At 32.4% G+C, this 69,190-nt stretch overlaps 8 protein-coding genes across 11 annotated transcripts; 4 read left to right on the top strand and 4 right to left on the bottom strand.

Annotated features, from left to right (window-relative positions):
- Positions 1–8,962: 8,962 nt before the first annotated feature.
- LOC111888826 (uncharacterized protein At2g33490) lies at positions 8,963–13,345 on the top strand. The gene is made up of 10 exons (XM_023884949.3): positions 8,963–9,459; positions 9,839–9,911; positions 10,039–10,113; positions 10,203–10,264; positions 10,349–10,446; positions 10,509–10,716; positions 10,802–11,035; positions 11,219–11,272; positions 11,355–12,155; positions 13,143–13,345. The coding sequence occupies exons 1-9, from the start codon at positions 9,343–9,345 to the stop codon at positions 12,144–12,146; spliced, it is 1,713 nt and encodes a 570-aa protein (XP_023740717.1). The 5' UTR covers positions 8,963–9,342; the 3' UTR covers positions 12,147–12,155; positions 13,143–13,345.
- A 2,824-nt stretch (positions 13,346–16,169) lies between these two features.
- Positions 16,170–17,276, bottom strand: LOC111889587 (uncharacterized). The gene is made up of 3 exons (XM_023885733.3): positions 16,765–17,276; positions 16,596–16,663; positions 16,170–16,507 (listed from the first exon to the last, which is right to left on the bottom strand). The coding sequence occupies exons 1-3, from the start codon at positions 17,015–17,017 to the stop codon at positions 16,346–16,348; spliced, it is 483 nt and encodes a 160-aa protein (XP_023741501.1). The 5' UTR covers positions 17,018–17,276; the 3' UTR covers positions 16,170–16,345.
- Positions 17,277–26,297: 9,021 nt separating this feature from the next.
- Positions 26,298–29,191, bottom strand: LOC111888849 (glycerophosphodiester phosphodiesterase GDPD1, chloroplastic). Its single transcript, XM_023884974.3, has 7 exons — positions 28,867–29,191; positions 28,592–28,773; positions 27,649–27,708; positions 27,263–27,541; positions 27,094–27,189; positions 26,786–26,982; positions 26,298–26,690 (listed from the first exon to the last, which is right to left on the bottom strand). The coding sequence occupies exons 1-7, from the start codon at positions 28,964–28,966 to the stop codon at positions 26,489–26,491; spliced, it is 1,116 nt and encodes a 371-aa protein (XP_023740742.1). The 5' UTR covers positions 28,967–29,191; the 3' UTR covers positions 26,298–26,488.
- A 1,610-nt stretch (positions 29,192–30,801) lies between these two features.
- LOC111888834 (probable serine/threonine-protein kinase PBL7) lies at positions 30,802–34,497 on the bottom strand. 2 transcript variants are annotated; one of them, XM_023884959.3, is made up of 6 exons: positions 34,102–34,497; positions 32,992–33,229; positions 32,370–32,581; positions 32,110–32,299; positions 31,533–31,921; positions 30,802–31,456 (listed from the first exon to the last, which is right to left on the bottom strand). In XM_023884959.3, the coding sequence occupies exons 2-6, from the start codon at positions 33,179–33,181 to the stop codon at positions 31,067–31,069; spliced, it is 1,371 nt and encodes a 456-aa protein (XP_023740727.1). In that variant the 5' UTR covers positions 33,182–33,229; positions 34,102–34,497; the 3' UTR covers positions 30,802–31,066. The 2 variants fall into 2 exon arrangements, with proteins under 2 accessions (XP_023740727.1, XP_023740732.1); XM_023884964.3 differs by having other exon boundaries at positions 32,370–32,542.
- Positions 34,498–42,182: 7,685 nt separating this feature from the next.
- LOC111888856 (uncharacterized) lies at positions 42,183–44,185 on the top strand. Of its 2 annotated transcripts, none has more exons than XM_023884986.3 (4): positions 42,183–42,392; positions 43,009–43,316; positions 43,413–43,556; positions 43,650–44,185. In XM_023884986.3, the coding sequence occupies exons 2-4, from the start codon at positions 43,075–43,077 to the stop codon at positions 44,011–44,013; spliced, it is 750 nt and encodes a 249-aa protein (XP_023740754.1). In that variant the 5' UTR covers positions 42,183–42,392; positions 43,009–43,074; the 3' UTR covers positions 44,014–44,185. The 2 variants fall into 2 exon arrangements, with proteins under 2 accessions (XP_023740754.1, XP_023740761.1); XM_023884993.3 differs by lacking the exon at positions 42,183–42,392 and adding an exon at positions 42,428–42,604.
- An 8,662-nt stretch (positions 44,186–52,847) lies between these two features.
- LOC111888871 (vacuolar protein-sorting protein bro1) lies at positions 52,848–56,126 on the top strand. 2 transcript variants are annotated; one of them, XM_023885012.3, is made up of 8 exons: positions 52,848–53,131; positions 53,955–54,083; positions 54,165–54,412; positions 54,492–54,611; positions 54,701–54,851; positions 54,936–55,069; positions 55,155–55,190; positions 55,302–56,126. In XM_023885012.3, the coding sequence occupies exons 2-8, from the start codon at positions 54,008–54,010 to the stop codon at positions 55,932–55,934; spliced, it is 1,398 nt and encodes a 465-aa protein (XP_023740780.1). In that variant the 5' UTR covers positions 52,848–53,131; positions 53,955–54,007; the 3' UTR covers positions 55,935–56,126. The 2 variants fall into 2 exon arrangements, with proteins under 2 accessions (XP_023740780.1, XP_023740773.1); XM_023885005.3 differs by having other exon boundaries at positions 52,849–53,131; positions 54,695–54,851.
- Positions 56,127–58,209: 2,083 nt separating this feature from the next.
- Positions 58,210–59,944, top strand: LOC111888894 (membrane-anchored ubiquitin-fold protein 4). The gene is made up of 4 exons (XM_023885030.3): positions 58,210–58,409; positions 58,508–58,722; positions 59,322–59,492; positions 59,577–59,944. Exons 2-4 carry the CDS (start codon positions 58,593–58,595, stop codon positions 59,630–59,632), a joined length of 357 nt encoding a protein of 118 aa, XP_023740798.1. The 5' UTR covers positions 58,210–58,409; positions 58,508–58,592; the 3' UTR covers positions 59,633–59,944.
- Positions 59,945–60,025: 81 nt separating this feature from the next.
- On the bottom strand, positions 60,026–63,293 carry LOC111888887 (actin-related protein 2). Its single transcript, XM_023885018.3, has 15 exons — positions 63,005–63,293; positions 62,580–62,690; positions 62,257–62,391; positions 62,083–62,154; positions 61,924–62,002; positions 61,659–61,708; positions 61,473–61,576; positions 61,306–61,374; positions 61,159–61,222; positions 61,014–61,082; positions 60,848–60,931; positions 60,699–60,757; positions 60,515–60,581; positions 60,336–60,419; positions 60,026–60,238 (listed from the first exon to the last, which is right to left on the bottom strand). Exons 1-15 carry the CDS (start codon positions 63,044–63,046, stop codon positions 60,164–60,166), a joined length of 1,164 nt encoding a protein of 387 aa, XP_023740786.1. The 5' UTR covers positions 63,047–63,293; the 3' UTR covers positions 60,026–60,163.
- Positions 63,294–69,190: the final 5,897 nt, after the last annotated feature.

Below are 69,190 nucleotides of genomic sequence, written 5' to 3'. Positions count from 1 at the left end.
GTTTAAGGACTAAAATAGAATTTCTTGTATACAAAGGGTCAAAAGTGTAAATTTATCCAAAAGAAAGGGGCTGCAAAAAATGTAAAATTCTAATGTTTAAACAATAAATCCGACATGATGAAATACTAGTACCTCGACTATCGGCGAAATATAATACACCTTCAACACCAAAAATCGTTATCAAACGAATTGATTCGGTCTCGAATCAATAATGAATCCGAAATTACTAACACGACGATACTTCAATACACACGCGGAAATCTCGGGAATTCAATACACATGCAGAAATTTCGGGAAGTCAATACACGCGTGTGAATACACCAGACGTCGATACACCGTCTTTGGGCCCGAAAGTTTCAAATCGTGTTTGTTGGGCCTAGCTAGCCCAATGACATGATCTTTAGGCCCGAAGGAAACTCGCTTACATGTAGTTGGGTCTTCTATGACCTAATTCCGTGTAAAAGGACTTTTACAGGTTTTGTGCTGTTGGACCCCAGGGGCCCTCTGGTGCTGCTAGTAAAGTCGAGAATTCACCAAATGCGAGTCGGGCTAAGGGCCCTTCGCATTCACGATAGCCTTGAACGACTTATGGAAAATATCGGGGGCTTCGCACCCTCTTTTCCTCCTCGGTTGTGGGGCTATGAGAAGTCCGGGTGATTGGATTAAGTGAATAGTGCGAGCGACGCCTAAGGGATCATTTGTATAGTTGTAAACTAGTCATTTTCATTAATGTGCGTTTATAACAATTCACAATCCACAATTAATCCAACGTCACCGGGATTCAACGAATACACCCGTCGCAACGAAATAACAAAATATAAATCATTTGATGCAAAGTATTAGGAAAACATCGGGTTTTCCTAGGGTTTTCAACTAATACACCTACGAGTTACAAATCGAGTTTTACAAATTGTACTTTTACATTTATAGAAACAAACAAGCATACTTACGGATCTTCACACTTTTTATACTATGCTCTTTTAAGAAAATATCGGATTTTCTGGTGATTTTCAAAACAATACAAACCACTATATTTCAAACATTACTTATGAACTCACCAACATTTCATATGTTGACGTTTTTCAAAATACTTGTATTCTCATGTAACAGATAAATCGAAAAGGAAAAATGTACTCAGTAACATCTTGTTGTTGTTTTAATTAGTATCGAACAATTTACTTTTGGGCATGTAATATTATTGACCATTGTACTGAATGAAAACGCTACCAGTTGTAACATTTCAATGCTTGGTAATGTATGATGTTATGTTTCATGTATATTCATTGTGATGGTATTCAATTGAGTCACAATAGCCCTCGGACGTTTCCGCCGTCTGGTTCGGGGGTGTGACAACACTTTTGTCAACTTGGGTATTAGAGCTTGTTAATACCTAAATTACCAACCTAGATTGAACATGAATCACCGTCATATTACATCCTACAACATAATGCATGTATAGGAATCCGAATCGGAAATGTATTTCTTTTATTGATTTTTAGTATTAATCTTATTTACTTATGAAGTTTAATTCTAGTTCAAACATAACCCATCCCCACTTTAATATTATTTCTATGATGTGTGAGAATATGGCTAAATAAGAAGTCCCGTATCCCTGTGGATCGACCCTGCTTATTCTATACTATCTTTAGTGTAAGAAGTAGCAGTGATTTGAGTTTTATTGTTATTATTTTATTCCATTATTTGTTGGTTTGACAGCCAAACAACTGTGAATCAACAAACCCTACTTTTTAGGGTTTAACCCTATATAATCCCTATTATGAGTCTGGAGGCTACCCCTTCATTAACCTCTTTCCCTCGTCATCCCTCCTACGAAACCCTAGCTTCCATTCGAGTGTTTTGAGCTTATAAGTAACCTTTGTTAGTGTTTTTGGTGATCTTGAAGAAGGGAAAATCTATTGGAAGTTGCTCTTGTTGTGCTAAAGCTTGTGGATCTAGAACTTAGCCACCTTGGTCATTCTTCAGAATGTATAAAGTTCGTACATTGATGATTCATCTCTTAGTTCTAGTTAGTTAGGGTTTTTAGTTCATTTTGGTCCCTTAAGGTGGTTCTTTAGAATATAAGCTACTCCAGAAGGTTATGATGATAGATCTTAGTGTTTCTAATGTCCCTTGTACATAAAAATGGTGTCTTGATGGTTTAAGCTCAGCCATGCAAGGGTTGAAGGTTGTTTCATGAAGTTAATATGTTAAAATCCAATATTTGACCTTCTTAAGCCATGTAAAAGCTTAAAGTCTTCACCTTTATGGTTTAAGACATTGTTCTGATGTTAACTTGAAGTATGGACATGGTAAGCTTAATGGATTAAGTCATCTGGAGAGGGTTTGGATGTCTGACCAATATGTGGAGCGTACCCCTAAGTATGCTGCGCGTACTGGTCCAATACCCCAATTCTGGATCAATCGTATACGTCGGGCGTACGTGCTAGGTACGCCGTGCATATGACTATCTGTGGGCTTTTGGAGTTTTTGGGCTCGGGTTTAATTAGGCTTTTTCTTTGTTAGTTTGGGCCTTAGAACTTTTTATAGTATTGGATCATTTGTAGGCCTTAGTCCATCTTCGAGTTATTCGGCCTATGTTGGACCTTAAGGTTCTTTAGTTTGGGCTTGGACCATTATTAGGCCTTATGATTATGAGCTTAACCTTAGATAGTAACTAAGGTTGGTATTGATTATGTCTAGCGTAAGGAATCGTTGGGCATTGGACTCGGGTGTGGGATTTGCTATCTTTCGATCGAGGTGGGTTTCCTCCACTGTTATCGTGGGTCGAAGACACCAATACCGGCCCACTGGTTTATGTTTGTAGAATGATAGTTGTCTTCGTGACAATTCCATGCTATGCCTGTTTATGCATGTTGACTTCGTGACTTTAGTGATATGATTGTATGCTTAGCTGTAGAGGTGAAATACACAAAATACTGGTTGAAAGATACCGAATGGGGGTGAAATAGACCTAGTTCCGGTTGAAAGATACCGAATGGGATGAAATAGACCCAATATCCGGTTGAAATATACCGAAGGGGGGGGGGGGTGAAATTGACTCAGTACCGGTTGAAAGATACTAAAGGGGGTGAAATAAACCCAATTATGTTTTGACTGATATGCATATACGGTATGTAGAATTTTAGGGGAGCTCACTAAGCTTTGTTCTTATGGTTTTCAGTTTGTGTTTCAGGTACTTCCAACTCGAAAGGGAAGGACCCGACTTGATCGCACCGTATCCACCCGTGTTTTCCCATATTATGTGATTTTGGGATTTATACTATGATATTATTTTTTATTATGATACACTTTTGTTTGTTTTGTCATGACTATTGAATGTTTGAAATGAAAATTTTTATCTGGAAATTTTTGCGACATTACAAAATCCTTCCACATAAATCATCAAAACCATGAAGAACAAGCATTAAAACCTAGATCTAGAAGGAAGGGACCAAAAAATGGAAACTTTAGGACTTACAAAGAGTAAGAAAGATGCACAAAGAATGGATATGAGTTTCTTGTTGGATTCTTGCACTCGGAACTCCTTTTTCTTCATCAAAGATCACAAAGACACCAAAGATGAGCTCAAAAGCTTGCAATGAGGCTAGGGTTTGATCAATAGTACTTTGGAGGTGATATAGGCTAAGGGTGGAGGAAACCTTAGCCATTAATTCCTTTAAATAGGGTGCAAGTCTCAAAAATCAAGGATTTTGCATTCTACCGTCACCACATCGTGACCATTACATGTCCACACCGTGATGACTTAAATGATGTGTGATCACGAAAATGGCTGTCACGCCATGGTAATCATCATCACTACGTCGTTGCCACCCAAAATTCATAAAATTAGGGTATAAAATTAATATCTGAGAAACCGATTGTTACAAGCTTTAAGCTTCATAAACCGATTTTTAAAGGCACGAGTCGGCCTCTTACGTTGTATTTCATACACACACATTATAAATAGCCTAGTAGGGGCGATTTAAGAGCCAAACACTTAGGAAGGAAGCTAGATTCAAGGAAACTTCAAAGGAATCAAGAATTAAACTTCATCGCTTTGATTAAAGATAAACTTCATCTTCTTATCAAGTTTAACAGGTGTCTTTGTGGCTGAATTGAAAGAGTGATGAAACTTTGTTCTTATATGCCGTCATGAAAAATAAAGATTAATAATATTTTTGTAGTGAGCTTAGTAATCTTGTTGTAAAGTGTTACATGTTGAAATCATGGCTAGTTACTTGAAAATTAAGAAGACGGTCATAACCCTGGTTTGAGTGAATTGTGATATAGTTGAAACGAAACCTATGTCTTCATGAATTAAGGCATGTATATAAGTTATGTATGAATATAATTAGTTTTAACTATTAGATTTAACCCCTTATCAACTTGGTGGAAGTATTGGATTAAGTGTATGTAAAATTGGTTGTACATTAGGCTATGATACTCAAGTTAGTGTGTTATTACGATATCTACTAAAACAAGAATGAAAAAAAACTTCCAAAGTTAGTAATATATACACATAAAACAACACAATGTGAGTAACTCTACCATAACCCTTATCATGTGGTAGTTAGTTATCATGTTATTGATGAATTATATGAAAACTACTATATCTTATAAATATTGAATTGAGTATGAAGCACTTAAGAGGTAATAACCATAAGTATGGAAAATTCTAGTGACAGTATCCATTGAGTAAGTAAACTCGTGCGACAACATCCATCACATGGTTAACATTTAAGAAATATGATACATGTATCTATGTCTTGTATGAAATGCAATATGAGATGTAATTTTTGTTGTTTTTAGTTTATTCCAGATTATTGATTTTATGGCTATTATATGTATTAATGCTAAAGTTAATCACTAAACTTTAGTAGCTTACCTAGTGGTTTGTTGATGTGCCTTTCAAGACATAGCAACCCTAATGAGGATAAAGTTGTAGCATAAAGATAAGACTTGGAGAGGTTTTTATAGTTTTGTATTTTGCTATAAAAATATTGTAATACATGACTCGATCTTTGGGTAATATGTATTGTAGTTGATGTTTTGATACCTACTTGTATTTGCAGCTTAATATAAATATAAACATACTTCATATGTGTGATTTTAAAAAAAATATTGGGTGTAATTTATGTTAAATTGTTGAGGCGTTACATGCACTTTCATAACTTCAAATAAAAGGAAATTCTAATTTCAATATAATAAAGTAGGTTACAACCAGTGGAAACCACGGGTAAAAAGTTTAAAAACAAATTTAAATTATTTATAAGAGTTAAGTTTGTTTAGCATTATTTGTATTGATTATTTAAAATTAATATTAATATAAATTTGTAAAAAAGTATATAAATCATACATACTTATAAAGCTAACATTTTTTCTTGAATCTCATGCATTTGAAACCCCCTTTTTTAACTTTCTCAAACCACATTCATTTGAAACCCCTTTTTTAACTAATGCAACTCAAAACTTTTCTTAATTATGATTTAACACTCAAAATTTTTATAACTTATATTGTGTTTAATTAGCATTTAGTGAAAAATTTACTATAAAAGGCCAATCTTTTGTGTCTTTTGTGTTATATAAAATCTTACATGTAAGAAGGATTTGAAGATATTGTGATTCAAAAGTTTTCATATAGTTGAAGCATTCACGATCCAAATATGATGATTTGAAGAAATGGGTTATGTTGCATCGATGGTAATTGTAATATGATTTTTTCTTTCAACCAAAACAAATGAAACTTTTCTATTCTTTGTTTATATTCAGTTTCTCATTTAATCTTTATATGTGATTTTTGTGTATTACTCAATCTTGAATGTGACTCTCCAAACATCAATGTTTTGCTTGGAATATCTTTCTAATTCTTCTTTTTCAAGAAAAATATTTTGATTGCAGGTTAGTGAAAAATTATCATCAAATTTTTGTGGTTGAATGGTGTTAGATGAAGAAAGAAGATTCATAAAATGGATATCGGTTTTTTTGTTTGAGCAAAGTTGACGAATGTTAGTTTTTTCTTTTGATTTAAATGTATGTTTATGTAGCATCTTTATTTATATATTCAACCACCCAATGCTCTTATTTATTTGATTATAGTTTTTCTATTTTGATTATGTTTATTTCCTATTATTTTTTTTTGTTCGGTTATCCTACACAACATATTTAAAAGATAACATAATTTTGAACATTTGATATGTAATTATGATAGACTTATCATGATATGTTCTTCATATGAAAATAATTTATCCATATTACTACGACAAGAATTACATATGACATTTACAAAAATATATATATTATATATGATTTGTTTAACATGTATATGCACCTATGTATGTTATAAATTTATAATTAAATATCTTTATGTTTAATAATTGAAGAGATTAAAATGATACATCAAAACCAATTATTTAGACGAATATAATAATAATAATAATAATAATAATAATAATACATTTCCAAGTACCGCATTCATTTGAAATTCACACTACAACTCAAGAGTTTTCTAATTTATGTATATTTATTAGTTACAGCTCAAGAGTTTTTAACTTATGATTATTAATTAGTAATCACTAATAACTTTTTATTTTCCTTTCTTTTATAAGGTTGTAAAGTTTTGCTCATTAAAAACATTAATGTATTTGAAGAGATTTGTGATTTAACTATGAAGATTTAAGATAAATGTTATAATAGATGTTTTAGTGTTTTTATGTTATTAAAAGTTATAGTGTTTATTTTTCATATTTTTTATTATTCGTTGTATATATATCTTTTTTAATACAAATACTATAATAGATGTTTATCTATTTTTATGTTACTAAAAGTTGCAGTTCATATTTTTGTTCATACGTTTTGTTACCCGTTATATTATCATTCATTAGATATATAATTTACACAATTTTAAACGGTTTATAAAATTATCAAATAATTGTATATATCACAATGACTTAAAAATTAAATTATAATGTTTAATATAACTAATATGTTAACTATATGTTTGCTTTACTACTAACATTTTGTTTCAAAGTAGAAATATTAAATAATAATTTGGTAAAAGTTATTATTAACTATATAATTCTATTCTCGCGCAACGCGCGGGGATTCGCCTAGTTTGAATATATGTTAAAGAGAAACGCAATCAATCCATCGAAAGGTAAATATGAAGATAACTAAAATGCATCTTTCAATATGTGAATCCTTTATGAAGTGTGAGGACAAATCATTATTTTTTGATTTGAGGGAGCAATCAAGAAACACCATGTGACATCTATTAAAGTCTGAAAATCAAATATTGCAACAAATTCAATATTATGGATTACAATGCTACATAAACAATAAAATATTAAAAAAATGTAATAAAAAAAAAGAAAAAAACACAATTGTTTGAAGTTAATGGGTACGAAGCATTTATAAATTCCTAAAAACTTTCTTATACACAACATTTGAAGTTTTATTTGTAAGTCTACTATCCTTATCTAAAATTAACAATTTCAATCATTCTCTACTTTGAACTCTAGATAAGACAACATACAACTGTCCATGTGAAAAAACAGGATCCTTGAGATACAGACCAACCTTTGATAACGAGTGCCCCTGACTTTTATTAATTGTCATTGCAAAACATACAACCAACGAAAATTGTCTTCTTTGAAATTTGAATGGATTTTTTTCCAGATAGACTTAAAGACATCCTTGGAATAAATGTTTGCTTTCTAATATTAGTTCCAGATATGATAATTGCCTCAATAATATGTTTGCCCAGAGATTTCACTTGTAGTCTAGTGCAGTTATATAATCTATTTTTTTTATCAATGTTTTTTAGTAACATAACTGAAACACAAACTTTTAGACACATTACAATTTTCACTTTCTATCTGGAAAGAATCGTCAAAATATTGACAATTAAAAACACGTAGACACATTATATAACTAAAATGCTAGATGTAAAAAAAATATAAATTATTAACCCCAATATAAAATTATTAACATCTAGATTTAAAACAAACTAAAATGTTGATATAGAAAAAATCACATATTCCTTATTCAATTCTTGATCTTCGTGTTAACGTTGAAATTCTTCGAAGCGACAAAATTAATATCATATAATACAATATCTCTGATGCTCTGGGGCCATCGAAACTATTTTCTTAAACGACAAACATTACCTAGATACACATATATTACCGGTATATAATGTAAACTAAATTTTTTGGGTCCTAATGAGGGATGAGCTCTGAGCATGCACCTATTGTCTCATGTTGCCTACCGTGTGTATCAAGCCTAAACAATTATAGTAAAGAAAGTATAATCTTATCTTATTAGAACATCTTCCAATCCAAATTGAAATTTGTTTTGATCTTTGATTTAACCGTAATCGTCTTTTTTATATTTGTAGATATTTAATGTTGCTCAATTTGATCAAGATTTTTAAGGTTTTATGCCAAAGATTTTTGGCCATATCAAGCAAATGTTGCATGTCGTGATTAATATTGTCATGGCATACCCTAAATCGTCAAGTCTTAAACAACAAAATATAAAGTTTCACAATAAATTTCATATTTTGTTCCATATACAACTTCAATTCAAATACGTATTTGAATTTATTGATAATAAAAATCAGAAACGAGTACCCACATATATATATATATATATATATATATATATATATATATATATATATATATATATATATATATATATATATATATATATATATATATATATATATATATATATATATATATATATATATATATATCTTAAAATATTTTATTATTTTATATTAGATAGTTTTATTAATTTAAATAATCTATATAAAGAAAAGTGTTGCTATACGTACCCTAAGTCATATAAATCTTCAAATCATTTGGTACACAAACAGTATTAGATGTGGTATTACATTCACATGGGTACATTAAGCACTGGGGTTTGGGGGTAAGTATATAAATTTCCGTGTAAAGAAAGCATTGTATAGTTTATGAAACCTACAAAATGGTCAAGGTTCAACGCCGGAAGTACCGAGTCCAGTGCACCTTTCATTTTAGTTGAATTTGCGGAAGTTTCAATCACCTTCCCTGATTCGTAACGTCAGAATTTATAGACTGCGACAGCGATTAGGATCGATTTTTCTACCATTTCTCCTTCCTTTCGATGGTTTTTCTGTTTTTACACTTTTACCAAGCAAACGCGCACGCAGACTTGCCGATCAATTTGCCAGAATCAATTATAAATACCATCTCACATAAATGATAAATCTCAACTTTTTTTAACATTTTCCTGCACCTTGGTCGCTGTGTGTATAGAATAATCACCAGTGTTTTTGAGTCTGCAAGTGTTTATAAAATGAAGTCGTCACTGGAGAAGTTTGGGCGCAAATTAACGATGCACAAGAACGATGGGAAGGAGAAGAAGGATCATCAGCCTTCCGCCCATTTGGATGAGCTTGTTCAGGTTTCCAAGGTAGGGATTTTGTTTTTGTTTTTGTTTCCTTTTGCGTGCTGCCTCTGATATCGAATTTCCTGTGCAAATCAATTGAGGATCGATTAGGGTTTCTCATACTTCTCTTCATGGTTGTGGACTGTAGTTGCACACTTGCAATGCACTAGATTATAAATTAATCTCTCTTTTCACGACTAAAATACTCTTTGCAGAAAGATGTAAGATTAAGAAGAATCTTATATATAATAATGACACAAGGCGATCAAATTCACAGCCCATGATAGCATGTTTCTTCCATCCACGCCATTTATGGGTGGTGGAGTCTGATTGTGGGTAGTGTAAGGTGTCAATGTTGCTGAAAATGTAAGGTCGATTGCTTGACCGGTATATTCTTTTGCAGGATATGCAAGACATTAGAAACTCCTATGATGGCTTAATGTCAGCTGCTGCTGCAATGACAAATAGTATATTTGGTAGGTGTTTTCTTTTTGTATCCAAATGCCATGTTTTGTTGCATCTAAGTTATACAACTACAGGCAGCTAGCTGTTTTTATTTTTATGCATATAAAGTAACCTCATATATATGTCACTGGATGTCAGAATTTTCAGAATCTCTACATGAAATGGGGACCTGTTTGCTGGAGAAAAGTGCAAGTGATGTTGATGGTGAAAGTGGTAATTCAAATTGTTTCCTTGTTTGTTACTACTACATTTCCGCATCTGTTTTGATATTCAATACCTAATTATAAACTTTCTGTTTGCAGGAAGAGTGTTATCAACTTTAGGAAATATACAATCAGAACTCCAAAAAATCGCGGATAGTTATGTAAGTGTTGTCAATATTGCGGGTATTCCACTTTCACATGGTAATAATTAATATCAGTGACTCATTCCTCTTCATATATATCAGCGTTCTTACGTGGTTGTGACAATTACAAATCCATCAGAGTCTCTTCTATCTGAGCTACAAAAAGTAGAGGAGATGAAGCTTCAATGTGATGAGAAAAGGTAGATATTTATATATGTTGCCATTGATATGAAAGTTTGTTAATTATCGAGTCTGCATACAGAGGTGTGTACGAATACATGATGTCACAACACAAAGAAAAGGGAAAGTTGAGAAGTGGAAAGGCTGAAAGTTCAGTTGCACAAAAATTACAAGAAGCACAAGATGAATATAACGAAGTGGCTAGACTATGTGCCTTTCGGGTAAAATCACTCAAGGAGGGACAATGCCGTAGTATTTTGACACAGGCTACTCGCCATCATGCTGCACAGGTGTCATTTCTGTTAATACATCACGTGTCACTAACTTTGAATATTGTTTAGTAGTGAAAATGTTTTTTTTTTTTTTTTGGAGCAGTTGAGTTTTTTTCGTAAGGGAGTGAAGGCTCTTGAAGCAGTTGACCCGTTGATAAGAATTGTTGCAGAGAAGCATCGAATCGATTGCCAACTCACTGAATTTGATGATGTGAATGGTGGGGAAGATGGAGGTATGAACAGCTTTGAGAGGATTGATGATGGGGAATTGAGTTTTGACTATGGGCAAAAGAAGCAAGGACTTGATAATTTTGGCACATCATCGAACCCAATGGAGGTAATCAATCTGCTTTTGGTTATAACTCTAAAAACTGTTGTTATGGAAAGGTAAAATAATGAAGTAAAATTGTTGTATTGTTGGAGGTTTTAGTGATTCTATTATTAATTAATTAGTTTCCTTTTGTAGATTAGTTTCCATGTGTTGTAAGTATGATATAATATATTGATTTGCATTTTGCAGGTAGAGCAGCCTGACATACCACATCTTCAAGTTCCAACTTCAGAAGATCGACATGTATGCATGCAACAGCTAGCCAACATTCCTTTTCAGTGTAATTCCATTTAACATTAAATTAGTTTTTATTATTTTGCCACAGATGAATCATTATAAACAACAGCAAGGGGCACGAGCGAGCAGTTATTCTGCTCCATTGTTCCCGGATTCATCTGAGAAGCCTAAGGAAACACTTACACAACCCCGGCAGAATTTTCACTCTTACGTGCTACCTCCTCCAAAAACACCTCCTGCATCATCTGTCCCCCACACCAATAATCCATTCAGCAAGTTGCAACCAACAGATGAGAAACACGAAAGGGATTCTAATGATTCGAAACCCACGATAAAAGATTCCAGCATCCAGTTACCTGCTCCTCCTCCTCCTTCATGGAGTGGGTTTGATAGTAAAGCAGGGAAAAGACAGGCCTACTCTGGTCCATTGCTGCCAACGAAGGGGGGTTTTTCCGGAAAGATAAATAGCAGTGAAGCTCATGTTTCTCGTAGTGTTTCACCTCCGCCTCCGGGTCTATCATTATCTTCTTCCCCTAGAATAAGTGAGCTTCATGAGCTTCCTAGGCCTCCTCCTTCTTCTTCTTCTTCTTCAAAACATGGTATGATGGGATATTCGGGCCCGTTGTTTTTAAAAAATCAAGACAGATCTCATTCTCCTCCCAAAATGAGTAAAACCTCGATTGCAATTGCGTCTCCCCTTCCACCTCCTCCGCTAGTTGTTCCTAGAAGTTTTTCGGTTCACTCTAGCAACCCGAGTGCTATGGAGTCCCCACAGCCACAAAGAACAGGAGGCAGGAGTAGGCATGAACAACAACAAGTCTTCTCTCCCCCACTCACACCCATTTTGCTTTCAAATCTCAAGTCTAGAGGCCACACCTAAAAGCCTAAGGTAATAACCTATTTTACTATTCCATACTTGCTAAACACTCTTTTTGTGAATGGGAAATATACTATTCTCATTGTCTTCGAGTCACCAATATGTATATGCCATTTATTAGATCAAGAGCTAACCAGATATGAATTGGTCCCCTATGCCAGATACAACAGGTTGCCAACTTTCATTTTTACAATGGTGGCCCTATTTTTAAATTTTGTTATTTGTGTTTAGCGTATTTATTTAGGTAAATTACTTTTGGATTGAAATAGAAAATTATTAATATAAAAGTTACTAATTTCATCTTTTTATAAAACAAAGTTTTATCTTTTCACAATTGATGACAAACATCCATTCCTAATGGTGTTTAATTTTGAAAAAACCATAAGTAGAAATGCCAAATTATAGTATTTGTAAATTTACCTAAATAAGTACATTAAACGCGAAAAATCGTGAGTAGAATATTATGTAGAAACGTAACAAAAGTTGTAAAAAAAGTGAAATTGTAAAAGAAAAAACAAACTAGTCTTGGGACAAATTTGTTAAAAAATTTGAACTAAGTTGGTAACAAAATTTAAAACGTGGGCCAAAATTGTAAAACTGAAAGTCGGTAACTTGTGCTGTTGTACATGGTATATTAGGTCATGGGGACTATCTGATAGTTGATTACCTCTTTGATGAAATAAATAAACGACTTAAGAGTTAAGAGTCAAGATGTATGCATGTTTGTCACTTCACTTGAGTTGAAGACAATCAAGGATTCAGGATAGTACCTTTCCTAAAAATAGTGTTAGCCCTGTCCTGTATTAAAAGATGGTTGAAGACTTGAAGTTAAACAATAGTTATTTATGGTGGAATCCCATTCTTCCTGCAGCGAGCGACCCTTTATATGTTTTTATTATAATTCTCGTCTTCAAAACAATACCCCTCTGATAATTGCTTTCACAAGATAATTAATTTTGTTTCAGTTTCGTATCAATTAAATGGTTTGGTTTGTTGCAGGTGGAAGCTGATTCGTGTTGCGCTTGAACATAAGTATGTTTTTTTTTTTTTAGTTGAATGGCGATTTTATAGAGTTTCTTCGTTTATCTTGGTTTTTTGGGGGGACAGGGACAGGTGTGTAAATATATGTGGCATTTCTTGTGTTTTTAACATCATCATAGACGTTTCTGGATTTCATTCCTAAATCAAATTTAGTTTTTGCATGTCTACTTTCTAATAATGATTAAATTTTATACCTTATGAGCGTGCTTATTAAACGTAATATTTTCTGTGGGTGGCTAATGTTAAGAAACCTCCTACTTATCCTACAGATACGAGAGTTAGGGTTTATAAACTTACATTAATCATTAAAACCCTCAAATCTTCTCAATATGATGCGTTCCTTTATGGGGGGTGTGTTGGTATTCCCTCTGTGACATTGCTCACAAGCTCAGGAGGAGATGCTGAGTTCATATACAGTTAGGGCCCAAAACAGATGATATCACAATCACTCTATTAAGGGGGTTTTCTAGCATGCTGAACAATTTGAAAATTATATAACAAAATTTTATTTTATTTTTATTTCAGATATTATGTAGATTGTTATGCATAATTGTTTTTTTGACGTGGCATGGGTTGTTTTCCCGTTCACTTGTAGCAAAAAAATGAAGTTCAATTGTCTATTGCATAAAAAAAATTAGGGAACAAATGAGTAAAGTGACAACATGTTGCTAGTAAGCGAGACGAACACCTAAAGCAGGTAAGGAAAAACTTATAATAGCAACTAACTAAAGTAATACTAATTACAGAGTCAAATTGCATAAAAAGCTTTGGTTAAAAAGACATCATATTTGGCTAATTAGACATTCTAATCATTACTTTTTATCTGAAAACATATTAATAATTATATGATGATTTCTAATTACTTTTAAATAAGACTAGTCGGTATGGGCAACGGCCACCGACGTTTTAAGAAGAAAACGGGCGTTATAGGATGTTGTGGCGGTAACGGGAAGCAACGTGCAGATTTATAACAAAAAAAGGGGAAGGGACAGTGTTTGTGCCGTTGAAATGTTCAAAAACGCTTTCATGGGCGTTGCCCACACCTCAACCTAATGATTCTATAATATATTACTTTTGATTTTTAAATGATTATATCTTTACATTTAATTTATAAATGTTAAGTAATACATGTTTTTTTTTCTATAAGTAATTACTTTTAATTTATAAATATTAAGTAATACATATATTATTTTTATATTATATAATAATCAAATATAAATATAAATAAAAATATAAACACAAAAACATGACACATTTCTATATAAAAAACTGATTGTAAAAAATAAATTCATCGATGTGGTCTCGGCATCGACCTCGGCTAGCTCGGCGAACACCAGACCGAGCCCTCGGCTAGCTCGGCATCAACCTCGGCTAGAGCTTACCGAGTAGAGAGAATGTATGGGTTTAAAAAACTAGCCGTTACCCCTCTTTACTTTACCGTTTTTTTTCCTCCAAATAACCCTCATTTTTACCCTATATAAACACAACTATTTCACCTATTTTAAACATCTTCATCATCTTTATTTTCTCACTCAAATACATCATATTTTGTCAAAAAAATGGCTTTCGCTTTCAAACCAAAACCTCAAAAAAAACACCCAAAACTCAAACATCTCACATTCTTCTTCAAATTTTGTTCAAAATCAACGTGATCGGCCTATTTATTCTCCACCAAATTTACACATTGATGGAGTTTACTACCAATTTCAAAGTCAAGCACTATACCAAAACCAAACGAGCTATCTGTACACAAACGAGAAATAACGATAAAAACCAAAAAGGAGCTTGCAAAAAAATATAACATCTAGCTTTCACTTTTTTAATTTTCATTTTTTCGTTTTTTTTTTACATTCTAGGTTTGTAATTTGAATTTCTAAACTTTTTTAGTGTGTTGCATTTTTATTTTATGTATGAAATTTAAGTTTTTAAAAAAATAATATGTTTGAAATATTTATTTGCTATATTAATTAAAAAAAAGTAGCATGATAAATGTAACAACCCGCGCCATATAAATAACAAGTTTTAGCTAAAGTGTAGCAAATATGACGTTATGCCTACGTGGACTGTAACAAGTATGACACCATACTCACTAATCTCATGAAATGTTTTTTAATAGAACCCATTACACTATCCTATTGATGATCTTTTGAGGTTGGCTCACCAAAAAAATTTAAAATAAAAAAGAAAAAGAAAAATGAAAGATATTTGGTAATCTAGATTGAACGATCCACTCATCAAAAAGCTCATGTCTTTTTATTTATTTATGTTGACAAGTGTCCCTTTTAGATATATAGATTTAAATTAATTTTTATATTTAAATCTAATTTAGTTAATAATTATATTTTATGTTTGGTAAAACATTAAATAAAATATATTGAAATATGTAATTTATTTTTCTCTACAAAAAAAGACCAATATTAATATGATTATATATATATATATATATATATATATATATAATATAATATAAAATTGGATTAGATTGTATTGGTAATGAGTGTGAATAATTGGATCGAGTTGAATTGTATAGGTGGAAGAAAGATAAATTATTTTTTATAAAAAAAATTAGGTTGAATTGGATTGTTAATAAAGATAGCTTTATAAATTTAACTTTTTTAAAAACAATAACCTACTTTCGATTTCTTCAAGGCAGCTAATTGTCAAAAATGACAATTTATTTTGGATTTTTCAAAAAAATAAATAAGTGTCTATTTCTATGGATTGCATAAAATTGGAGAAATTAGAAGTAAATAGTATTTTATAGTAAAAAGACAACAATGCAAATTATATATAAATTCTTTTCACCTCGGTCTTTGAAAATTGTCTTTCTTTAATTCTTTTGTTTTTATAACTGAATAGTATTTTCTATATAAATGAACTATTTTTATTTTAATTAATTATGCTCTGTATGTTACTTTTCTAAGATAATGATAGTGACTTTATATGGTTTTTGGTGCGTGAATCAAAGTCAGAGACTGCATAATAGGCTTTGAATTGGTCGAGATTGAACCCACTTCAATTCTTATTCGATATAACCTTTTTTTAAGGCTAAGTAATTATAATAATGATAAATAATAAAATAATGAATTACAAAAAAAAGAATGAAGGAATTTAGTCAAAGACAGAATGCATCACGAATCACCATGGATGGATGATGGATGTTAAGATGAGGCTCCGGCCGCCTTTCTGGTTGCTTTTGGATGACCGGGATGCCACGCGCGGCCGTGCCAGAAAGTGACTCTGTGCACCTGAAACACCTTTCTATATCTTCCTCCTCTTGTATCTGCTTCTTCCTTCCCTGCTAAATCCCCCCGTACACAAACCTATATATCCCATTGATTTCAATTCAAATCAGTTGATCTAATTAAATTAACCTAACAATTGCTTGCCTTCGTATGTTGACAATCATACCTCGCCATTGCATATCAACTTTTCACCTCCTCGGGTACCAATTACGATCTCCTTTCCTCTTACATCACCTACATCCATGATTAATTTGGTAATAATTACATAAATGTTGCATGATAACCATGTGCAATTATTATACTATACATATGCATATGCATATGTGCGTTAACACCTGAAGTAGCAACGTCGTCATCCTCGGGGAAGGATTGAACGTACTCCCTAAAGCTAGGAGATCCGACCCACAATGGATCGTCATTGCCGTTGCCATCGTGATATGCGATGTTGATTTTTTGCAATTCCGGTGGTTGGTGGAGGTTTGACGGTTCCTCGATTAGCAATTTGGGAGGATGAGTTTGGGGTTTACTATGATGGGGGATGCGAAAAACGACCAGACCCTCGTTGGATCTGGACACCCCGCAACCCATTGGTATGGAGGAGGATTCTGTTGATGAAGGAACAAAGTTCACATGGATCGACAGAAATTGGGAAGTGGGGAATCGGAGTGAGGGATTGGGACGACGACATTATGTGATTGTGATTGTGATTGTATGGCAGGGCAGGAAGGAACGAGGGATGTTACGGGTATTACGGACATCCTTATTTTAACACCGTCATCCACTATCCTTTATATATTCCAACAAATATCAGAATCTGTAGTAATAAGGTTATCTAATAATAGTTCAACTTTGGTTAAAGGATGACTAATCCTGAATTCGCTCAAAAGTTACAACTCTTTTGTGTTAGATCTCAAAATTAAGCTCAAACATATCGGTGTTGTTGGTACATTTTAGTTTTAAAAAAAAGAGTATACACATATCCTAATTATTCTATGGTGGTGCCAATAAAAAGTTTTAAAAAACATGAAAGAACAAGTTAACTCTCAATAAAAAGTAGTCAAATTTTAGCTGGAGGTGTATCTTGAAAATAGACTAAGATATAAACAAAAATACCGGGTATCAAATTGTGTTGTGGATTTTTCATATAACATGGTAAATTGGTAATGACTATTGACATTCAATAACTTGGGGTCTTGCATATCCAAACTGGATCTGTGATTTACTCGCTCAGACCTACTACAATGGTCATTTAACAAACACCATTTTAGTGTTTTTCTTTCATTTTAACTAGCTATTAAAAACACCATTTTAATGTAGGAGAATTGAAATATCTTAACATTTCAAATATGGAGGCAAAATACACGACCATTAAAAAATATTATTTTAATGATCAGTTGGAAAGCAATCATCATTTTATTACTAAATGGCCATTAATTTAGGTGGTGTTTGTTTTTTTCAAAAACCTCTTCTTGACCTCTTATATCTGTGCCGTGCAGACAACGCGCAGACGTATGCTCTTGCAGACCGTTTGTTTTTTAGAAGACCATAGACCTAAAAACATTTGTGCGCCCTCTTCGTGGTGCATACATGGTCATGTGTCTTCTAACATCTTCTCACTCACTTAAAGAAAAATACATTATCCAACCCACAATTTCCTTTGTCCGTTCCTTAATAAATAAAACAATAGATTGGAGGGCTTAGGCTGGAGGGAGTGGTGCCACCGAAACCGCACTCCCTCCCTCGCCACGTAAGCGCCACGTCGGATTTTACCACTTAAGTGTGGTTTCTTGCCACACCAAGGGTGTGGTGCCACAGTTTTAGTTTTATTTATTTATTTTTTTTTTGTTAACTATTTTAATTTAATAAAACTTATTTTTTAATAAAAAAACATAATTTTAAAAACATAATAGTTCATTAATTAAAAATACAAACACCATACATTACTTAATTTAAAAAAAAAAACCTAAAAATATAGAAAAACAAAGTAGAAACAAAAAACCAACAACTTTAAAAAAAAAAAAAAAAAAAAAAAAAAAAAAAAAAAAAAAAAAACACTAGAAACCTTGAAAAAAAAACTAGAAATTAGCCACGATTCATGTAACGGTTTTTCACTTCCTCCTTCATCGCCAAAACCACTTCAAGCTCGGCCCCGGTCATATTCGACGTGTCCATTGCTAGTATTCGCATGTCGCTCTCCCTTTGTATCCGAAACTCTCTTTCAGAAGCAATTTTCAAAATCTTGTCCATTCTCTCTTTTATATCCTTCATGTCGGTTCCCATTTCTTTCAAATCATCTGAATCCGACGCTTTGCCTTTGCTTTTTGATTTGTCTCTTCCTAATGGTCGGGAAGGTGGTGAAACTGGAACATGTTCATCTTCCTTCAGATCAAACTGAACACGAGCATCTGATGTAGTGTGGTCGGACTCAGATGTTCTGCTGCGTTTTGACCAACTGTCGATATGTTGGTCAGATGTTTTGCTACTCAACCATTTCCTGTTATCTTTCAAAAAATTCCAAACTTCAAGAAACTTGAAAGCCTTCAGATTTTCTTTTTGATACACTTTCAAGGCTTTCTTCAAAATGACTTCATCACTTTCTCCACTTTTCCATTGACGTTTCATGTTGTTCCACAAGTCATTAAACAACATGACTTCCTTGTTCATCTTCCCCCATTTGGAGTACACTTGATGTTTTGAATGGTATTCTCCACGGTTCATTCCTTTATGGAACCTGTGTAAAACGCGAATCCAAAAGCGGTCATGCTTTTGGTCTTTTCCAACTGTCGCGTCTTCTGAAATATCGATCAAAGATTGTGCCAACACCAACGCTTCCAAAGGTTCCCAACATCTAGCCTCCGCCTTCTCTTTTCTTTTATTCGTTGCTCGAGTGGGTTGAGTTTCTGTAACGAATTCCGGTTCAGAATCAGAAACGACCGTTTCTGGTTGTGTTTGTGTTTGTTGCACAAACTCGGGTTGGGACAAAAAATCAAATGGATTAAAATCCGGGTCAGGTTGTGGAAAAGAAGGTGGTGTTTGTGGATGTGGTTGCCCTGGTCGTTGTGGAAAAGAAGGAAACATACCGCCATAGTGGTAACATGGAGATGAGAAAATCGGTTGATCAAATGAAGGTATTGGGGGGTTGGTGTTTCTGACTGGTGTTTTTTCTTTGCTAGGTCTTTTGGAAGAAGACATTTTTTCAAAAAAAATTAGATAAAATGATTGTATTGATATGTGTTTAAAGGTTGTGTAAATGTAAAAATGATAAGATATGTATATATAGATGGAGTAAAAGGTTAAAAAAAAAAAAAAAGGAACGAATCTTTGAACGGTCAAGAAAGAAAGAAACAGCCAAGGCAATCACAAAGCGCGGTCTTCAAAGGCCGCAGTGCGGTCTCCACCGCCCCAGACCGCACCCTGGGGGCGGTGTTTCTGTCCCACGTGGCAGCCAACCGCGGTCTCCTACTGCACCACACCGAGAAGTCTTATATTAGACGGGGACATTTTTTTTTGTGATGGAGCCATTTTTTTTCCTTTATGTCGCTACTTTTCAAGATTCACTTTTTATTTTATTTTATTATTTTTTCTTTGTCATGCATTATCAACATTTCTAAGTTTCCATACCTAATATTTTAATTATCATTTATTTCTCTATTATAAAGAATAATCAAGCTCTAATATATTATATGGTGGTCCATATGATCATGTATTCAAGTTAACTTTTAACCATTGTTATAAAAAAGTCATTTATTTATCTTTAAACATTAAGATAAAATAGTTATTTTATCGTTTAAAAAAATATAACTCCATTCATTTTATTATAAGACAAGAATTATTGTGTTGTATGAATTTTATTTTAGTATTGTAAGATTAGAATTTTTTAAATTTTGGTGTTGAGAAATTATTTTAAGGTTGTAAAATCAAATTATTTTAACAAACTGCAGATGTTAAAAAACAAATAGTCTTTCTTGCAGACTGCAGACGTTTTGGCTTCGAAAAAACAAACAACACCTTAGTGTTTTATGGTCAGAGTTAACGTGAATAATGCAATCGAAAGTTATTTAAAAAGTTTAGTGATACATGCAAAATGAATGGTGATTGGGTTGTTATTTTTTTTCTTATGAATTGTTAGAAAATGTATCATCGGTTCCTTTGGATTGAAGACAATGACGAATCTAGGATTCAAATTCACATGTGTCCAATTTATATAAGATAACAAAATAAAAAGATCTAAATTTTTTTTGTTATAGGATCAGGTTGAACATCCAAGTCAAATATATTATTAATTTTAATACTAAAAATTAAACGCGACTCAAAAAATATTTACTAGTATCTTACAATTAATATATTATATTAATTCATAACACAGTTATAAACAGTGTAGTTTCTGTTTTCAAGATATTGTGTAACGTCCCAAAATTCAAGACTAAAAATTTATTTTAATAAAACATTACTTTAAGCAAAGTCACCTCCAAAACATAATCAGAGTATTAATTCCCAAAACACATGTTCGTTATTAGAGTAAACATTCCCAGGCTGTCTAATCTATGGTGTGTGCCATGCGATCACCCCGAGCTCTTCCATCCGTTACCGGAAGTACCTGTAACCAAAACTGAAAATCGTAAGCACGAAGCTTAGTGAGTTCCCCACCCTACCACATACCATGCATAACCACATACTGCACATATTGGACCACGCCCGCTATCCTGGGCCTCGCTCGCTACAACGGCCCCGCCGTTCCAGGTCTCACCTGGCTTCGAGCCTTGCTCGGATACAGATCTGTTTCACTTAGGCCTCGCCTGCCACAGGGCCTCGCCCGCTAACATATAATAGCACATAAACATATCACATCACATAAGCTAAACACATACTAACGGATCTTGTCCTAAGGCCTCGCCTGTCTTTGGGCCTCGCCCTTGTCCTACGACTGATGAGTCATGGAACCCCGTCCATACTCCTGCTGATAGTGAGGTAAGGGCCCAGCCCACCCTCACTCCTTCCTTAACTTGGGCCTCGCCCCTGATCTGCTGCTAATGAGATGTGGAACACCATCCACACTCTGCAATTGGTGAGTTACGGGACCTCGCCCACACTCACCTCCCTACCAGGCACATATAAGTATCACACGGACAACAAGTATAAACTATCACATAAACCATTCCTTGGGCACCCGCCCGCTATCATTGGACCTCATCCTGAATATCATACTAGCATACTGTGCCTAGGGCAAACCCCCGGGTCTTCTACTCGTAACTACATGGGTCGGCATTGTGGCCGTAGACCCATTCACACAAAAGGGAAACTCACCTGCACTTACTGAACTTGTTGATAGCCCCTCAAACTGTTTCCCGACAACTTCCTGAACTCCTGCTCCACTAGCTCCCCGAGCTACCAATATCAATGCAACACTTAGACCAACTGACCCCCAAAAGTCAACTAAGTCAAATCTGGTCAACGTCAAAGTCCTGGTCAAGGTCAACCTTCCAGTTCAACCCTACTCGCTGAGTCAACCTATTGACTCGCTGAGTTCATATGCTCAGAGTCCTTCCATTCGTGACTCGACTCGCCGAGTCAGACCATGACTCGCCGAGTCTACCGATTTCCGAGTCCTGACCTGTCCGAATCACCGAGTCTCCACTCGACTCACTGGTTCGAGCCTCAACTCGAGGGGTTTGGGGTTTCGCGACCTGACTCGCCGAGTCCAAGAGAATCTTCAACCTACTCGACGAGTTGTTCATCCCACTCGTCGAGTTCCTCCTAATCTTCATGCTACTCGCCAAGTCCACTCAAAGGACTCGCCGAGTCCATTCATATCTTCATACATGCAGAGGACTTTTGAGTCATGCATGGACTCCAAAATGTAGATCTACCCTTCCCAAGCCTATTCCTCACGTAAAGTTGCAAACTTTACGTGTAGAGAAGGAGATCTAGGCTAAATACACCATAAACTAGGGTTTGAGGCAAGGAGGCTCCATAATCAACTCAAGGGCAGTTACTTTATGCTTCACAAGGCCAACATGTGCTTAGATCCAAAGTAGCAACTTCAGATCTGGCTTCTAACTCAAATGGATAACTAATCATGGCTAAAAAGCCCCAAAACTCACAACTAGAATAGATCTAAATGAAGGAAACGACTTAGTACCTTCAATAACTCAGAAAGGTTCCACAAACTCCAGATCTCAGGCCAATCCTTGAAGCTTCAATGATTCCCCTCTTTTTTCTTCTTTCAATTCACCCAAAAATGGATTGGAAGCTTGAATGAGCAACAATGGAGACTTAGGGTTCGTATTCTGTATAAGGGAGGCTCTAAGGAACCCTAATGGAGAGAATAAGGAGTTTAAATAGTGCCCAAAGTCCCGGATATAGGGTTTCTCTCATCAGACCGGACTCGCCGAGTCCATACTTCGACTCGTCGAGTCGGCCACTTATTCCTCGACCCGGATCCCGCTCAGACTCGCCGAGTTCCTCCTTGGACTCGACGAGTCGAGCCCCTTGACTTAGGGTTTCCTTTCCTTTCTCGACCTTCCTGACTTTGGGTGTTAAATATTGGCCATAATATTTCTGAAACTCCCATGTTCACCACCATGTTTGTTTATAGGAGTTGGCTAAATGGACACCCCATTTTACCATTTAGACAACCTATAAACACATAAAAAACCTACTATTGGTGCTAAGCCCTTTCTCATTAAGTGCTTAATACTCCACTTCAGAAGCTACAATTACAGATCTTGGTCCTTTTCCATGTCTTAATCCATAAAGTCACTGACTTTGTGACTTAACTTGGCCCACTCAAGCCTAAACCCCCAAAATGACATTCTTCTTCTATAAAGAGGGCTAGATCTCATGCATGAACCCATTAAGATGTTTAAGATGGAGACTTTACTGCTTATGGGACCCTTTTAGCTCTGAGGGTGGCAACCTTAAGTTCACAAACGAGATTTCATCATAAAGGTCCATCCTTTAGACTAAAAGAGTCCATAAACTCACCCTAAATAGATCTAAAAGATTAATCATCAAGCTCATGACTTTATACCTTAAAAGGGTCTAAAGTGAAGTAACAATCCCAGATCTGAACCTTCTCCCTTGCACCAACACCTTTCCTTGACCTTTGCTTCTTTGAAGAGTGGACCCTAAACACCAAAATGCTCTCACAAAGCCTTCCAAGCTCCAAGAGGATTAGGGTTTTCGTGGGGACTGTATGAACATGATAGGGAGGCTGATAACCAGGGTGTTATGTTCTTTATATAGTGGCTCAACCCTAAAAGTTAGGGTTTTGAGACTCTGAGTGTACATTGGGCGTACGCCCCTCTGCACCCGCGATCACTTTGCTCTATTATGTTGGGCGTACCCCAGCCTTACGTTGGGCGTACTCTTGCGCTGGCCACCTTGCATGCATGGTCCTTTCTTGCCATCTTTCTCCATTAAGGGACCATTAATGTCAATAACTTCAAAATGCTATAACTCCTTCGTTCTAAGTTCGTTTTCGACGAGCTTAATATCCATGAAAAGGTGGCGAGAAGCCCTACGCTTCTAGCGACATGCCCCGGCCCAAAATCTCTCGAATAAAAACTCAGAACCCATAAAAAACCAAAACGCCCCTAGCCTTGGCCTTTAAAATCCATAAATGAATACTTTCAGAACAGGGTGTTACAGTTGAGGTGACACAATCTCATATGTTTTCTTTGTTTTCGCGTTTTCACAAATTCTTTGTATTTTTGCATATATATATATATATATATATATATATATATATATATATATATATATATATATATATATATATATATATATATATATATATATATATATATATATATATATATATATATATATATATGCGAAAATACAAATAATTTGTGAAAACGCGAAAACAAGGAAAACATATGAGATTGTGTCACCTCAACTTTATATTTTGGACAAAAATATATTCAAACTTTGATGATAATCAATGATACATAATAAATTGTTTCATATTAGCAAAACTTGTTTGTTAACATTTTTATTATGAAAACTTCAATTTAAAAGTGGTTAAGAAGGTGAAAAAAAAGAGATAAACTGTTGCTATAACCAACTTTAAGTCTATATTACCATAACACCCTCCAATATAAACTTATTATCTTTAATGTATTGCTAATAAATTTAATTTTTAAAGTACATGTGTTTGGTTTTTATAAGACAAAATATGTTTTTGCATTTTTTCAAAATATTTATGTTTTTGCATGAATCTACTTGTGTGTGTGTGTGTGTGTGTATATATATATATATATATATATATATATATATATATATACACACACACATACACACCTATTTGTATGCATATAAATACATAAATATATATAAAATATATACAAATACGTTTACTATGAAATAGTTCTTTGTAACTTTGTATATATTTTTTGGGATATTTACTAAAGTCTCAATTTTTCAACAATTTGACAAGAATGTCATAAACTTTTTTTTGACAATAAAATCTTAACTACCGACAGTTTTTGACAGGCTTACCATTTTTTGCCGGTTAGCTAGTAATTAAGATTTTACTGTCAATAAAATAATGTTTCGGACTTTCTTGTCAAATCATTGAAAATATTGAGACTTTAGTGTATAGTCGTGGTTTACCTAGAAACAAATAATTTTTTCAGTCTCGTGATACCCAATCTGTTGCCTAAGAGCTTTTAATTATGATTTTCGTTGCAGCACCGCTATTTTTGTTACCATCATCATCTTTACTCTACTATAATCACGATTAGGGGAAACATAAGCAAAAGAGAGAGCGAGAGTGGATGAGAAGACTTGTAAAGTTTTCTTCTTGGTTCATCCCTAAATTTTGAACTGAAAAGTGGGGACATGTTGTACTAACACAAACAACACACACCCAGTTTTTTAGTTCAATCATTTTTAAGATTGCAAAAAGCCAACACAATGTTGGTTCTTTATTTCTTTATTGATTATCTCCATTTTTTTTCAATGTTGGGTTGTTGAGATTAAAAAAAAAATATTATTTAAGAAGAAGCAAACATTAAGGACTTCAACATAATCTAGCTGACTAAAGAATAGCATGTTCCAATAACTCTTATGCTTAAAGACTATCATATCATTTAATTTCTAACAAAAAAAGGAATATATACACTAAAGTTTCAATATTCTCAACGATTTGACAAAAATGTCATAAACTTTATTTTTTGACAGTAAAATCTTAATTCACGATTTGACAAGAAAGTTATAAACGTTATTTTTTTACAGTAAAATTTTAATTACCGGCTAACCGGCAAAAAATGGTAAGTGTGTCGCTGGTAGTTAGGACTTTACTGTAAAAAAAATAAAGTATAATTTTTTTGTCAAATCGTTGAAAATATTTAGACTTTAAAAAATAATATAATATATATATATATATATATATATATATATATATATATATATATATATATATATATATATATATATATATATATACACACACACACGTATAATAATGTTTCTAGAAAAAAGTTAAATAAAAAGGGTTTTATGTGAAAATAGTTTTTTTGTATAAATATGATTTTATAATGCAAAATTTTGATAAAAAAAGATATAAAAATCTAAAAATTTAACAAAAGTTTGAAATATGGGTCAAAAATATAAATTTTGGACTATTATTGTAACTAAAAAAAGATGCAAAATTTCTGTCTAATTAAGAACTTTATTTTATATTTTGGTCATAATAACTATTTTATTTTATATTTTGGCTACAATAGTTTTCTATATTGGAAGATTTTGATCCTTTTGGTTCCAAACTTTAACCATAAACTTTTGTATTGGTTTGGTCTAGTTCTATATGACATTCACTTTATATTCTTCCACAAAAAATCGAAATGTCCTTTCAACCAAATAATTAAAAGAAGAATCTTTTCGATTCATATATTAGTGAAAACCATGTTTCTGACAATGAACGATGACCCCCAATTCATGACCTCCATTCTCAACCCTATGTACACGATAACCAGACTATATTTTTTTTATAGGGAGGAGGGGTCTATATATATTAAATCGTCCAAAACATTAGAAACTATTTCCAATTCCATCTTAATGTTGTATCACCTTTGAAATCAAGTTTAACAGAAACGACAACTCGATTAAACCCTTCTCTGTTTCTTCACTTTTAACTCCACCATGTCCATTTCTTGTCTTCGTTTCCTCAACTGCCCTCGCTATTTCTTCAACCAGATCCACAATCACTCCATCCACGCCCATTAGCTGTTGAACGTGTACTGTTTCTTGGATATTACTGTTTTGCCCATACAAAAAATACACACCATTAGTTTGATTATCCTCTTCTAAAATTATTATTATTCTAAAATACGGAACTTAAGTCACACTTACTTCAATTTGCCATATGTGAGAAGGCCGAGATTTGACTCTTTGATCTCTCGTGCTGCCGACGGATTTCCGAAAATACCCTTAACTTCTGAAACTATTCCATCCAATCCACCCCCAACTGCCAACTTCCTTGCTTCTTCTAATGAATTCCTTCGCACATCATCATAAACCTCGGTTCCTCCATTTGTCAAAAAGTAAACCTGTTTTTTCAACAAAAGAAAACTACATAAATATATATTTTTTTTCAAGGTGGAATGGGCCCACCCGCGTAAAAAGAATAAAATCTTGAAGATGTAGTATTATATACTCACGGGGTATTTTTGTTGAAGTTTCTTCATAAGCAAAGCAGCATCCGGTTGGAAGCTTGAAAATATTATGGGCCTATCGTTAGCATGCTCGGAAACAACCTGAAAATAACATGATTTTTAATTAACAGCCCTTTCTACTGATAATCACTGGTTAAAGAATGATTATATATACCTTTAATACGACTTGAAGAGCATGGATGAGATGGTCTTCTTCATAGACACGATGATCATCAAACTTCAACTCTATGTTAAATCCAAGTCTAGTGTTTACTTTTTCAAATGCTTCTTGTAGAGTACAAGAATGATCATCAGATTCAACCTGCCACCCTACAACGGTGCCATTTACTTTCCTAGCCAACGCTTTTCCTTCCATGCTGACTTCCCGTTGGGGGCCGTATGCAAAGAATTCCTTCATTGTTAAATCGGTCACTCTCTTTTCAACCACTGAACCCTATAAAAATTAATATTGGATCAATAATTACTAAATTTATAGTAAATCATCAAGGTTAGATCTACGTGTCACGATTTTGATACATATACCAGTAAATCACGACTTACATGTTCTTGAGAGAGGATGAAGTCGTCGTGGAAAATGATGGCTACGTCATCTTTTGTTACCTACAAAAGATTTAACAATGTTACATTACCACCTAGAAACTATAAGAAATCAATAATATAAAATTAATTACTTATTTTGGTTTGAATTTCAATATTTAACAAACAGTGAATTAGCTTCAAAATTTTGTATAAACTCAAACGTTTCTTCTTTTTTTTTTTTATGAGATAAACTTATTCCTTTTAGAGACATTCATCGAACAAAAAAACGTTGCAATTTCTTGTGCCATAGCAAATATATTTATTGTATACATAGACATGTCAAAAATCAATCGTTATGAATCTATTAGTGGGCGTTAAGATGCAGATGCAAAATTTGAAACTAGTTATGATGTTAAATAAGATCTAAGATATGAATAAAAGGATTTTAAATTAAATTTAAAAAAAAAAAAGAAAAATGTACAAATTTATTTTATCATTTGATATATTATAGTAATCAGTATCAAAAACACAATTTGTATATACAAACATAAAAATCTAATTAAAATTATAGATAAGATACATTAATTAAATAATCTATTTCAAACTCTTATGCAAACAACCCCATGATAACGTTGCAGAGAAACAAACAAAGCGCCAAAAGCTATTAGGATTAGACTTTTTTTTTTCCTTTCCAAAAAAGGGAATACGGAAAATCGAAACCGAAATCAAAAACATTTTTCAGATCAGAACAAAATAGAAATATTAACAGGCCCTTCGAGCTTTAGAATGATCTAAAATCATACGTTCCAAGCTGCATATACACGAACAGCGATCAGACGTAGCAGGAAAATAAAATATTCGAAATCATATTCATACGTACATATCATTTGCATCGACGCGATCAAAGACAAATATCATAAACGATGGTAAACAAGGGGTGGCCGGAGCGGCGTTAGAATAATACCTGAACGTCAAACTCAATGTAATCGATAGGGTGTTTGGCAGCGTTGTTGAAGGAAAGAATAGAGTTCTCCTTAAAGGCCTTCATTCTCCGATCGGTCGAGTGCAATATATTCATGCCGTGACCTCTGTGGCCAATCACCGTAAATTTAGGTGAATTATCGACACTTTTGCTCACATCGACAGCTATTCCACGAAAAAACAACAAATCCACATCAAACTTCACTTACAAGGTTACAACAAACGTCTGAAATTTTTTTTCCAAGAAGAAAATCATACCGATAGGGAGGCGCGTGGCATATAGAGAGAATGAGGCTGCAGTTTCCGGAACTTGATCGAGATTTGGTACGTCGGAGATATAAACGGCCTTGGTTGCCATTGTAAGAAGATGAAATCAAAGTGTTGAAGAGAGAAGGGAGAAGGAGGTTAGGATACAACGAGGAAGAAAGGGGTTTGGGAAGCGTATTTAATCAATGCTGAAAGAATCAGCAATGGATGAGATGAATTACTCGAGATCGGATCTTCTCTCGGAATATTCCTCTCCGCTTCCGAAACTTCCCTTTTTCCTTTTGAATTTGATGGATGTGTTTATGGTTTTGTGCTTAGCATATTCCAATTTCCAAACAAACCTGCCTATTTATATAACATTATGCCTCTATAATCGAACCGCATATTCCGTTTGTCCATTGACGGAATTCTAGCGTCCATATTGGAAAATGGAAATAATTTTTTAACCGTGGACGTTTGTCGTCCTCATCAAAAGGCGTTTGGATATAATTTATTCAACAAAAAAAAAAACTAATTATTTATTATTAATTCATAATATCAAAATATGATATTGTATTCTCTGGTTTGAAAAAACAAAAGAAAATGATAGATTTCTTTTTTTTTTTTTTTTTTTCTTTTATGCCTTTCAACGATTTTCAACCGATAAAGGTCGAATGCTCTATAAAAGCTTATAATAATAAAAGTTTCTTTTCAATTCTGACTTTTTTATAAATATCATATATTTCAATAAAATCAAAATTGCAAAATTGTTTGTTTTCATTATGTTTTCCATGCAACTTGATAACATAGAAAACGTTTTTTATTTTTTTCAACTAAATAGTTTTTTTTTGTACCTTGTCACCGAAAAGAAGTTTGTTAGGTTGCATGAAGCATTTTATGCATTGTTTTAATAAGTTTTAGGTCATCCTAGAATTATTCAAAAATCTCTTTTTAAGTTTAAAAAATATATATTTAAATTTTAGTTTATTAAAAGCACCATGCATACTTTAGAAACAAACGATCATTTTTTTAGAAACTACAGACGTTTGGTCTACATATTCTTCTGCAACAGATGTGATATGTAGACATGAACACATTTTACATTTTCAAAAACGAACAACGGTAGAATTTTAGTGGCGCATATTATCTAGATTTAGTCGTTATCTTTTGGTCTTCTAATTCGTCAAATTCTTCTTTGTGTGGCTTTCTGTGTGCTATATTCTCCTTTGTGTTCACAATTTAGTAACTAACAAGGGAACTAGATAATGTAAGTTTTACATTCAAATGGAACAGCTTCTACTTGGTTGTTGCTTTTAGGATTGATTAGGGATGCATGATTTAGAGTTAAAAATCTTATTTTGTAATCTTTGCATTTCTTGTATAATGCAAAATGTAATATTATCGACCTCTTTCAAACTTTGATGATCGATTGGATGGTATCAAGTGATTTTATTACGGTAGATATTACAGGTTTACATTGTAAACTCACTAGTACACCTTTTTTTTGTCTTTTCAGTTTTATTTTTCATCACACATCGGTTCTCCTATTATTGTAATCTTTCCACAAGGGCAAACAACACTCCTCAAGAAAAGATGGAAACAAGGAGTAGAGGACATGAGAAGATGGCACAAAAGATGTCGATTCAGAGAGGGAGAATGGTTGTAATCAGCAAGAAGAACTGAAAGGACTTGATGATTTTATTAATTGGATCAAAGAAAAGGGAGTACAGAGTTTTCTTGGCGATAAAACAAGTCAAGCAGTTATATGTCGTTATAGCTAAAAACTAACGCCTTTTAACATGTTTAAGGGTTTTAGATTAATTCATTGTATGATTTTGTTTCATTTGAAAAGGTTAGTATTACATATTTTGTATAAAAGTTAAGAATGTCGCATAAAATAGGGAAAAAAAAACCTTATTGCATAAATAAGTCATTTGCCCAATTGAATAAATGCAAAACTTTACATAAATGAGTATTTAACCCTTTCTTTTCATGTTATCAATATATCTTCCAAAAAAGAAAAAGATAACAAACCTATTGTCTAAACTTATCTATACCATCAATATACCTACCTATGTATCTACATCCAAAGACAAAATCCTAAATCATCCCAAATCATTATCGGAATTACACGCTTCTATTAACAAAAAGATAGAACTCAACAAAATCGTTGGTTTTACTTACTACATGTTGTCATTTTAATTGCAGAGCATTATAACGGCGTTGTGTTTGCTGCTTCATGCTTATACCTCTTTCCCCACATTTTAGCCTCTTCTATTGCTTTAGCTCTTTCATCCTCATCCTCCTCTTTCAACCCATCATTTTCATCATCACTTGAATCCAAATTTACAATCAATCCACTCTTCCCATTCTGATTCCGATTCCGACTCCGATCTCCAACCATAACCGGATCGGAAAGAGACGCCACAAAATCCAACGCATCCACAACTTCACTCATATCCGGCCTTTTTTCTTGATCATTATTCATACACATCAACGCCACCTCCACAGCTTTCCTCACCGATCTTTGCATAAATTCCCCTTTCATCCTCGGATCCGCTAGCTTCACATACTTCCTTTTGTCAATCAACATCGGGTTCGCCTATAACAGACTTAATATAGTAAGCCATACATGACTATATTTTGACTTCATACAACTTAACAGAGAAAGAAAGTACCCATTCGATAAGATATTGACCTCCTTCTTTTGTGTCGTCTAATGCTTGTCTTCCTGTTACTAGTTCCAACAAAACCACCCCAAAACTGTATGTATCGGATTTTATGGTCAGGTGGCCTGTGAGCCCGTACTCAGGTGCACAGTAACCCATTGTGCCCATCACCCGTGTTGATACGTATGATTTATCACCCAATGGCCCGAATTTAGCCAAACCCAGATCGGAAATCTTTGGGTCGTACCCTTCACCTAACAATATGTTGGCTGCTTTCATGTCCCTGTAGATTATACGAGGTTCACAATGATTATGTAGGTAATCAAGGCCTCTAGCTGTTCCTACTGCTATTTTCATCCTCGTGTTCCAATCAAGTGGCTTCATATTTGGTTTGGGATCTGCCCAATAAAATGAAAACAATCATGTTCGTATCAAGTTTACTTACACATGACAAGACTTGCTAGACTGGATAAACTTTCTTGGCCTATTTTTCTTGATGAGGATGAGGAAATCAGTCTGTCATGTCATGTTCTGTCTTGTCCTCCTTTTGAGGCCATAACATTGAAAATGACATAAGATATTTTACCATGTAGGTGTTTTTCCAAGGATCCCAAGGGCATGAACTCATAAACTAGAAGATGTTGGTTGCTTTCGGAGCAATATCCGATCAAGGTAACGATATTTGGGTGACACACGAGTGAAAGCATTGTGATTTCAACTTGAAATTCTTTATTCCCTTGCAACCCATCTTTATTGAGTTTTTTAACAGCCACAACCTGACCATTTAATTACTCAATTAAAAGTTAAAACACACTTTAAAAAATTGAACAAATCAAAGTTGTTTACTTGGTTAGGATTTTCTAGGTTTCCTTTATATACTTGTCCAAATCCACCTTCCCCAAGATAGCGATCACGCCTGAAATTATTTGTAGCCTTTACAAGTTCTTGGTAACTGAATTCCCTTTGTTTCTTTCCAATAGTATTCAAAGGAGCATCCACCTGTTTTGTTTCTGACTTTTCTGTTGATTGATTAAGAAGATCGTTATCCACCTTTTGAACTGCATCTCAACACCATATATATACAATCACGAATTCATATACTAATTTCTCCATAAATATCCTTCTAGCAACACATCTTAGTATTTCTCATGTCAGATTATTCTTAAAAACTAAAGTTAAAACATACTGCATGCTTCCAGATCGCTTCTAAGTTCTAACCCTAAATACTAATCAGATCCTTTACATAATTCAATCGAGCATATATAACAGGAACTTGGATAATTCAAAGTCCAATTCTTATAACAAACATGAATAAATCAACAATCGGTTCAATTTTATACCTATGCTTGGGTATTGACCTCCAATATATTAATCATCCAATTCAAAAACCTGATAAAGAGAAAAATTAAGACGTAGAAGAAATACATACACATATAGAGATATATAGATATATATATTGTGGGGAGACCTGTAGGAGTGGTGGCGACATCTGGTGGCTTACAGTCACGTTGTTCATCGGAAATGGCATTATCTTTGGGGTTAACTTTCCGGCGTCCAGGAAAACACAGACATGCTAATCCTCCCATCTTCAAACCCAATGTTCCAAGATGCATTTTCAACACCCAAATAGACCCACCAACACAAGACTGGTAAATCATACATGCAATGATAATAGGGTTCTTGGGGTTTGTTACTACGAGAATTGCCTGGGAAAAATTTTACAACTTCAAAAATAAGCAAAAATAGCTCCAATAATAGAAGTACATTAGTAACCCGTGACACAAAGAATAATAAATAACTAGATTTAACAAAAAAAAATATCAATAGCAAGTTTAATTATTTTAAATATTTGGTATTGATCTCTTGAAAATAAGATGGAAAGTTCTGAATTTTTTTGTCTTTAGGTATTCATTTCCACTGATATAGATGTTAGGTTGTAAAAGCATGTCAACGAACAATAAACGATTTCACACACACAGAGTATAATGCAAGAACGAAAAATAGAACACAAGTCATGATTATTCCATATTAATTTACTATATCAAACAAATGATTCATTATTTATGTATCTTGGCACAAGAGGCGTTGAGGAAGGGAGAAGGATCACTACAACAAACTTGATTATTTCAAAGAATGTACAAGAGGGAGATGTGGAGTTAAAAAAATGGATAGGAAAGTATGGTGATTGGAGTGGCACCACTTCGTTCCATCATTCAGGAACATTAAACTCAAGCCTGTACAAATTTTCAAAGGAATAAAATTTTCAGAAAACAGAACTGAACAATTTTGGAACCTCACTGTAGCTCATAAAGGCAATGGCAATCAATGTGCAAAGACAAGGTCCAAGACCATAGTAATCCTAATCCATCAATAAAACGTACCACAAAATCCATCTAATGCAAATCAAAGGATGCAGATGGCCTGATGCCTATTTGAACTGCCTACGACTTTGCACAAAATGAAGCATACAACCAAGATCAATATTAAAGCCCAAAGTGCAACTCGTGAAAGAATGAAGAATAGAAGAATGAGGAACCTGATTAGCAACAGAGACAAAATCAAACTTCAGAAATCATACCTGAATTGCAAAATCCCCTGAAGTGGAAGGCGGAGGTGGTCGAACGAAGGTGGTGAGATGGTTGGGGTTCGATGCTGTGCCTGTGTGCGAGAGATACGGGAGAGACAAGGGAAACAGGAAAATCGAAGGGAGTCGTGGAAGGCAAAGCCGCACGGTGGTGTTGTGGTGTTCGAGACGGGAGAGACAAGGGAAATAGGAAAATAGAAAAGAGGGTGGAAGGCGGCGCCTCACGGTGGTGCTGTGGTTGGACGGCAGTTGTTGCGGTGGGTGTCGCGGCGGACGGGAGCTGCAGCAGCAGGGGTAAATTTCGTGAGGGTAAATTGGAGTTATGGTTATTTGCACGTTCTTTCTACCGCTCTACAAAAAAAAAGGGTCGGGTGTATAGTTGGGTCTGGTGGGTTAGGGAATAAGGAGTTCGATAAGTGGGTTATGTTTTGGGTCAGAAGGGTGGGGCAAAGTAAATGGCTGATTTTCTTTTTATTTTGATTGAATTTCTTTTTGTTTTTTGTTTTTTAATATATAATGCATGGCCTTGAATTAAATGTATATATGTTTTGAGAGATGACTCTCTCTTGGTTTTCTGAAAATTGCTATTAAAAGAAAATTGTACCTTAATGTTTATCTAAAAATTATTTTACGATAAGAATATCACACCATAGTTGATGCGGTGGGAAGGAGATTTTTAAAACCATTTGTAGCAAATACTAGTGTTTAGTCTTAAAATTATTCTTTAGTAATACTTATTTTTCTTTTATAAAAGTATTAAAAGTTGTCTTATGTACCATGTCATTTTAGTTTTTGTTATAATCATTATGATATAATCTATTTAATTGGACTCCTCTGTTATTTTATGTGATTTCCATGTTATATGTTAATTGATTGGATTTTTTGTGATGTTTATTTTGCATATCTTTTTTTATAGGTTTATATTTATTGGTGTTGATTGTAATTTATATCATCTCGAGCAGTTCATTTTTTTTTTTGAAGAAAATAGTACAGAATACTATTATGTCCCTCTATAATTATTACACTACAGATCTACAACTATTTAGTGATTACTTTTCTTGTTTGATTCTATCATTACGGCTATATTCATATTATAGAATGACTATTTTTATGCATTTTCAAACAAGGAAGTTTCATTGGGTGTTGCTAATAAGACACCCCTTGGACATCCCATTGATCATTTTTTAAAAATTCAACTTATAATTAACTACTTATAATCAGCTTTTTCGGAAAACAATACAGTTTCAATCAATAAAATATTTCAAAAAATAATTAGGGTGTCTATATGACAAATTAGGGTGTCTAAAAATCGTGAGGGTAAATTGGAATTATGGTTATTTGCACGTTCTTTCTACCGCTCTACAAAAAAAAAAGGGTCGGGTGTATAGTTGGGTCTGGTGGGTTAGGGAATAAGGAGTTCGATAAGTGGGTTATGTTTTGGGTAAGAAGGGTGGGGCAAAGTAAATGGCTGATTTTCATTTTATTTTGATTGAATTTCTTTTTGTTTTTTGTTTTTTAATATATAATGCATGGTCTTGAAATTAAATGTATATATGTTTTGAGAGATGACTCACTCTTGGTTTTCTGAAAATTGCTATTAAAAGAAAATTGCACCTTAATGTTTGTCTAAAAATTATTTTACGATAAGAATATCAAACCATAGTTGATGCGGTGGGAAGGAGATTTTTAAAACCATTTGTAGCAAATACTAGTGTTTAGTCTTAAAATTATTCTTTAGTAGTCCTTATTTTTCTTTTATAAAAGTATTAAAAGTTGTCTTACGTACCATGTCATTTTAGTTTTTGTTATAACCATTATGATATAATCTATTTAATTGGACTCCTCTGTTATTTTCTGTGATTTCCATGTTATATGTTAATTGATTGGATTTTTTGTGATGTTTATTTTGCATATCTTTTTTTTATAGGTTTATATTTACTGGTGTTGATTGTAATTTATATCATCTCGAACAGTTCATATTTTTTTTTGAAGAAAATAGTACAAAATGTTATTATGTCCCTCCATAATTATTACACTGCAGACCTACAACTATTTAGTGATTACTTTTCTTGTTCGATTCTATCATTACGGCTATTTTTAGGGGATTTCTTTATACACACCAACGTATCGCACACACCAATCTAACCTAGTTTGATTTTTATCTAATATTTTTTGACAGTTTTTTCTTATTTTAAGGATTTGTATCCAATCAAATTTAAGTTTTTTATCTAATTTTTTTAACAGCTTTTAAAACTAGGATTTCTTTTTCCTTTTGAGGTTTGGTTGTTTTACGTGGCACCATAGCAGCATCGCATCAAGTTTTTTTTTTTTTTTTAAGAAAGAACAACATTTATGATTATAAATTCATAATCAATGTTTCCTTATAATTCATACAATTTTTTGTTTAATTGCTACCATTAATTTACTTTTCCCTAAAAAAATTTAAAGTTTATTTGATTAAATTATTTGAAAAATTATTTCGTGAAGTTGTTAAACTGAATAATTTATAACCATAGTGATTTTTTAAAATTTAAAAGTTGATATAGTTGTTATAATAATGAATAATTTAACCATAGATTTAAATTTTGAGATCGGAAATTATTGGACATGTGAATTAATTTATATGGCAAGCATTTTCTCATATGGCAAGCATTTTTTCAAATATGCTATCATAATTACTTTATATGGAAAACATTTTTGAAAATTGTCTTAGACTCGCCGAGTTCTTCCTTGAACTCGCCAAGTACGATGCTCCTTTATTTTTATTTTATTTTCTATTTTCCTCCCTTTAACTTTACAAACATATATAACATATTGTCTTTTATTAATTTTATTTTTGAATATATTTATTTTGTGTTATTTTTAATATAAATAATCTATCTCACATATATACAAATTCGACATGTATGACCCTTCATTAGTTATATTGTTTTCTATTATTATTATTATTATTATTTTTTTAAATTAACTATCATTATATATATAATGATATATATTAGTATTCTATCTATTATTTATTATTATTAATATATAAAATAAAATATAGCAAAAGAATAGTTTATATTAGATAAATGCATTTATTAAAAATGTTTATTATTTGACACAATAACTTAAAAAGAAAATTGTTACCGTAATATATTTGTTAACAACTAAAAACAAAATTATGATATGAACCTTTGGTTAAGATCAATTTATGTTATTATATTATAAAAACTATATTATAGTTATTTTTTATCTTAATAAAAAATAAATATAAAACTATTAATATTAATAAAGTTAGTAATAAAAATGTAATTGTTAAATAATAATTATTTATTGATTATGTAATAATAAACTAATAATAAAAGTTTGTCAAATAATAATTATATAATAATTATATTATGATGATGATTGAAAAAATAAGGTCAATAATAATTATATGATAATAATTTGCAATCATTAACCTAAAAAGTAAACCTAGTGATATAGGTTGGTATTATAGATTGGTGTGTCTAAAGTAGGACCCATTCATATTATAGAATGACTATTTTTATGCATTTTCACTTCAAACAATTATGCATTTTCACGGTTAGATTTTGCTCACTTCTTCCCTTAAGCTTCCTTTCTTTTCTTCGATCTTACAAAACATCAACTGTAATCTTATCACATTATGTATTAAGAATCTAGAATATAAGTTTAAAAGAGTTAGTTAATGGATTTTACCTATATTAGAGCCATACGTTTCGACTCTCCCATCTCTTAGATCTCTTAGGTAAATAGGGCAGCTTCGTCTCCAATGCCCTTTCTCTTGGCAATAAAAGCAGATTGACTCTCTTGGAACAGGACATGGAACTACTTCAGACATTGCATTTCTCTTATGATCAAACTTTTCGATCATAGCATGTCTTTCGTTGCCATTGACTATATCCATAGAGGTCTTGAAGACAGATTCACCAATCAACTTTGCTTTTCTATTGCGCCAAACCATTGCTGATTCAGCAGCAATAAGCATATAGGTGAGATCTATAAGGGTCACGTCGCGGTTCATCATATAGTACTCTCTTACGAACTCACTATATGAGTTAGGAAGTGACTGAAGAACCCAATCAACAGCCATTTCCTCACAGACAACGGATCCCAACATTCTTAACCTATCAATGTGTGACTTCATCCCTAGGACGTGTGCACACACCGACTTTCCTTCTTTATGTTTACTTGCCAAAAGGGCTTGAGTGATCTTGAACTTTTCAAGCCTTTGAACTTGTGGGTTAGGGAGAATAATTTGAGGAGGAGGAGGAAGTGAAGTATGATCTCTTGTTCCTCGATCGAATCGTGGAATATCATCTTCATGTGGAATGCTTGTTCCACGGGATTTGGAAAAACCATAGTTGTCGAACTTTGACATCTACAATACAGGAGAAAACGAATTCAAGTTAGTTGATTGATTGAGTCCTTAGTAAATCACCCAAATTAGATACTAAGGCTAGGACCCAACACAATATTCTACAACTCGGGAGAGGGATGCCGTAACCCTAATTGCAGAATATTTGAAGGTAAGTGAATGACGATTCACTAATTTCCACCATGAAAACAAAAAAGAAATTTAAGTTTTAAATCTATGAAAACTCCTAGATCCTATGAGATTCATTGAACATTTCAATGGCATGTTTAAATCTCGATATGCCCCTCTTGTTTGTGATTGGGATGTCGAGGATCACAAAGCGGGTGTGTATAACCATGCAAACTACATGGTGGCCTCACATGTTACAGTCACCTATTCGATGTGCCGGTAAACCACACACGCTCCACCGAACTATGAAAAACATTGAGTTGCCCTTTTCTACCTTTGCTTAGAACCATTTAGTGTGCCGGTAAACCACACACGCTCCACTAACGTCTTCGCAAGGGCACAAAGTGTAATTTCATGGAATTGCATCAATTCACTTTGCCTAAGTAACTAAGATTGGGAATTTGAAAAACATTTAGTTACTTTTATACTTCATTATACTTATAATGGAAGGTTTTGTCACATCCTACCCGTTCGGCTAACGACCCTCCACTAGTCAAGAGTGCGGTGGGTAAGAGTGGATACCCATTCAATCGTCATTTTATAGGCAATTTCCTTAAACACCCCTTATAGACTAGCTTTGTGAATGAGGCCTACTAACGGTAAGACTGACTTTTACTCATACATATATATAATGTTAGACTTTTAATGTTATATATAGTATAAGGTGTATTTTACACTTTTAAAATATTAGGTGGTCAAATTTAACAATTATACTTTTAATTCAATTAAATTTTAAACCAAAAACTTTATGGATTTATTAAACCTCTTTTAATTATACACCTTAATTAATTAATAAAAACATAAGGGTGTGATTTGAACTTTTTCAAAACAATACTAGAGTTTTTAGAATTTAACATTCCTAATTAAACTTTTAATCAACTTTTAAATTCCAAAACTTGAGGACAAGCTTTGAAACATTTCAAAACATTAGGGTTTAGAATTTAAATATACATCAAAATTAAACTATTTAATCAAAATTTAAATTCCAAAACTTGAGGGCAAGTTTTGAAACCTTTTTCAAAACATTAGGGTTTTAACTATTTAAATTTCAAAACAACAAAACTATTGGGTTCAAATTTAAACTATAAAACCTAAAGGGGAAAATATGAAACATTTCATAACACAAGGATCAAATAACAAATAATCTAAAATTAACATTTAATCACATAATTATCCATATTTGATTTATTTAATGATTTCTTGCAAAACAATTTATCAATTTAATCAAAATAATTAATCAATTATCACATAAGAAAACAAATATTTTATTAATTGATAAACATCTTCAATTAGATCAAGAATATAGTCAAATATATCATAAAATCGGATTTATATTGATCTAATATGATAAGGTAACTATCCCAAAGCAAAAACAACAAGAAATCCCGAGATATGCTCCATCTGACGAGTTGACTCGTCGAGTCAAGCTTGGACTCGTCGAGTTTGTATGGACTCGGCGAGTTCAGCTACGGACTCGGCGAGTCCAGCCTCCAGAAACCCAAAAATCGAATTTTTTAAACATATCAAGCATCAATACAATAGAAACCAGTCTAGGCTCTGATACCACTGATGGGTTTTGGTCATAAAAACATCTTATGTGCTCATACAAACCCTAATGCTTGGATCTAGGTTTCTCTATTGTACATGCAAGTTATCCAAGACTATAAACCCTAATTCTAGTATACAAGTAATCATATTAACATGAGAATAGGTTTATAATATTACCTTGATTGTTATGTAGCAATAACAATCCCAAATCTCCTTGTATTGACTTTGGAAGGCTTAAAGTCACAAGTGTCACTCCTCTAATGGTTCACAAACACCATAATCAAGAGGATGAAGAGGAGAGAGGTTAGAGGCTGCCCAAAAATGTGTGAAACCCTAGAAGGTTGCTTGTCCACGTTTTTGGTCCTTAAGGGGTATATATATAGTGAGGCAATTAGGGTTATCTAACAAGGAAACCCTAATTTGGTTGCTTAAGCCCTAAGCAACCCATGGAGCCCTTTCCTTAAGGCCTTGGACGATTTCATATGGGCTTCCCCCATAGAATTCGTCCACCTTATAATAAAAGGCAATCCATGGCCCAAATTGCAATTATCTTATAATTACAATTCCAGTCCCTTAAGTTTAATTAATCTATTTTAGTCACAAAACTAATTACCAATTAATTATTGACTAATATTAATTAAACAATATGATTTCTCCTTTAATATATTATTCTCATAATATATTAATAAATCATATTTAATCCTTTCTCTCCATAATTCATCCTATCAAGTTGCTTTGGTGAAGGCAACCCAAAAGGACCATGCACCATTGGGTCAAGTACATACCAAAATAGTTATGGACTTAGACACTAATCCAACACAAGTCCCTTTATGGGATATATATTTGAGGATGTGTAAAAAATATTTTGTCGAGTTGTAGCGAGCACATAGCTTCTATGCTCATGTGGAGTTAAACTAATGTATAGTTTAATTTTTTAACCTAATTTTTGTCCTATCCAACCCACCCCAAAGATCAAATACAAGATTGTCCTTCGTTTATATATATATATATATATATATATATATATATATATATATATATATATATATATATATATATATATATATATATATATATATATATATATATGGTTAGGTTCATGTGAGACGACCTAATTTTGCGAGACCGTGAGACGCATTTTTTTATTTTATTTATTTTTTTTAGTTAATTCAAGTTCCGAAAATAATATTTAAAAAAAGAATTTTTTGATTTTTCCATTTATTTTGCATTTTAAAATTATTTTTAGAATATGTACAGTGTAATATTCTATTTAGAATGTTTCACGTATTTTTCAAAAAAAATAGAGTTTTTATTTTATTTTTTTTTTATTTTTTTTAGTTAATTCAAGTTCCAAAAATAATATTTTAAAAAAGAATTTTTAGATTTTTCCATTTATTTTGCATTTTAAAATTATTTTTTAGAATATGTCAGTGTAATATTCTATTTAGAATATTTCACGTATTTTTCAAAAAAAAACGGGATTTTTTTATTTTTATTTTTTATTTTTTTTAGTTAATTCAAGTGCCGAAAATAATATTTAAAAAAAGAATTTTTGGATTTTTCTATTTATTTTGCATTTTAAAATTATTTTTAGATTTGGTCTTACGGTCTCACAAAATTAGAATGGTCTCAAATGAAACTGAACATATATATATATATATATATATATATATATATATATATATATATATATATATATATATATATATATATCTTAATCCAAAAAAAATAATCATGTTGATTAATTGAATTTTAGTTTAGTGATTGATTTATATCTTAACCATAATATTTGGACTTCTGGTACCGTAAGTCCGCAACTGCTTTGATTGGAATAGTGACCTATCAATTTAGAATGTATTTTGTGATACATGTAGAAGAATATAATAATGACCTATCATTTGCTATGTTTCATCTAAGAAATACTTGTAGAAGAATATAATAATTATTTTTTTGAACGGCAGAAGAAAATAATTAAAACGAGGTAGTTTTGATTAAAACATGTTAAAATCACACCCATCCCCAATCCGAATCTCATTCCTCTCAAAATCGCATCTGCACTCTCTACTTTTGATTTGGGTTGCAGGCATCTGCATCTCTCAAAATCGCATCTGACCTTGACTATTGATGCGAGTTCTTGGTGGTTGGTTTAGACAAACTCCGACTTCGTTCTCTCACAATCGCATCTGTGGTGAGTTGGTTCTTCGCATCTGGTTTATATTTCATTTCCTTCTATCAACCCGATTCATCTTCTCCCGTCCGTACTTACTGTTCGTACTTCCTGTATTTGTAATTGAATGTCAATTTCGCCACATAAATAACAACATGACATTTGCGTTTATTCAATACGTCGAATTTGGGCTGTTTGATTATCCAGGGTCTATGCTCTGTAATTTCATTAAGGTTATATTCTGTCCCCTGCTGCGATTGCATTCAATGCAACATTCATATGCTTTTTGTAATTAATATGTTTGAATTTGTTCCTTTGATTATCATAGCAGTCTATTCTGTTTTAGTATTGCCAATCTTGGGTATTATTTATGAAGGTAGTCTCCCTTAGTCCCTTTGTTGGTGGTAATTGGGACAGAAGCGAGAAGTAAACTGTTAACATGTAGCAATCAAGCAAAATTTTTGCAATTTATTGGTGTAGACGTGTGTATAATGGGAATCAATGACATGAATTCTGAAGCAATCAATCAAATGAAATTTATGCATCTCCTGAGATGGTTTATCCATTTACATTAGCTGTTTGGACATATTCTAGTAATCTCTGAAGTCTTAGTACACATTATTCGTTATGCTTGCAGAGATCTTGGGAGCCAAGTGATAAAGCTGATCTTAACAAGACAAAGATCAATAAATAGTTAGCAACAATGGCAGACTATCACTTTGTCTACAAAGATGTTGAAGGAGCATCAACTCAATGGGATGATATTCAAAGAAAACTCGGGAACTTACCTCCCAAACCCCCTGCCTTCAAACCCGATCCTTTCACTCCTGCAGAAGATGAAGATTCCAAACCTAAAACCAAATCTTGGATCGATAACAAGACAGAAGAAGAACTCGAAGATTTAGAAGATGATCTTGATGACAATCGTTTCCTCGAAGAATACAGGTGTTTTCAACTCCCACAATCCTAATCTCATTTTATGGGGACATTAAACTTCCATGTGAGATTCTCATGGTTTCATTTTCTTTTCTGTTCTTGAAGGAGAAAGAGGTTAGCAGAGATGAAGCAAACAGTGAAAGTTGCAAAGTTTGGGTCAGTCATTCCCATTTCAGGATCCGATTTTGTTCGTGAGGTATCACAAGCTCCGTCTGATGTGTGGGTGGTTGTTATTCTATACAAAGATGGGTAATCACTAATTAACTACTATCTTGTTTGTTATTGATTAGCAATTGATTTTGATTATAGGGTTGTTATTAATGGAAAGTTGTGATTGAATAGGTACCCAGAGTGTGGAGTTCTAATGCAGTGTGTGGAAGAACTGGCAACAATGTATTCAGCTACCAAATTTGTCAAGATTATATCAACTGATTGCATTCCTAATTATCCAGATTGTAATCTTCCCACTGTGTTGGTGTACAATAATGGTGCAGTGAAGGCAAATTATGTTGGGTTGCATACTTTTGGTAGGAGATGCACTCCAGAAGGTGTTGCTATGATTTTGTGCCAATCAGATCCTGTTCTTAATGATGGGCTCAATGGTGAAGCTTCTAGAGAAGCTGTTCTTGAAGGAGTGAGGAAAAGGTTTATAGAGAAAGTGGTTACACTGCATGAAAATGATGATGATGGGTCTTCAAGTGATTAACATCGTGTTGTTTTCTTTGTTTTATGTTAAAGTATAATAGGTTTTGTTTAGTAACATGATCTGAGATTTTATCCCCTTTTAGATCTGTTTGTTTGGCTTTCTTTTGCTTTGTCTATGTTGTTCTGCAACTGCTCTTTGATTTTTTTTTAATGAATTTGATCTATTTGACTGATGGTAGCAAAATTTAGTTAATTAGAAGGTCAAGCATGTTGAGTTTGTGTTATACCTCATATATGGATTAGATTTGCAATAAAATGGATAATAAACTAGTCAATGTTAAGTAAAGAAAGTCAAATGGGTCAATGTTTGGATAAGGGATTTTAGGTCATTTTACATGTTATGTCGGTTTAATAGAGTATAAGTAGGGGTTAGTGCTTGTTAGGTATCTTTGGAACAGAATTAGTTGAGGGAGAGATTACTTGGGAGAGACTTGGCATCTCGAAAGCCAAGAACCCTTTGTATATTTTTATTTTAGTCTATAATTCTACAATTAAGTTTGGTGTTAAAAAGCTAATGTTGAGGGTCAAAATGTATAGTTGATTTTATGGTATAGCTTTGTTAGGATAACATAAAAGTGCCTAAATGTTAAGCTACTGTGAGATTGCATGTGGTATATGTTAACATTGGTAAGTATGTTGTTGCTTTAGAAGGTTTATATGAACCAAAAATGGTTGTTAAATAAATGTAATAGAAGCATGTTTGGTAATATATACCAATTTATGGTTTCAGTAACATGTTTACTTGGAAAATTAAATTGTTTTCTACTTACTCCTCCTACTTCATCCTCCTACCGATTCAATGATTGTCATGTATAAAACACTAATTATCTTTTCTCATCTCATCCTTTGATTTTGACACTTGTGATGATCTTGTAAGTAGGAGGATAAGTAGAAACATTTAATAGGAAGATATTTAACCTCTCTTATACTTTATACATCTTTTGGTAAGCATTAGGATAACATTTGGTAGGTAAAAGTAAAAACTAAAAACGGATAAAAACTTGAGATAAAGTTGCTTGGGTTTGCAGAATATTTCATTTTGATTTTCAAATGTAGAATACGTGAATGTAGCAAATTAGATATCCATTCTAAAAATGATACTCACGCTCAATACACATATCAAACATTAGTTTTTAAAGAATCTAATTTATTTATTTTGTACTTCCTACCTATGAAATTTATGCCCCTCGTTGTTTTCTTATATTATACCATATATCAACTAAGATTGATTATCAATCGATTTTTATCTTTCACAATTGTTATAAAAAAACAAAAATAAAATAAAATTATCTTTCATGTTTGATGTTTAAACTTTTTCCCCTTATATTATAGTTAATCGTAGCCTTAGACAGAACCCAACATTTAGTACTTAAGCCCTCAATACGTGTAATTGGAGGCTTGCACCATTCCCAAAAAAAACCCGATAGTGAATCGGTTTACAATGAGACTTGACCGAAAAATAAAACAGACCAGACCGGTACAAGACCGGCCCGATACCTATCGTAGACTAATCTCAAAAAAGATTGGAAGCCAAAGTTTATGTATATATATATCATTTTTTTGTTAATTACACATTTTTTAACCATACATAACCAAATTTTTTCCTTATTTTTCTTTTATTAAACTTTAGTGTATCATATTTAGTAAATCTTAATGTATGATTTTATTGTTAATAACATATTTGTTAAAAGAAAAACTCCAAAACCGAAATATAAATATGAAGATATAAAAACCGAACTAAAAAACTTTGAAACTGAACTGAAAAATGCACATGCAAAGACCATGAGGCCAGATCGACAAAGACTTAGACCAGCCACAAAATACCTAATCGAGATCAGACCATTCTAAGACTTGTCTCAAAGGTCAGTTTATTCTCTCCGATCTCATAAAAACATTTCCTCTTCATTGTTTCATGGGTTTGTGACAACTTTGCAAAAAAAATAAATATATAATGCATTAGCATATGATCCCTTTCCACACTCTCGAGAATTTTGAGTCACCTATCAAAGCACATCTACCAGAATATATTATTAGACATGAATAGGTGTTTTGGTTTGCCAAGAATATTGACACCAATGACAAGTTTATGTGACAAAGTATGAGAAGTATTGAAGCGACATCGGTGCTCAATGCCAAAATAAGTTATCTAATTTCAAAAATAAATGTTGTATGGAACAATATTCTAGACTGCTCTTCGTACCTCATTTCGGATGATTAAAAGGACAGCTAAACCAAAGGAAAAACGCAATATATCAATTTTCTAAGTTCTAGAGGGTAACTAATGACAAATAGTAGTTTTCTAAGGAACCAAAAGACTTTTAGCCCAACGGTTTCAAGTGTTACCCTCTCTCCTTGAGATTGAAGGTTCAAATTTCGTTTGGACATAAGTGAAATTATGATTAGTTTAGAAGTATATTAGATTTGTTGTTCCAAATAAAGTAGTTTTCTAAATCATTGGATACGAATTAACACTCTATTCTGGTCATTTTATTCGCATCTTGGACATGTTATTTGAATTTCAAAATACGTTTTATGGTTAATGATCCATAAAAACACATAAACAAGTAAATGAAGCAGAAACTAACCCGTAAAATCTTAACATCGTTAGATCTCATGCTATTGTTTACTTTGCCAAATAAGTCTGGAATCTCGACGTGCATTCCAAATTTCCATTAAGTGGATGTCCACCAACTCGAAAAACAAGTTTCAAAATGAATGATGACTACGAAATAACCCTTTATAGATTCTTCGTTGTTTTCCAAAAGAAAAAAATGACAAAATTGCAAGAATGGTCCCTGTGGTATGTCAAAACTAGCAAGTTTGGTCCAAAATGGGTTTGGCCTGCAAGGATGGTCCAATAGTTTCGTGTTATTGCGAGTTTGGTCCAATTTGGTTTGAACTTTTTTGTAAAGACGATTTTACCCCTTATTATTTAATTTTTCATTTTTATTTTATTACCAACAATTAAAAATTAATTGAAAATAAAACAAAAATAAAATTCTCTCTCTCTCTCTCTCTCTATATATATATATATATATATATATATATATATATATATATATATATATATATATATATATATATATATATATATATATATATATATACACCACCGGTGACAAAAAGGTGCACCGACAACCCTTCTCCACCCGTCATTGTTGTCGATCGGAAAACACCCCCAGTGGATCGCCGCTTCTCTCAGCTGCTACTTCGCCATTTCTTTCCCTCAACCAAACACCTTCTTTCTGATTCCATTCTTCTTCCTTCTCCCTCCGATCCAGTCGTTTCCCTTTCCCTCTTGATTTGTGGACGCTAACGAAGAGAGGAGAGCCAATAGGAGATCGCCGGAAATCGAATCCCTTTGTGTGATCTGTTTGACCACCAGACCACCATTTTGACTACTTCCATTTGTATTACTTCTTCCTTCTCCCAATCAGCGAAGACGAAGAGTAAACCCACAGAGGGTTGTCGCTCTCGACGGACCCCCTTGCACTTCATCACGATTTCTCAGCCGCATCGAAGCTCTCGTCGATCTACCTTTTGTTCGAATTGATGGTGGGTTTTCATTTCGGGTAGGGTTTTGTGTGTGGTTTTTGTTGCAAATCTACCCTTCTTCATCTTCGTTTCAGATTTAGAACCAAGAACATACTCATTTTCGACTTTTGGATTTGGGTTTTTATTTCAGATCCAAAATCAAGAACGCATAACAACCATTGTGTGTTTATGTGTGTGTTGTGTTCTACACTCATAGAAAAATGTTCATCATAGGGATAAGAAGAGTTACACACGAAGTTCGATCTTGAAAGATTTCGCATCTAATCCGATCTTAAAAGTCAATTTCATCTAGGTTTACAGCTTGAAGATCGTTCTTGAGTTCTTGAAGTTCGTTATTTAGTTCATGAAATCGAGGTTGAGTCTTGATTTGTTAAGAACATACAAGGGCACACACACACACACACAGAGAGAGAGAAACTTTCTTTTTTTTTTTCTTTTTTTTTTCTTTTTTTTATTTATATAATAAAAAAATTGAAAAGGGGAAGTACCAAGGGCAAATCTGTCATTATAAAAAGTTTTAAAATTTTTGGACCAAACTCGCAACAAAACGAAACTATTGGACCATCCTTGCAGGTCAAACCCATTTTAGACCAAACTTGCTAGTTTTGACATACCATAGGGACCATTCTTGCAATTTTGTCAAAAAAAATCAAGGTTATTATTATTTTTTTTAAAGTGACTAACATTAATCCAAAAGTATTTATCCAAAATTAGACCGGTGTATATAGATTGGTTTTGAAGGTGTTTATGGCTGATTCATTTTTCAAAAGTAAATAATATTTAAAAGGTGTTTGACAAAAGTAAATAATATTTAAAAGGTGTTTGAAAAATACATAAATGTTTTTGAAAATGTTTATGATACATTCATATAAAATATCTATAAATTAATTTAAACATTAAAAAAAGTTTATCAATCTTTAGCTTTTAATCCAAATATTTTTTTAGAAACTTTTTTTTTTCAAAACCTAAACAGCTAGTGTCATACCCGTCCGGTGGACAGGTTAACAAATATATAAACAATTTATTGATTTTTTTTTGGGAAAACTGCAGTAAAGTTTCTACATATTGGCCTCATAATCGATTTAGTCCCTATATATTTTTTTTATTCAATTAAGTCCCAAAAACCGGTAATCGTATTCAATTTAACCCTTTGACCCGGTAAACAGGTCATCCAACTTTCGAAAACTACATTTTTGGCCCAGATTTCAAATTTTATTACAAATTTGGTAAAAAATTTACATTTCTGGCCCATATTTTAATTTTTTTTTTTTTACAAATTTGGTCCAAAATATACCCTTTTGGTCCAAATTTTAGAATTTTGTTATGAATTCATCATAGTTTTAGTTATTTTTACAACTTTTTTTCTTCAAAAAAATGTACTCGTCTTTATCTTCTATTATTTTTGAAGTGTACTATGAATTTAGGTAGAAAATATAATAATTTACATTAAAACGATAGTTACATAGTGCTAACAATAGGTCATTCATGTTGTGGCATTGTTATCACACAAATAAACATTATTTTCACACAATAAAGAGACTTAAATTAGTGAGAAACAACTTTTAGTATCATTATATTTTTTTTGAAGTATACTATTAAGTTTAACAGCCAAAAAGGACTAATAAGCGCATTGTTGTTGACAATAAGCCATTTATGTCAATGTAGCACAAAAAGAAACATACTTAATATCTTATGTTATTGGAAATGCTCTAGAAACCGTCAAAATGTACCATGTCAACAATACATAAAACTCTGCCATTTGTAAACCTAGCGACGCTATTGATAAACTTTGAAACGTTTATAAATATGACCCACTTTTATTTATTGAGCTACTAACTAAGACAACGTACTTTAAAAAGTCTACCTAATGATGTTGTGCTTTAATATCTTTGTTGTACTTTAAAAAAAATCTTTGTATTTGGTTTATGGTTAGGTAGGTTGTTCAAAATACAATGCTATAATAAAAATCAATGAAATTAAGCACACTATTATTTCTTGCATTTAACTCTTCTTTATTTATCATATGTTTTTATGCTGAACATAGAACAAAAAATATATATTGTTTAACATATTAAACAAATTAAAAAAGAAAATATTAATAAAACTCATTGGTATAAGTTTGAAAGTACTGAACATCTATTTTTAATGTTAAATATAACTAAAAATATTACAGTTTTTTTTTTTATTTTTATTAATTACTATGCTTCCAAACGCAAAACATTCGAATTCATAAAGAAAAAACATTCAAATTTTTTTTGAAGAAAAAAATTGTAAAAATAACTAAAATTAGGATGAATTCATAACAAAATTCTAAAATTTGGGCCAAAAGGGTATATTGTGGACCAAATTTGTGAAAAAAAATTAAAATCTAGGCCAAAAGTGTAAATTTTAGACCAAATTTGTAATAAATTTTGAAACATGGGCCAAAAATGTAATTTTCAAAAGTTGGATGACCTGTTGACCAGGTCAAGGGGTTAAATTGAATACAATTACCGGTTTTTGGGACTTAATTGAATAAAAAAAATATATAGGGACTAAATCGATTATGAGACCAATATCTAGGGACTTTATTGTAGTTTTCCCCTTTTTTTTTTTTTTTTTTCTATACCATATTTCTTTCATTCATTCCTATATTAGTTGTCTACATGACAAATCTACCCAATTATATTTCTATCTTTTGAGATAATATCTATAATTGTATTGCATACATAATATAAAATAAATAACACATTCAATTTAATACTCAAAAACTAAAATATTATTCAATATAGAGCTGAAAATCACTATTTTTAACATACGGGTTTAGATAAAATCATCTATAAAGACAAACCTAGTGATGCTACAAACATACTTAGGTGTCAAATTAGGTTTAGATAAAATCATCTATAAAGACAAACCTAGTGATGCTACAAACATACTTAGGTGTCAAATTAAATTTATTAATTATTAAACACAAAGCTTTTTTTGTCTTATAATATACATATCAATTATCCATATTAAGTTATTACGATTGAAAAGAAATGTGTTTATCATTGTATAAAAACATATATAAGACTTTTATTATTATTATTATTATTATTATTATTATTATTATTATAGTCTTAAATTTTTAAAATTTAACAGAAGTTGTAATTTTTTCTAAAAAATATATAAAAACCATATTTTTGTCTTTTGCATAAAAGTTTGTTAAATTAGAAGGAAAAAAAAAACTCTTTTTTTTTTCAAATTTAGTCCCAACCCTTTCTAACAAATTTTTTAACTTCATAAAAATGTTCTTTCTATTTTTTTTTACAACTTCCTTGTTAGACGTTTTTTACACTTTCATTTTTACACACTTACAAGGCTTTAACAATCTCTTTCTAATTCATAAAAAACAATATAAAAACTTGTAAATTTTGTAAAACAATGTAATTTAAAAACATGTAAATTATGTAAAAATAAAGTTGTAGAAAGTCGTGTAGAAACAAAGTTGTACGAAAAATTATTAGGGAAATTAAGACAATTTTGTAAATAATCAATTTTTTTTATCTATATTAAGACAATTCCGTAAAAAAAACAATATAAATAAATATAAAAAATTTATTTTAAAAAAGTTGGTAATAAATTCGCAAAAGAATAGAGGTTTTGTAAAAAAAATTAATGTATGTGCAAAATTAAAAAAAAAAATAACCGACTTAATAAGTAATAGACGATAAAAGTCTCATATTTCATTCATTTCAAAAAGTTTTTTTCTTTTGCATGTGAGTGTTGATTTCCAAAAAACATTACTACAATATGCTAAAAATTAGGTCAAATTTAGCACAAAATCTGCATTGAAGAGATTCCATAAGAAAATGAAAATCACCAAGATTCTTGAATGCATTCTAAACATGTTTTTTTGGACAATTAAACACAAGTATCTAGATCATATTAAAGACAATAGACAAAAGTGGGACAATTATTTTGTGAAATTAAATATACTCCTACCTTTTGTTTCTACATATCATCATACCCAATTAAATAGTGACAACTGTCATATTAGTATCCTAACATATCATTAAATTTCATTAAATAAACATTAAATGTTAGACATGTCACAATTTAATTGGATAGATGATATGTAGGAACAAAAGATAGGGAAATATTTAATTTCTCAATTTTTATTGAAATCTTCTTCTTGATTACAATGTATATTACATTTAATGGCTTAAATGGTTCCCATGAAGTCTGCAAGAACTATACCTCAATCTATTTTGCTATTCTAATGGAAACAAAACAAACGATTTACATTTCCCAAATTGATGTAATTCCCTTTTCAATGTCGCTGTTATAAACTTTTCATACGAAATGCTTCACATATGGAAACCATATTAGTCCCTCGAGTTACAGATTTCAACTTCTTAAATGGAAAGAGGCAGAGAAGGGAACTTAAAGTTGATGATTCCATTATGAGCAACCGTTTGAACATTTTTTAAAATGATAAGCATTGTTGGGGATGAGTTGGGTCGCTGCCTCTGCTCTCCCCAAAATTTTAATCTCCACGGTGCGACAACATGGATCACGAAGAAAGAAAAGGTGGTTGAAGACTAACCTGACATGTGGCAGGAGGACGTCGGTGGGAGAATCCCACGTTTGGAATTATTGTTCAAATCAAGCCGCTTTTAGACTTCCCAAGCCCAAGAAGACAACCACCTTTGAGGAATTGTTCCCCAACTGAGCAAAAACAAGATTGACTAAATTCCCAAATATCATTATCAATTTCTCTTGATGATTTTATTGTTGGAAAAAAATGAAACCCAAAACAGATAAACACTTTGAAACCTCCATCGGGAGCGAGTGATCTCGTGTCTTCTTCTTCTCTACAATAAATCAAAGAAAATAGTTAGTAATCGGCCCACGGTGAGGGAAAATAAGTAAATCGACATTTAAACAATTGTGAAAACCTGAAAACCGATTGTAAGATGGAAACATTAAACATCGCAATGATCAATATATAGGCCCATTTGCACAACGTGATTGTAGCGGTTAGCGAATAAGAAGCATGAAAGCAATCATAGGTAGAAGAAAGAGGAGGGTCTTCGAAACCGATTGATGAACTGCACACAACCACAAAAATTGAGTTTAAGCGGCTCAGATTAAAAGTATCTTGACTTTTAGGGCTGTGATTTGGACGACGATTTTCGACTCACCGTCCATAATATTAATAATTTGATAAAAAAGAAAATGATTATGGAGTTAAAAATAAGCAAAATCCCAAATACCCACTACAAACCACGTGACGGTTTCAAACGCACGTCGGAGGTTATCTCCCTCAACAACCACATTTTTCTCTTCCCGTACGATGTTATTAGCTGGTTTCGGAAGCGGTCCCAAACTCCCAAACACTTTTTTCAAACCCTTGTCAGTCGGCGGCATCTACACCCTTCCTTTCTTTCTCATAACAACAATAATCCTTTCCAAAAATATCATTCATTCACTTTACCTAATTTCTCCTCCGTATCCGTCAAATCCCTAAAATTTCCCTCCAATTTATTCGTTTATGGAGAAACTTGACGCTCCGCCGCTTAATTGTCTTCTTTAATCAGGTTAGTATTCCTTGTCATATATTCAGCATTCCAATATGCAATTCTTTTTACTGTTTTTGTTATTCTCCTTTTAATTTATTCAGTTTACCTTGTCCGGAAAATCTCATATGCTTTTGATTCCTTTGCTAAAAACTATCGAACGCTATAGTTTGTACTTTGTACGGACATTTACTGAAGCCTTTATCCTAGTTATCCGTTTGTTCTACTTTGGTCTCCTTGTTGATTGCAATACTGATCTTAGTTGTTATGCATTCAACTTAACTGTTTTGTTCTAGTTTAGCTTCAGATAATTTACATGACCTGATAAATAATGGATCTAAATTGAGTAGCCGAATGCCATAACTCGAACGATTAATACTTCTCTCTGTTCTGTTTCAGCCATAATTCCTTTGTCCACATTGCAGTTTTTAGGCATTTAGTTACTCGTTTGCAATTTTGTGATGCTACCATTACACAAGATCAATCTTGATTCTTGTGTTAGACATTTGAGTAATAGTCACACTTTCATTAAACCATGTGCCTTGTCAACTGTTACAATATTTAATTATCCACCAATTAGTAGTATATAACTATATTAAAGAATTGGTAATTGGATAACATAATTACAAACACCTAAGAAAAATTTCATCTACCAGTTAGTAATTGTTGCAAGATTTTTTTCATTCTCTGTCTCCACACACCAATGCCCATATTTAATTTATCACCATCTATATAAGCAAGTTCCTTTCCTTTTTTACCATGAGAATTAGTCAAAGCTAGCGATTGCTATTGCTTTCAGAAGTGTTCTTTTCTTAATTTTCGTGTTGGAATTTTTGTTGTGAAGGCTGTCTTTAAGAGGTGTTGTCATTGGAGGTAGTACTACATTTGTTAGACACAATGGGTAGCGCGTTTAATCCACAAATTTTGGTGGAGAAGCTGACTAAGCTCAACAATTCACAGCAAAGCATTGAGAGTATCCTACTGAAATGTGTTTGTTTAACTTTCATAACTATTAACAATTACCTTTTTTTTTTATCCCTAACAATATATATAGCTCTGTCACATTGGTGTATATTTCATATGAACAAGGCAAAACAAGTTGTGGAAACATGGGCTAGACAATTTCATAGCTCTCCACGTGATCAACGCCTGGCTTTTCTGTATCTTGCAAATGATATTTTACAAAATAGCAGGAAAAAAGGTTCTGAATTTGTTGGTGAATTCTGGAAGGTTCTTCCAGACGCACTCCGTGATGTCATCGACAATGGGGATGAATTTGGAAGAAATTCTGCTTTACGCCTCGTATGCTTCTCTTCTCTCCAGTCTCCATGCTTATAAATTATAATCAAGAAAATTATATAAATAATTTTTAATTTTTCAGGTCACTATTTTGGATGAAAGAAAGGTTTTTGGTTCACGAGGGCAAGTTCTTAAGGAAGAGCTTGTCAAAAGGCATATGGAAACTAGTAATAGGAATGGGAAGCATTCAGGGTTAAAATTGGTACTTTATTTAATTATCTTTTACATGCTCCTGTATTGAATTGTGTTAATGTTTGCTCTTACTTGTTACTTTATTTTAATTAGAAACAGCCAGCTGGCAATGCAGTGGACAAAATAGTTTCAGGGTATAAAGTTATATATGGTAGTCAGGTCAATGAAGATGCAGTCTTCAGCAAATGCAAAAATGCCATTACTTGTGTTGAAAAAGTGGAAAAGGAAATTGGTGGGGATATTAGATCTGGTATTTTTTTTTTCTCATCTCTGATTTTCATCTTATATAGTATATTTCTGAAATATTTACCCTTTTTCTTTTTCTTTTACAAAGTAAATGGGACAGGTGTCACAGATGAGCTCAAGGGGCAGCATGCTACATTGAGGGATTGTATTGAGCAACTTACAGTTATTGAATCATCAAGAACAAATCTTGTGTCTTATTTGAGGGAAGCTCTTCAAGATCAGGTTTGTTGGTATCCTGAAATTGGTGTTACATATTCACATTTTTTTTTCTTCATATAAATGAAAGCTTCCATGGTTTTATTATCAGGAAATGAAGCTGGACAAAGTCCGAAGTCAGCTTCAGGTATAGGTTACATCAGTATATTACTATTTTCACCAATTTGGGTACTGAAGTATTATTTATTAAAAAAAAAGAGCTAATTACTTACAAAAATGATTGTTCTTGTGTTTTCAGGCTGCACATTCTCAAGCAGAAAAAGCTGATAATTATTGTAGGCAATTGCTTAACCCTAATGGCAGACAACCGCCACCTGTTCCGGTGACCGGAGAACAGTCTGCTCCGGTGATGTACACACAACAACCACCTTTCACCGACCAATCCGAGGACACCAAATCTGCCGCCGCTGCAGTGGCGGCAAAGCTCACGGCATCAACATCATCCGCCGAGATGCTGACTTACGTCCTCTCGTCCCTGGCTTCCGAGGGCGTTATTGGAAATTCACCCTCAAATGACTACCCTTTGCAAAAGAGAACCAAGATAAATAACGGTGAACCACCAGCTCCACCATTCCAGTATCCAGACCAACAACCGCCTCCACCATCATCTCCGCCACCTCCACCGCCAATGCCGCCAATGCAGCCATATCCAGCTCCGGTGTACATGGTGTCAGCTGGGACAGTAACATATGGCCATACCATGAACCAACCGCCACCGCCACCACCACAACCTATGGCTGGGCCGCTAGTGAATGGTGTTTCTTTGTATACACCGGGAATTGTTCCAGATGGTTACCAGAATTATCAAATGGAAGGTGGGTTTTATAGCCAACAATCAGCCATGTCAATGGCACCTATGTCTAGGCAGTAGAACTATAAGTCTGTAGATGAAATTGAGAGTTTTTTGCACATTATTTAGAGATGTCGTTAATGTTTAATTTAACTATTTAAGTAAAGTAGACGAGAGAGTTGAATCGGTTGTATTTGAGTGTTTGTGTATGGAGTTTTTGTTTTTTAGTTTTTATTAGATGTATGAAGCTAGATTTGCTGTGATTCTTGTTAACATGTCGTTGGAACGCCGAGAAGTCAACGGGGCCTTCTAGAACGATGGCCAGAAACGGCTGATTCATGTTGAAAATTAATTGTTTGTTTTAAAAATAAAATTAGAAATTGGTGGTATGAAAAGAATACGTTTCAAGTACATTTTTAGTTTAATGTATTACAAAAACAATGTTGGGCACTTATGGTGTATATCTGTGATTATGTAAGACAATTTTTACTTTAAATCATTTAACTTTTTTTATTTGATTGCATATTAGAACAATACAAATTTCGAAATCTATATATCTACCTATTTTAATAATAAAAAAAACTTAGCCATGTCACATGTGTTTTTTCTAGACTCAATTTTTGACACATGACACCCTTATAAGCATTCTCATTTTTTTTTTTCTATCTAAATTAAATGATATCCTTATTTTTGTTTTCCAAATTTGAAATAACATTCAAATTGTAAAGATACATCAGATCCCAATATGATTTTCAAATTCTTTTTATCTAATAAAGCCAATATGATGTAATTATGTTAGATTTTTAATATATTACAAAAAATCAAAGATACATTATCGCACTTACATCATCCTATTAAATTTCACTACATTATGTTTAGTTACAATTCAAAATAATCTTTGTTTTTAGTTGAAATATAATATTCTTTTTTGTGTATGTATATCTCTGCTATATTTTATAATTTCTTTATTAATGATTGAATTAAATAAAAATATTATATTTTTGTAACTACTATAAATATTATTTTTATATAATATTATAAATATACTAATATACATCAAATATTATATATCTTTTTTTGACAATTGTATAATTAAATAATTCTATATATTATTATATAAATAGATTTCTTGTCTTCCGTTATTTCCACAGGTTATGATATCAATACCAATTAAAAGGGTGACAAGAGTCACATTTGATGGTGTGATTGATCCATAATTGCTCTCCATTGGGGACAAAGTAATTAACGATACAACCAGATGCGTTAAAATGATCGAGTCGAGTCAGATCAAAATTGTCGATCAATAAAAGTGGTCTACTTTCTGAGACAATAAAATAGAAAAAGTTCCAAATACTATAAATACCATAAGAAAAAAATTATTACACACTACAATTACTATTTTATAAATTCAAAAAAATCACATAATATTTACCACCTCCAGAATCCTGTTAGCCATATTCGACTCGCCCGACTTAGGATCATTCAACCTTAGCCCTAGAGAAGATTGGCGTAAGAACAAGTTTCTCAAATGGAAATTTCCGGCCAAGAAAATTGTTCATGTAGATTTGTTATTTGCATATGCTTTAAATTTATAATAGATTCCGGCAAGCAAACCACTAATTTAAGGCGAGCAAAATGTAAAATACTAATTTCAGACAAGAAAAATGTAAAATTTATGATAAGCAAACCACTTAAGATCGTCACATGCGATAAAAAGTGGGTTTATTTTTTTTTTCATAAAAGAATGTGGGTCCAGACTCCAAATGAAATCCCCTTTTAGGCTTTTACCATGTTTTGTATTTTGGTACAAAAATACTTATTAATACTAATAATACCTTTTCAAACCACGCCCTTTTGGTACAAAAATACGCCACGCCACCGAAATCTCACTTTCCCACCGCTCATTTCTTTTATATACATTTTGTAAATTATTATGTATATAAATATTTATAATTAATTAAATAATCAAATGTAGTAAAATGATTTTACAGAAAAGAAAAAACATAGGTTGTATGAGTTTATAATTTAAATATTTGGCATATTCTAATTATATAAAAATCAATAAATACTTTTGTATAAACATATGAAATAAGAATGAAAGCCTTTTAAAGATAATGTTAAGAAAGAAACAAATTCGAAATAATCATTTGTTCATATTAAAATTTGTAGTTAAACTAATAATTCAATGCTTAAACCAAAAATAAGATATACTTTTTTAATTATTAATAATAGTGTCGTAATAAATATAAATAGTTATTAATAAAATTAAAAGAAAGTGGGTAGATGATGTTAAATTTGGTTTTATAAAAAACAAATCACCGTATTCAAACTGACTTGCTGACCAGACCAGTACAATAAAAAGCACAGCGAAAGTTGAAAGGAAAAGAAATGGGGTTTCGCATTCATTAACAGTGCGCCTCGAGATCGGGTCTAGGGTTCCTCATCTTCTTCAATTTCCACCTCCCTTCATCGTCCATACTTCATACCATTTACTCATCTCCGGCAATTCACAGTTCACATACAGCTGCTGATCGATTCTTTCACTACAATTCAAAGGTGATTTTAAACCAATGATCCACGGCTTTAGTTTTCATCATCTTCTTTTGATTCCTGGTTGTTGATATTAATAATTGTTGTGGTATGACTTTGTGCAGGTTTTTGATAACATATATTAGTGATTTGTGGAAAAGGTGTGATCCTAGGGCTTCATATAAGGTGTGATATCGTAGGCTGTTCCAAATGCCGGAGGAAGATGTTTTAGAGCTCAAGTTTCGGTTGCTTGATGGATCGGATATTGGTCCATTTCGATACTCTCCGGCTTCCACAGTTGCCATGCTCAAGGAGAGAATTGTTGCCGAATGGCCCAAAGGTTAGGCAGATTTCGGTCTCTTTTGTCTGTACATGCTTTTTTTTTTTCTGATATTTTTACTGCTCTATAGATTACGCCTTTCGATTTTGAGATTCATGTATTTTGTAGATTAGTTAGTGTGACTCCATGACGACTGAATTGCCTTTATAAATTCATGTAAATAGCTGTTCTTCAGTCTTTATGTTTTAAGCTAAATGATCTCTGGTTTAAGGAAAAGATGAAAGATGTATGATCCACACAAAGAAAAGAAAGATGAAACATAGAGTACTGTAATCCAACTGTGATGGAGTTTTGAGTTTGTGGTTTTTGCAATTTCCCACCAGATAAACGAAATCGTAGAGAGCTTGAGCTTATATCCCAGTGACATAGCTGGTTAAAGATTAGCCAAAGGGCAAAGGGAAAACTCTTTAGTTTTTGCCTTTTTGGGCATTTCAGATCTCCTTCAACCTTTTCTCCATATGTTATACTCTTGGCCTATGAGAAATACGTTAAATCAAAATGAATGGTGGATGATAAATTGCATCTTTTTTGGACGTATTAATGATTAGGTTATGTTAAGTCATATCTTTCTGAAGATTATGTTTGTTGAATGCGTCCAGATAAGAAAGGCGGACCCAAATCAGCAAATGACATAAAATTAATAAATGCGGGGAAAATTTTGGAAAACAACAAAACTGTTGGGCAGTGCAGAACACCTTTTGGGGAGCTTCCAAAAGGGGTAATTACAATGCATGCTGTTGTACAGATGTCTTTAACCAAAGCAAAAACAGGTAACTCCTCTTTCCTCATCAATATGTTAACAAATAAGTAGAGTGTATTTTCTGAAATGAATAGGTTTTTATGATTCTGAACAGAAAAAAAGATGGATGAGGCTCCAAAGACAAACGTCTGCGCGTGTACCATATTGTAAGAAGTTATTGAGTTTGTTTGTTGGTTGAGATTTATCTGGTGGGTGGGGGGCCATTGTTTGGGGCTCTGTGGAATCAATCGGGTGGACTGGTCTGGGGAAAATAATGTCATACCATATAATTGTTGCGCAGTGTGGGGGAAAGTCTGGTTGGTGTAAACATATAAAATCCTTTATTGTTGTTGTCGTTATCATGTGTAGTGAGTGTGTGTGTGTGTGTGTGTTTTATGTAAAATTTGTTGCTTTAAGTTGCTGTACATTTGTGGCTTCGGCTTCAGTGAATACAAGTAATCCTCATTGGCTTCTTTTCCTCTATTAGATTCTACACAGCTCTCTTGCAACAATATATACGGTATTTGTTGTTTATTAAAAAGTTATTTAGTTGTGGAATTGACATTTTGTTGAAACGAGTAATGAAATCTATGTTTAGGCCATATGCTTTTTACTCAAAACTTGAAATAGTAAAGTGAAATCCCAATTTTAGCTAACATACAAATTTCTAAAACACTAGCATTGTTGCTTAAAATCATGGCTCTACCCACACTTGCTTAGGCAATGAACTCCCTCCTCCAGATAATCTTGCCTGCTAATCCAAAATTCAGGTGCATCCTGCAAAAAATCCACATATATTTTTTTTTTACACTTGAGTATCTATTTATCTAATCAATCAAAATTCAGTTGCATCCAATAGAGAATGAAAGAGCACCTTCATGATTCCAGCAAGTACTGCACCCCCAAGGTACACCATATGCTTCCTGCGTGGTGGATCTTCAATACGCAGCCGCAATTTCTAACATTACAAAAATAAGTAATTAATATTTATTATTTAATCAATCACTCACACAAATAATGTATTATATTATATGATCCAACAATAAATAGTACCTTCAATCCCACTTTATTGCCCTTCAACACAACTTCAAGATAACGATCCAAGATTTCTTTCTCTAGTCTGTATATATAATATAACCACTAATCATGAATTCTAAAGAAAATGCAAAATATGTTGACCAATTTAATAATACAAGAGACTGGTCAAACCACACCAAAGATAATGATGTAATATTACCGACTAGGTAAACCTGGATACATTGTGCTCCCTCCACTCAAAACTATATGCTGGTAAAGCTGCAAAACATACAATCACACATAATTTCGCCATGTGTTCAAATTATATAATAATAATAATAATACTAATAGCTGGTTTAAATTTGTTACCATCATACGGTTGTCAATATCCATTTCCTGAATACAATGGAATACCATGTCAGCAATTCCATCACCTTCAACATCTATGAGCTCCTGTAAGAACCAGCTTACAACCTTAACATTACCATTTATACAAATGCAATTATTAATTCAGAAACTAAACACAAAAATATACCGGAGTAAAAAGAGCTTCTGGGGCCTGAAAGCGTTCAGTACCAACTTTGATAACCCTTCCATCTGGCAGCTGATGCATTTTATAACATTTCTCAATAACAATTAACGACCTTTACTTCCTTATATTATAAACTATGGTAACTTACAGTATAATTCTTAACAAGAATGGTGGTCTCAAGTCCCAGTTGATATTCCCTTTTGTAATCATAACTGCAACAAACCAAAACTTATCAAAAAAAAAAAAAAAAGAATTACATTGTAAGTTCAAATAAAATGTGGATTCATGAATGTACCTAACATAGCAGAGCTTCTCTTTGATATCTCTAACAGTTTCAAAATCAGCACTCTTATTCATTGCATAACTTCATATGATAAATTAGTTTTCAAGTCTCAGTACCACATGTACAATCATAATAAACTATTATTACTATAAAAATAGCACCTTCTAGAAACTACTCACCCTCTCCTAAGCAGTAAATCAACAAGATATGTTGTTATATGGCGTCCAGCAACATTCATTCGTTTAGTAAGATGAGGAAATGAGTAGCCATCTACAACAGGAACCTTAAGAAACATGATAATGTTAGAAATTAGGGTTACTAAGTAGTAGTAAATACTAAATAGTAATAGTTATTCAACTGCTTACCACATGAGTGACACCATCACCAGAGTCAATGACTAGTCCAGTAAGTAAACCTGTTTTGACATCAAATCAAGATTAGGTAAATAAAATCAAAGTTAATTCTTGAATTCTTTGCAAAGTTGTTTCAAAAGGAGTCGTATATACTATATAACATTAGAATACAATGTTAAAAAAGCTTGTATTTGGATGAAGACACCAGCAAAATTCATGTCATGTCAATTTAGAGGAAGCAAAATTGAAGTCTTATAAACCTTTACCCTATAAGCACCTTGAGCATACAATGTTAAAACAGCTTGTATTTGGATGAAGACACCAGCAAAATTGTACTTCTCAAACATAGTCTCCACCTAAATCAAGGTTAATCCACAATCAAGTTTGCATACTGCAAACTGAAAATCATTTTTATGAGTATATTGTTTGCACATACCATCTTTTCCCTGTTTTTTGAAGGATTGAGAGGTGGATCTGTGAGCAAAATGTTACATTCTGATGGATCCACCTGCAAGAAGGAAATATGGAGGACTTTTATAACAAGCAGCAGGTGCTAACTGCTAACTCATCAAGTTCTCAAACAACATATCAAAAGGCAGCAGACACTCACCTTTAGCTCATTATAGAAGGCATGATCCCAAACATGACCCATATCATCCCACTTTTGCACAATGCCATTGTTGACAGGATAAGATATATCTAGTTGATGTCTCAAGTTCAAACAGGTTTCACCAACAACAATATCCTGTTATGAACCATGGATAAAGGAAGCATTTCTGTTATTAATGATCACTTGATATGCTACAACGTACAAATAGATAAATACCAGTGAAAGAAGGGATATCACTGATCAAATTAATCAAGGCACTTATATAATCATCAGACCTTTATACACAAGTGTTCATTGAGAAGAAAAAAAAGGAGTATATTCACCTTCAACTCTTGTTCCAGGAGAGTTTCTTCGTATCTCAACATCGGCCTACCCACCACACAAGGAAATACCGATGTTGGAAAATTCTCACCAGCAAAACCACACTTGACATACTGCATTTTAAATTCAGCAGTCATAAAATCACAAAAATTGATATTCCATCCATCTTTACTTGTTTGGAGACAAGATAGTGCATAAATTTAGTGATGCAGTTGCAATTCATGTCAATATTGTTTATTGAATCATTAAAAACCGGAAACATCTTGATGCTTAAAATGTTCCGGTCTAAATAAAAAGGTACCAAAAATATAAGAAAACAGATCAAGGACGCAATGTTTCAACAATTGACTTTGAATATAAGCAGTGGATTCCAACGAATAGATCGAGATCACTAAAAAATGGTTAATTAACGAGACGATTAGCTTACCCCAGTGCCATTGTCGCAAACGATGACCTTCTTGCTGTCCATTTAACCTCACCTGAGATGAAAGGATCAACGGAGACAGCAACGGCGATGGCGATGGATCCCTTCTTTTGTCTGGATTAGGAATTAAGATGGAAAGCTTCAAGAGTTAAATCATCATTTGTGTTTGTTGCTAATCTGCTTTGCTTTACTTTGCGTATAAACTCAGGCTACGAGGTAAGTCGCTGCTGCAGAACGAAAACCCGCCCAACTCGCCAACCGGGTCTATCCAAAATGACTATTTGCAACTGTGTTGAGTTTGTTCGTTTTTTTTATCCAATCATACATCATATCAACATGTTTCTTTTTTGAATATCATATATTTGAAATCCTTTTTTAACTTACTCAAATCATATTCATTTGAAATCCTTTTTATTAACTAATGCAACTCAAAAGTTTCTTAATTATGATTTAACATTGAAAAGTTTTATAACTTATAGTATGTTTAATTAGCATTTAGTGAAAGTTTTACTATAAAAAACCAATATTTTATGTCTTTTGTGTTATATAAAATTTTACATGTAAGATGGATGTCATACAAAAATGAAAAGAAAATTTTTCAATAGGCACAATTCTTTTAGAACGTATTTGCAATGGTGGAGATACTAAAAAAGCTATACAAATGAAGGTTATGAATGAATGTATTATTTTTTACTCATAATTTGATCGTATGATATTTTTTTTCCAGTAATATAAATAAGACCATTCAAAATCATATGTTTAGAGATATTTTGTTTTCTCAAACCATACCATACAAAATCATATGTTTAGAGATATTTTGTTTTCTCAAACCATATTGATTTGAAACCTACATAACTTTTTATATTCCTTAATTAAAACGATTTATAGTATTTATAAATTTCCAATATTTTTTTTGCATTCTCTTATTATATATGTAGTTATATTAGTATATTTTTCTTACAAAAAGTCGTCATTTGGGTGAAAGATATTGTGATTCAAAAGTTTACATATAGTTGGAGCATTCACGATCCAAATATGATGATTTGAAGAAATGAGTTATGTCGCATCGATGGTAATTGTAATATGATTTTTTTCTTTCAACCAAAACAAATGAAGCTTTATATTTAGTTTCTCATTTAATCTTTATATGTGATTTGTGTGTATTATTCAATCTTGAATGTGACTCTCCAAAGTCCAAACATTAACGTTTTGCTTGGAATATCTTTCTGATTCTTATTTTTCAAGAAAAATATTTTGATTGCAGGTTAATGAAGAATTGTCATCAAGTTTCTATAGTTGAATGATGTTAAATGAAGAAAGAAGATTAAGAAAACGGATATAGGTTTTTTTGTTTGAGCAAAGTTGACGAATGTTAGTTTTTTCTTTTGATTTAAATGTATGTTTATGTAACATCTTTATTTATATATTCAACCACTCAATGCTCTTATTTATTTGATTGTAGCTTTTCTATTTTGATTATGTTTATTTTCTATTATTTTTTTTGTTGGGTGATCCTACACAACATATTTAAACGATAATATTTAAAAGATAACATAATTTTTAACATTTGATATGTAATTTACTACGACAAAAATTACATATGACAATTACGAATATATATATATATATATATATATATATATATATATATATATATATATATATATATATATATATATATATATATGATTGTGTGTGTGATTTGTTTAACATGTATATGCACCTATGTATGTTATAAATTTATAATCAAATATCTTTATGTTTAATAATTGAAGGGATTAAAATGATACATCAAAACCAATTATTTAGACGAATATAATAATAATAATAATAATAATAATAATAATAATAATAATAATAAATACACATTTCTAAGTACCGCATTAATTTGAAACTCACACTACAACTCAAGAGTTTTATAATTTATGTATATTTATTAGTTACAACTCAAGAGTTTTTAACTTATGGTTATTAATTAGTAATTACTAATAAATTTTTATTTTCCTTTCATTTATAAGGTTGTAAAGTTTTGCTCATTAAAAACATTAACGTATTTGAAGAGATTTGTGATTTAAATATGAAGAGTTAATATAAATGTTATACTAGATATTTTAGTATTTTTATGTTATTAAAAGTTATAGTGTTTATTTTTTATATTTTTTATTATTCGTTGTATATATATATATATATATATATATATATATATTAATACAAATGTTATAATAGATGTTTTTCTATTTTTATGTTACTAAAAATTGTAGTTCATATTTTTGTTCATACGTTTTGTTACCTGTTATATTATCATTCATTTGATATATAATTTATACAATTTTAAACGGTTTATAAAATTATCAAATAATTGTACATATCACAATGACTTAAAAATTAAACTATAATGCTTAATAAAACTAATATGTTAACTATATGTTTGCTTTACTACTAACATTTTGTTTCAAAGTATGATTATTAAATAATAATTTGGTAAAAAGTTATTATTTTAACTATATAATTATATTGTCGCGCAACGCGCGGGGATTCGCCTAGTATAGCATATAAGTTGTTATTTGTGTTCAACATAACAATTTTGGTTATTTTGACCGGCTATCACTTATGGTAGCTTGTCAAAAGGATTATAGTGACCACAAACAACAATTTCGATGGTATATGGTATATTGGGTACAAAAAAAAAACAAATGAGAACAATCTCAACAGTTGGTTACCTTCTTGAATCATTTTCCCTAAAAAAGTTAAATGATATTAAAGATGCAAAAGTATCAAAGACTGCAACCTTCTTAGGCCATAACGTACATGAAGAGTGTTTTGGAGGGATAACTTCGTCAAAACATGGTCTATGTTATGCTTACTGTGGTTAGCTATTAACAACTCTCTGCAAAAGGATATGTGTATGAGAGGTATCTGCAAAAGGATATTACTATGGTTAGCTGTCAATAACACTCGTTTGTAGACTTGTCCAGAATCCATGATACGACAAATCATTTGATTGGAAATGTAAATGTAGTCATGAAATGCACCTGCTCAATCAAGAATCCCCTAATAAATATTCAAGTGCATTACAAAGTTGTACATGTATAAATAATGTTCATTTGTGGGTTATGTTTTGAAGAGAAGCAAGAATGAATCTCAAAAAGTCATTAATATGAGCATGAGATGATGTGAGATTTTCTGTAAATGAGTAAAGGGAAAATGAATCAGGAGGGTAACCAACCGTTGAGTTTGTTTTCATTTGGTCCCTTTCCTTTTTTTTGTACCCAATATACCATCGAACTTATTGTTTGTGTTCACCATAACCCTTTGACAGGCTATCACTAGTTAGTTACCCCATAGTCATTTTTCCCCTTTATCGAACGACTTTTTTGTGCACCTGGTCTAAGGACTACATATTTGTTTGGAATTCTAGATCCAGTAATATTTAATATTTTGTCTTGACCTTATAAAAGGTCGATCATCTAATCGAGCTGAACCCCAATTTGGAGATTCTGATTTGGTTTTCATTTTTGATATCAGACCAATCGATATGCCCTTCACGATGATGGTCATGGTCTATGTGGCCACGAACCACAAACACGAATACCAGCCCAGGTGTATGTGATGGACCGTGGTGGTAGTGATTTGAGGTCTATTAAACGAATGACAACGACCAATCAACGCAATTTACTTTCTTGACCATTTGACTAGCCGTTGAACGACAGTTTTTTGAAAAAAAAAATATTATTATTTTTCTAAAAACAAACATTTACCTATAAATACCACAAATAACCTAATTTTTTACACCATTCTTCTCTTTCTCTATTTACCTATACAATTTTGTTTACAATCCAAATATCATGGATCCCAATCAAAATAACCCACCAAACTATCAAAACCGCAAGTCCAATAATGATTTTGCGTTAGATACAACTCTCCGCCAATACCCGAAAAATAGAATCACATCAAGGTGGTTTTATGAATTAACTCCAAAGTAGTTCTCCTATCCAACAAACTCAAGTTTTTCAACAGCAAATGTAAGCCTTCCCACCCTATCAAAAACAATTTCAATCCAGTTTCTTATACCAAAAACATTTCCAACCATAACCATCACAACCACAAACTTCACAAACTTAACCTTCACAACACCATTTTCAACCCTTAATTCATCAAATTTTATAGCAGAAACACTGTTGGGTTTTGATACAAAATATAAGTTTGTTATTCACAAACACCGGCAACGGAAGACTTTATAAATAACAAGTTTACTTTTAGTTCATAACAAAACCAAACCGTCATGGATCCATTTATAGAGATTAGAATGAAATAAAAACAACCATATGATGTTTTAGCGATAACCTTTGAAGCCTTTGAGCCCACTTGGTTTTGGGGTGTCGATGAAGATGTAAAGATCAAAGAACATGATCTTATCTACAAGTATCCACCATCAAGATTAAGGCACTTGGAATGCTAGTTCCTTCTTGTATAAAGTACTTCTAAAGCCTTTGAGTGCTTAACTCAAATAAGCACTAAAGTAAAAGCACTTTGTACCACCAAAGACTTGAATGATCTCAAAAGAATGAGATCTCCAAGCCCTTTTCATGCCTACGATTTTAGAGAGAAAAAGAGAAGAAGAAGAAGATGATGAAGTGTTTTCACTTATCAAAAATTCAAGCCTCATGCATCTGTTATATAGTCCATGCAAAGTAAGGGATTTTTATTAAAATACTCTAAAATATTTCTAGTCTTTAGAAGCATGGGAGACAAAGCATGGAGGTTGAAAAGCAACCCCCTTATATTAATATTTTTGGCCATACCTATTGAAAAGAGGAGGATTTTTTATTTTTTATAAACTCCAAGTTTATAAAATATAAACTTTGTCTTTAGGTAAAAGACAAAAGAATTCAACTAGTCGAAAATATTGTGCATGACTTATTAATTCATATTATATGAAATAATAACTAGTTATACTCTCTTATAATTATTATTTTCATAAAACAATAATTATTCCCTAATTAAAATACAAGAATCGATATTATTTATTAATAATCACATTAATAACAAATATACAAAATGTGTCAACTTGATAAAGGTGTGACCCTATAGGATCATATATTATTAGCAATATCACTCAATAATGATTATTGGGCATATAGATTCAACAATCTCTCACTTGCACAAGATTCATTATAGACTGACATAGACAGTAGCTGACGTCTAGCAATGGGCTACTGTCCCAAACAACATATGAAGGGTGTCATCTCATCAACAACCAATTCCAGGAGCTCTAAGCTACAATTGTTACTAAAGGTGCAGTATCGATTATTCCATTGTCTCAAACATCATGTCGAACATGAGATATGAATCGCCATCAATCTCATTTAGTGATCTACTTTAAGTAAGGCCTTAAGTGTCTAGCTCTCAACGAATAAGAGGGACAAATCCCATCTCGACTACATACGCCCATCAATGTAGTTCATGTCATATCCAACGATGGCCCTTATGACTGCCCTTTTACGGAACAACGTTAAACCATGTCAAAGAACAACAATTCGTACACTTCAAGTCCCAAATATGTATCTTAGGTCTAAGAATACAGAGATACAACCTTGATCAAAACATCACTCTTGACTACGATCCATAAAGTGGTTTTGATGCGGGTCAAGTCCAATACTTATTCTCATAATCATGTATCTATGAAGTTGGTAGCAACTCTTGCTATTCTCATCTTCATGAGAATTCACCAATCCACTCATATTAGTCTTAACTCATAGATTCTCCCATAACTATGAACGACTATGAACATTTAGAATAACCTAGTTATTCAGGGATTTAAACATGCTAATATAGAACACAACAATTATTCAACGAAAGACTCATATCCAATATATCAATTCATTTCAATATATGTTGTTTTTACTGTTCCAATATCCAAATACTAAATTTCTATAAAATATATCTACTTATATCAACAAGGCCCTGTAGAACCAACTTGACTTTCATGTTCTAGCTAATGAAAGAGCTTTGTTAAGTAGATTTGACAAACTCGAATTATATAAATTTTGCGAATACAAACATTTTTAGTTATATATATATATATATATATATATATATATATATATATATATATATATAACTCATATATAAAGAAAAAACTATTGATAATGTATTAAATGCTTAAATATGACTTAGATACCAATACTC

This window comes from Lactuca sativa, chromosome 2 (genome assembly GCF_002870075.4).
Source record: "Lactuca sativa cultivar Salinas chromosome 2, Lsat_Salinas_v11, whole genome shotgun sequence".
Taxonomy (NCBI): domain Eukaryota; kingdom Viridiplantae; phylum Streptophyta; class Magnoliopsida; order Asterales; family Asteraceae; genus Lactuca; species Lactuca sativa.
This window is presented reverse-complemented; position numbering and strand designations above follow the sequence as displayed.

Excerpts from the sequence above, each read along its gene's own strand:
- LOC111888849 (XM_023884974.3), bottom strand. The coding sequence starts at position 28,966 with ATGGCAACCAAGGCCGTTTATATCTCCGACGTACCAAATCTCGATCAA. Across the intron at positions 27,542-27,648 it reads TCATCCTCTCTCAAGAACAT|GGTTCAGTGGTTGAAAAGAG; the intron begins GTAAGTCGTGAT and ends TAATTTTTATAG. Across the intron at positions 27,190-27,262 it reads CTCTTCAAGTCGTATTAAAG|GTTGTTTCCGAGCATGCTAA; the intron begins GTATATATAATC and ends TGTTATTTTCAG.
- LOC111888871 (XM_023885005.3), top strand. The coding sequence starts at position 54,008 with ATGGGTAGCGCGTTTAATCCACAAATTTTGGTGGAGAAGCTGACTAAG. Across the intron at positions 55,070-55,154 it reads GGGAAGCTCTTCAAGATCAG|GAAATGAAGCTGGACAAAGT; the intron begins GTTTGTTGGTAT and ends TTTTATTATCAG. Across the intron at positions 55,191-55,301 it reads AAGTCCGAAGTCAGCTTCAG|GCTGCACATTCTCAAGCAGA; the intron begins GTATAGGTTACA and ends TTGTGTTTTCAG.
- LOC111888834 (XM_023884959.3), bottom strand. The coding sequence starts at position 33,181 with ATGATTTACCAGTCTTGTGTTGGTGGGTCTATTTGGGTGTTGAAAATG. Across the intron at positions 31,922-32,109 it reads CTTGGAAAAACACCTACATG|ATCCCAAACCAAATATGAAG; the intron begins GTAAAATATCTT and ends TTTATTGGGCAG. Across the intron at positions 31,457-31,532 it reads GTCAATATCTTATCGAATGG|GCGAACCCGATGTTGATTGA; the intron begins GTACTTTCTTTC and ends AGTCTGTTATAG.
- LOC111888826 (XM_023884949.3), top strand. The coding sequence starts at position 9,343 with ATGAAGTCGTCACTGGAGAAGTTTGGGCGCAAATTAACGATGCACAAG. Across the intron at positions 9,912-10,038 it reads AATGACAAATAGTATATTTG|AATTTTCAGAATCTCTACAT; the intron begins GTAGGTGTTTTC and ends ACTGGATGTCAG. Across the intron at positions 11,036-11,218 it reads CATCATCGAACCCAATGGAG|GTAGAGCAGCCTGACATACC; the intron begins GTAATCAATCTG and ends TGCATTTTGCAG.
- LOC111888894 (XM_023885030.3), top strand. The coding sequence starts at position 58,593 with ATGCCGGAGGAAGATGTTTTAGAGCTCAAGTTTCGGTTGCTTGATGGA. Across the intron at positions 58,723-59,321 it reads TGTTGCCGAATGGCCCAAAG|ATAAGAAAGGCGGACCCAAA; the intron begins GTTAGGCAGATT and ends GAATGCGTCCAG. Across the intron at positions 59,493-59,576 it reads TTTAACCAAAGCAAAAACAG|AAAAAAAGATGGATGAGGCT; the intron begins GTAACTCCTCTT and ends GATTCTGAACAG.
- LOC111888887 (XM_023885018.3), bottom strand. The coding sequence starts at position 63,046 with ATGGACAGCAAGAAGGTCATCGTTTGCGACAATGGCACTGGG. Across the intron at positions 62,003-62,082 it reads CAAAAAACAGGGAAAAGATG|GTGGAGACTATGTTTGAGAA; the intron begins GTATGTGCAAAC and ends ACCTTGATTTAG. Across the intron at positions 61,223-61,305 it reads GAGAAGCTCTGCTATGTTAG|TTATGATTACAAAAGGGAAT; the intron begins GTACATTCATGA and ends GGTTTGTTGCAG.
- LOC111889587 (XM_023885733.3), bottom strand. The coding sequence starts at position 17,017 with ATGGGTTGCGGGGTGTCCAGATCCAACGAGGGTCTGGTCGTTTTTCGC. Across the intron at positions 16,664-16,764 it reads TGACGACGTTGCTACTTCAG|GTGATGTAAGAGGAAAGGAG; the intron begins GTGTTAACGCAC and ends TCATGGATGTAG. Across the intron at positions 16,508-16,595 it reads AGTTGATATGCAATGGCGAG|GTTTGTGTACGGGGGGATTT; the intron begins GTATGATTGTCA and ends TGGGATATATAG.
- LOC111888856 (XM_023884986.3), top strand. The coding sequence starts at position 43,075 with ATGGCAGACTATCACTTTGTCTACAAAGATGTTGAAGGAGCATCAACT. Across the intron at positions 43,317-43,412 it reads CGTTTCCTCGAAGAATACAG|GAGAAAGAGGTTAGCAGAGA; the intron begins GTGTTTTCAACT and ends CTGTTCTTGAAG. Across the intron at positions 43,557-43,649 it reads GTTATTCTATACAAAGATGG|GTACCCAGAGTGTGGAGTTC; the intron begins GTAATCACTAAT and ends GTGATTGAATAG.